At 36.3% G+C, this 72,089-nt stretch overlaps 5 protein-coding genes and 1 non-coding gene across 9 annotated transcripts; 3 read left to right on the top strand and 3 right to left on the bottom strand.

Moving 5' to 3' along the window:
- Nucleotides 1–18,465: 18,465 nt before the first annotated feature.
- Nucleotides 18,466–22,364, top strand: LOC103940604 (receptor protein kinase TMK1). Its single transcript, XM_009350755.3, is given in 4 exon segments — nt 18,466–19,421; nt 19,424–21,217; nt 21,579–21,652; nt 21,654–22,364. Coding segments are annotated over 4 exon segments (2,868 nt in total). The 5' UTR covers nt 18,466–18,856; the 3' UTR covers nt 22,089–22,364.
- A 2,519-nt stretch (nt 22,365–24,883) lies between these two features.
- LOC103940612 (mediator of RNA polymerase II transcription subunit 27) lies at nt 24,884–28,754 on the bottom strand. Its single transcript, XM_009350765.3, is given in 9 exon segments — nt 24,884–25,325; nt 26,036–26,205; nt 26,281–26,324; nt 26,427–26,495; nt 26,579–26,638; nt 27,342–27,350; nt 27,352–27,796; nt 28,104–28,269; nt 28,370–28,754. Coding segments are annotated over 8 exon segments (1,236 nt in total). The 5' UTR covers nt 28,659–28,754; the 3' UTR covers nt 24,884–25,325; nt 26,036–26,051.
- A 2,815-nt stretch (nt 28,755–31,569) lies between these two features.
- LOC103940629 lies at nt 31,570–36,593 on the top strand. 4 transcript variants are annotated; one of them, XR_007255391.1, is made up of 7 exons: nt 31,577–32,166; nt 32,800–32,860; nt 33,249–33,565; nt 34,403–34,537; nt 35,246–35,387; nt 35,831–36,381; nt 36,432–36,592. XR_007255391.1 is itself a non-coding variant. In XM_048576414.1 (4 exons), exons 1-4 carry the CDS (start codon nt 32,149–32,151, stop codon nt 34,448–34,450), a joined length of 444 nt encoding a protein of 147 aa, XP_048432371.1. In that variant the 5' UTR covers nt 31,570–32,148; the 3' UTR covers nt 34,451–35,226. The 4 variants fall into 4 exon arrangements, 1 of the variants encoding a protein (XP_048432371.1); XR_007255389.1 differs by having other exon boundaries at nt 31,576–32,166; nt 35,246–36,381; nt 36,432–36,593; XR_007255390.1 differs by lacking the exon at nt 32,800–32,860 and having other exon boundaries at nt 31,576–32,166; nt 35,246–36,381; nt 36,432–36,593.
- A 2,894-nt stretch (nt 36,594–39,487) lies between these two features.
- On the bottom strand, nt 39,488–42,105 carry LOC125467848 (uncharacterized protein C227.17c). The gene is made up of 3 exons (XM_048576476.1): nt 41,940–42,105; nt 41,306–41,424; nt 39,488–39,810 (listed from the first exon to the last, which is right to left on the bottom strand). Exons 1-3 carry the CDS (start codon nt 42,022–42,024, stop codon nt 39,697–39,699), a joined length of 318 nt encoding a protein of 105 aa, XP_048432433.1. The 5' UTR covers nt 42,025–42,105; the 3' UTR covers nt 39,488–39,696.
- A 185-nt stretch (nt 42,106–42,290) lies between these two features.
- LOC103940621 lies at nt 42,291–47,145 on the bottom strand. The gene is made up of 6 exons (XR_007255398.1): nt 46,984–47,145; nt 46,804–46,890; nt 46,174–46,259; nt 45,975–46,051; nt 43,435–43,496; nt 42,291–42,342 (listed from the first exon to the last, which is right to left on the bottom strand). It is a non-coding gene; the product is annotated as an uncharacterized LOC103940621 (transcript).
- Nucleotides 47,146–51,597: 4,452 nt separating this feature from the next.
- LOC103940644 (exocyst complex component EXO70A1) lies at nt 51,598–57,901 on the top strand. Its single transcript, XM_009350802.2, has 11 exons — nt 51,598–51,935; nt 52,204–52,299; nt 52,408–52,613; nt 53,264–53,500; nt 54,266–54,404; nt 54,538–54,750; nt 55,564–55,769; nt 56,372–56,566; nt 56,655–56,754; nt 57,240–57,469; nt 57,559–57,901. The coding sequence occupies exons 1-11, from the start codon at nt 51,777–51,779 to the stop codon at nt 57,674–57,676; spliced, it is 1,899 nt and encodes a 632-aa protein (XP_009349077.2). The 5' UTR covers nt 51,598–51,776; the 3' UTR covers nt 57,677–57,901.
- Nucleotides 57,902–72,089: the final 14,188 nt, after the last annotated feature.

Genomic DNA, 72,089 nt, shown 5'->3' with positions numbered 1-72,089 from the left:
TTGTTGTGCTCATAGTAAGACTTTCAGCTTAATAAAATGATCAGCCAACTTTACACATATCAACTGGTCGAACACTAACTATTCACACATCTTCGTTATGTGACTGGTTTTGTGAGAAAAAAAATCTCCTTTACAAGCAGTGCTCAAATATAAAGAACCCTATTTCGGGTATTTGAATCCAATATTCATTCATTTTAAGAGCTCAATTCAATCCAGCTTACTTAGTTAACTTAGATTGAATGTTTAAAGTAAAACCTAATATGCATGTTTTTTTTGGTACATCGATATACTATTACACTAAAGGGAGGGAAAGTTTGGTTAAGCCATACAATATGCAACCTAAGTTGGTATTGAAATTCGCCAGAGATTCGAACATAAGGTATTTCACTTACAAATAAAAAGGAATACTATTATGCCGTAAGAAGACATCAATTCTGGACATGGATCCTCTTCGGATCCATTGGTCCTAATCCACCAAGTCACATCATCCGGGTTATTGAAATTTAATCCAACAACTAAAGTTATTATAACTTTTAAAGTGGATCCCTGTTTGTAACCGTTGGATTAAATTTTAATGACCTAAATAATATGACTTGGTAGATTATGACCAATGAATCCAAAGAGGATCCATGTCCATCAATTCTTGCCCAATTGACTTCGACAGATTTATAATTAATAGTGTCAAAGATCACATTATATTTGGCATATATTGTGAAAGTTCTCCGCCGTTGCGCATTGGTTAGTACTTGGTGTTGGTGTCTCATTCTTTGCAATCTCCATGCTCCTAAATTGCATGATGGATTGATGTGACTCCTCAACTTTCAATAAATGATTATTATTAATAAAGCTTGTGTTTGTTTGTCTGGAACCCATTCTTAAGTAAATTGAACCACAAATTAAAGATGGATAAAGGTTTAGAAAAAATGCAATTTGATTAAATTATTGTAAAAAAAAATGAAACTGAAACTACTTCATTGACTTTTCAAAGTTTGACATTGATTTTTTACTTTTTTATTTTTTTTGTTTTCGGTTTTTATTTTTTAAATACAAAAATTGAAAGTAGTTATCAAATAAATTTTTATTTTAAAAAAGAAGAAGATATCTACAAGCTAAAAAATGAATATGAAACGGTTATCAAATTACCTTGAAAAATGAACTTTCACAGTGGACATAAATTTATTAAATTATAAAATGAAACACATGATTCGTGAGCAAAATTATGTGAAAACTATTGGGTGTGGGATTATTGCGTACTCTTGTGACTACAAAGATCAAAGCTCTACTAGTAAATAAAATCCCAAGACGAGAATATAAACAAGTAGAATAACGCAAATTTAAGTTTTGCAAAATTAACTAGAGCAATGCGATTATATTTTTACACTCAAATTCAAATTTCTCTTCCTATAGCTCAATCGATGATGTTAGTATAAAAGATTGCATGTAAAAAAAAAACAAATAGAATAGCATACCAAATGACAAACTCCACACACCAAACAAGTCAAAAAAAAAAAAAAAAAAAAAAAAAAGAAGAAGAAGAATTAACTGATAACATCCTAATTTGAACCGATTTTTACTACACAAGTACTTGAGTTACTTGAACTGAATTTGTGGTAGAACATCATAATTATGATTTGCTCTAACATTAATTTGTTTGGATAAGATCACGGGATGTACGCGACATTAAGGCTAATCAAGTAGTCGAATGTGGCCACCATTGCTGTACATCCTCACTAGTCAGGGAGAGGCCGGCAGCCAAAACAAAAAAAATGTCACGGAGACTCTTTTATAGTGATATTTTTCGTGGACTCTTCCTACCTCACGATTTTGACATAATACTTTATAATATTAACATAAATATTGTACTAAAAACTTAAAATGATGAATAATGCATAAAAAATCATACTTTTAAGTCTTTGTAGCATTTTTCAACAAAAGATACGAGGAACAAGGAGTCGTGCCCAGCGGTATTTTTTTCTCTAGTCAAAACTGATCTGATCAACTGTGAGGTGCGTGCGTGGTACTTTGCCACCGTCAAAAGCTTCACTCCGCAATTATCGTTAAATACGTGGCCACGTCTCTAAACCCTAAATCCGGGATTAGCACTTTTTTTTTTTATTCGCTTTTGACTTGCCTCATTTTTTTTACTAGATTTTTATCACAAATGATTCATGAAATTGATTCTCACCATCAAAATGATCTCTGAAATGGAAAATCAATCAATGTAGTCCTTGAAGTGAAAATAGGTGTCACAAATCAATGTGATCATTCCGTCACAATTCTGTTAAAAATTCCTTTAAGTGCTGATGTAGCACATAAATAGGCCCCACAAGATTTAAGGGTTTTTATCACAAATGATCCCTGAAATTGACTCACACAATCAAGATGGTCCTTGAAATTGACCCACATTATCAAGATGATCCATAAAATTGAAAATCGATGAAAGTAGTCTTTGAAAATAGGTGTCGCAAATCAATATGATCATTCCGCCACAATTCTATAAAAAAAATTTGTTATGTGTTGATGTGGGTTTAATAATTAATTAAAAAAGTTGTCTAAATATCTTTTTGCACAATGAAATTTTTTTCTTATGGTAGGACCTATTTCGAAGAGAGATCCATTCCATAAATTCTCAAAGCACAAGGCTTAACCAAGGCCTAAGATGTGGTTTGGAAATATTTTTCAATCAACAATAGACGCACCTCAATTATAACCTCATTATCTCAAGGCAGACCTCGCCATTCTTTGAGTCACCAAACCACCAAGGAAGCCGCCGAATAAGCTCTCCAAGATTAAGGTTGTGAGAATATTGATCGCCTAAATGTTAACAGTGATGTCCCAAAAGTCATTGCCAATCAGCCAAGCCGTCACCAAAGGTGATCTCAATCCAGGTTCAATTCGGCGAAGGGCATCGAAGTGTGTAAAGATGAATGTATTGGGATTTTGTTTTTTTTTTTTTTTTTTTGATAATAGACAGCAAAGGAGGTAGAGGAATGTGGATTGGTATCGAAGATGATTGTAGGATTGGGTTTTTGGGTTCACAACTTTTTATTAACTATTGAATTATTAAACCAATTTGTAATTTTTAAAATTTAATTAGACTTCTGTGACCCATTTATGTGTCACATCAACACATAATAGAATTTTTGATAGAATTATGACGGAATGACTACATTGAGGATACTTACTTGCAGGACTACATTGAGCGATTTTCAATTTCAGGGACCACTTGATGTCACAGGTCAATTTCAAGGACCATTTTGATGTCGCGGGTCAATTTCAATGACCATTTGTGAGACAAAAAGATTTATGGGACCCATTTATGTGCCACATCAGCACTTAACGGAGTTTTTAATAAAATTGTGACAGAAGGATCACATTGATTTGCGACACCTATTTTCAGATACTACATTGATTGATTTTCAATTTTAGGGACCATCTTGATGGTGAGGGTCAATTTCATAGACTATTTGTGATAAAAACCCCTTTGTATTTTAGTGAAAAAAAAAAAATGAAAACAAGATCTCAAGTGCAAGATAAACAATCTTACCTAACTGAGTTATAAACAATCTGTGACTTGCCCGACTTTTGAATACAAACGATATTTCTATTCTAAATTTTTAAAAGCAAGGAGTTTGAACACAAAGCCACCCATTTATCTGCTTTAATTCACTCTTCTTCCAGTTTTTACTTTTGTCGTTCACATATTTACGTTAATTAATTTCCTAAGAAAATAAACAGAAGTAATTTTGTGATTTACACACTATTTTCATACTTCTTTTTGTCAATATTTTTACAGCTTATCTCACCTATAATTTCGTTTTTTATTTTTATTTTTATTTTTTACTGTTAATTCGATTGTTTTTTGCCCCCTTCAGGTTTTAGCGTTGAGCTTTCGTGTGGACGAGGATTCTTGGCAAATCTTGGTATAGGTGTTACCTTTGATGGTATAATTCTCATCCTACTTTACTGTACTTTACTTATACTCTGACATCACGTGTGATATGGGTTCGTTCCCACTTACAAGCGCACTCTTATATTTAGGCATTTTTATGTTTAAATTTATTCACATTTTCCATATCACTACATTGTATGGCTTCGTCACCCTTCGGGTGTCAGCTAGCACAACTCAATTCGGAGTCCATGTGGACATTCCGGGTCAGGGTGTGTCAACAATCATTTGTAAGTGCTTAATGAATGCCTCTGTCAGGCCGCTTTGGGTTTGAACATAGGGTACTGGATGCTCAACTTCAACCCAACTGACATGCAATAGTCATCAAAAGTTTTAGATGTGAATTCTCCAAGATTATCCAATCAAATAGATTTGATCGGATAATAAGTGTGGTGAGCCTTGAGCTTGATAACTTGAGCCAATAGTTTGGAGAATGTAGCGTTCCTTGTGGAGACCAACTGTGTGGAAGCATAAACCAAAACCATAAAATATCTAAATGGTCTACAAGGATGGTGAATTAATCCACAAATGTCCCCCTGAATCATTTGTAGAAAAATAAGGGGATTTGATCGAATCTTGTCATAAGAAGGCTTAATAATAGGCTTTTCTATGGAGCAGGTTTGACGTGCGATTCCTTGAATCAAACCTAAACTTCGGGTTAGTGGATGCCCGTGTGATGATTTGAGCATACTGCGTATCTTTATTCATCCAAGGTTTCCCAAATGATCATGCGAAAGTGTAATTTTGTGCGTGGTCCTAGAGCTAGGGTCCACCACATAGTGGCTTTCTATAGGGCGTATGGTCGTAGTATACAGACCACTTAGGATATGCTCCATCTTCTCTAGAATACGTTTTCTGGCCATATTCGTAGGAAGTTATGCATAAAAATTCAACTCCATTTTCTACATAGGTTTCAGTGTAGTAATTATTTTCTCTAATGTCCTTGAAACTCAACAACGTTCTTCCGGAATATGGAGAATAGAGTGCCTCATCAATGGTCAAAATTGTACCATTGGACAACATTATATGTGCCTTACGGTATCCTTTCAATCAAGTTGGATGAGCCTGAGAGAGTTGTCAGATGTGCATTCTTAGGTATGAAGTTATTGAAATAGATGTGTTCACGCAAAACGATGTGCGTAGTTATACTATTGTCAGACAACTAACTTTCCCACTAGTCATACATATAATAAAAATTAATTTGAATCGGTCACATGCATAAAAATTCTAAAAACAAATATCCATTCAAGATAATTTAAGTATTCAAGGATGGTAATTAATTAAAAAATTAATATCCAAAAAAAAAAAAGTCACTCACAAATAATCCAAACATAAAGGAAAATTGTTCAAAAAATTAAACTAAAAACAAAAAAAAAGGGGGGGGGGGGTGGGTTTTGGCTACTAGGTGGAATTCGGCCCCATTATCTAAATTTCAACTAGAAAATAGTTTATGTCTAAGATTGTAATCTTTTATAGGGGTAATAGCCTCTTGAAAGTCAGAAACCTCCATCTTGGTACTCTTCGGTTTATCCACTTGCACAAAGTTTGATTCAAACTTCTTACGACGAGAATGATATTCAGTTACAACCTTATGGGGAGCTCGGCAAATACGGGACCAATGGTCCTTTAAACCACAGCGATAACATGTCTGCATCCATGGTTTCAGGTGTTTTGCCCTTATTCTTAAAGTTTGGGGCCTTTGGAGAGAGGTTAGGGCGCTTTTGGGGTCGGTTTCCGCCCTTAGATGGGCCTTGGCTATGTTGACCTTGACGGGGTGGCTTCTAGCTGCCCCTACCACGCCTATTTTGGTGTTTTGGGCGTTTATTTGTGCTATAATGTGATTCAGGCACATCAGTCGCCCAGTAGGTCGAGCTTGATGATGTTTTATCAACAACTGATTCTGCTTTTCAGCGAGAAGTAAAATAGAGATCAAATTCGAAAACTTAGTGAACTTCTGATCCTTATATTGTTACTACATGACAATATTAGTAGTAGAGAATGTCGAATAGGTCTTCTCCAGTAGATCCTCTTCGGTCAAGGTCTCGTTATAGAACTTGATAAGTGATCAGATTCGACAAACTTCAGAATTATATTCATTCACAGACTTAAAATCTTAGAAGCGCAAATGTTGCTACTCATGTCTTGTTTCAAGCAAGAAGATGTCATTTTGGTGATCAAAGCGATCAACCAAAGCGACCCAGAGTGCTCGTGGATCCTCCTCAGCAAGGTACTCGGTTTGCAGTGCGTCATGAATATGTCTTCGGATGAAGATCATGGTAGTTACTTCCTCAGCTTCGCTAACCAGGTTGTCCGTCTCATCTTCAATGGCGGGATGCAAATTCTTTGCATTGAGGTGGAGCTTCTTGGATCTACTTGAGGTAGTTTTTTCTAGAGACCTCCAAAGTGGTAAAGTCGAGTTTGTTCAAATTCGACATGTTCCTATCACAAAATAAATGGACAAGATGCGATTAATGTAATGGAGAAAAAAAAATCAATCCATTCACATAGGAGTAGAACATTTAGGTTCTAGTAGACATGTATTTGTTTAAATTCACATGAAAAGTTTCAGGTTTCATGGGTGATGTTTTTAAGGAAACCTTTAGGTTTTCAAAGAAGACATGTTTCTAGAAACTTCAGGTTTCGAAATAATTATGAACTTTAGATTCATATGTTCCTACATACAAACACAAATATATATACAGAAATATGCAACAATAAAATATGCAAATAGAACTTCAAGTCTATAATTATAATTGAATTAATTATTTGGACTTTGGGCCAAATTTAAAGTGTTGATGAAAAATTATAAAACCCAAAAGTACCTAAAAAAAAAAGGCAATTAACATTGGGGCCCAAAAATTTGGAACATGGCCACGAATAGGCTGAGTGAACTGGTGCCTTGAGGTCCATGCCCAAAACTGGGCTGGGGTAAGCATAAGCCTAGCATGTAGGCAGACACAGTATCACAAAAAATAGGTTGTAGGTGTAAGCCCAAAGACAGAGGCCTAAACGAGCTATGATCTGGTGCTTCGTGGACATATGCACCCAATGGGACGCAATCCTGTGTGTCGCGGTACATGGAAGCCATAATAGCCACGCGGGCTATGATCCTCCATGGTGCGAGACACGGGAACACATGGCCAAAGAGTGCCGGTGTTGAGCCAAGAAGAGCTTCAAAGCTCAAAGGGCTGGTGCTCACTAAGAATAGGCTAAGCCCAAGTGGGCTTGGGGTTTGAACCAAACACCCCGGCGCTAGTTGGGTGAACTCGCCAAAGAAGGAGACCAGCGCCACCGATTCAGGCGATCGTGTCATGGTGCAACAATCACGGCAAAAAAAATCGTGGGTTCGACGGTGACCCATAGAGGTAAACAGAGAGTAAAGACTCTCAATATGTTTAGAAAACCTAGAAAAATTAACTCGAAATTTCAAAGAAAAAATCTCAGTCAAAAACCTATCGAGGGACGATCTTCAGGTCGTTAGGACAAGGACTGAAGGTCAGGATTCGACTGCAGGCCCACTTGTGAGGGAGAATACACCATGGAAGGCGTTGGGTTTCAATCCAGGAGCCCATAACTCCGGCTTCGTGGTCTCACGGCTCGGCTCAGCCACACAGGTTGCAGGCCTAGGGCTATTGGCTCGACGGCTTTGTAGCTTGCCAGCCACAACTCACATGATGGAGGGGTTTAGAACGAAACCCTAATCCATATTTTAATTTTTTTTTCAATTTCAGATTAATTCAATGCATATTCATATAAATAATTTAATGCATGGACATATATTTGATGCAATTCATGACAATATCAAATTCACATAATTCAACAAGTATGGATATAATGCATATACAATTTATGTAGAATCTAAAATTCGAAAAAACGTAAAGTTGGGTCATGCATTATAGTGAATGTTCATGCTATCAGGGCTACAAAAATATTGAGATAAAAGCTGTTGTTTTGAAAGAACCTAATTGTGGGATGATATTGGTGAACTGGTTTGATGCAAAAAACTTCCACGTCAGATTCCTAAGCGCAATGGTAAAAGCATGCTGATAACGTGTTGTGGCCTATATTTAACTGATAGGGGAAGGGGGCCGACGACACAGAGAGAGAATAAAGAGAGATGTGTTTGTAGGGTTGTGTAGAGGATGTTGTTATTCCCCCTACGCAATGCCTTTATTTATAGTAATAAGAGGGAGAAGAAATCATTCTCTTCCAAGGAATACAAGTCCTAATAGGGAAGAATAACTATAATCAAATCTAATATAGGATTTACACAATCACACTTAAACAAGAAGTTTATAACAGTTAGCTTATTAATTCATATTATTAGAGTGTAATATGTCCTTATGGCCTCAACGAACATAAATCCCATTCCCATCTTATTAGTCATTACCTTGGGTCGGTCGAACATCACAAACATAAACAGAAAACAAAATTAACGAAAAAATATGCTTTACATGAAAAACAATCTGATCAAGGAGCATTTCTAGGAAAAATCTACGTAGGGCGTTCTGTTCGCATGATTTCGAATTTTTTTTTTATCATTGCATCCTTTCCTTGGAGACTGATGAAGGACTTTTCTAGAAAAAATTCAATGGCTAGAATCTTACAGATTATTCAATTTAATAGAAATTTTCGAAGACCAAATGCGAGAGTCTTCTTCAAGTGTAACAAATTAGTCTCTCAATGAAAGCACCAATTTGTGGTAGCAAAAACCTATCTGGGGAGAGGAGAGGGGGTTTGACCAATGGATCTTTGATGCCTAAGGCTTACTAGTAAATGGTGGAAATGAGGTATTTAAGGGAGGTGGCCGGCCATGGAGTTAGGGTTTTTCTCTACACATGATGGGGTCCCATTGGCCAAAGTTGTGTCATTTATAGAATGGATGAGGAAAGAATTATCCTAAGATATTAATTAGGAGATAATATCGTGGGATTAGCAAATAAGTATTCTTGATTGATTGTGATGAAGATTCCTTACTTGTTTGAGTTAATATTCAATTAGAAAGGTATTAAAGATAGAATTTGATAATTAATCATATCATTAATGTCTTTGACATTGCTCGAGTCTCCAAGGATGTTAAACTTTGTGTGAGAATATTTGTGTGGCCTGCATATTTAATGAGGGCAATCTTATCTTCTTAAAGAAAAAATCCACGTATCGTCTTCTGAATTTTTTGAATTATTTTTTACTCCACACGAATCATGACCGCACATTAGATTATCTTGTTAAAATTGCGAAAAGTAATTTTCCTACATGCAATTATTAGGCTCACAGTAAAACTTTTAACACAATCAAACCAACTTTACATGTATCAACTGGTCGAAGTAACTATTCACACATCTTTGTTATGTGACTGGTTTTGTGAAGAAATTTTTCGTTGTGACGTGAATACAAGTGGTACACTACGTGTTTTAATAGAAGTGGTGAAATTTTTTATTTTTTAAGTTATTAACTTTTTAGCACACGTATCCCATCATTTGTATAGTGACATATGATGTACCATCTTGTGTACCGGTTGCACTGAAAAATCTCTTGGTTTTGTGATAAGAAAACCCCCTTTACAAGCAATTAATATTCAAATATAAAGAACCCTATTTGAGGTCTTTAAATCCAATATTCATTCCTTTTAAGAGTTCAATTCAATCCAACTTACTTAGTTTACTTGGACTGAATTGTTAAAGTAAAACCTAATATGCATATGTTAAAACCAATGTAATTTAGATCTGCTCATATGTTCATTGGATTAAACTGCTCGATTGTTAGTCGTTACCACATAAATATGCAGTACACTTTATTATACTGTGTGCACAAATGCACAAGGCCAACCCCCGAAAGAAGACATCAATACTTGCCCAATTGGCTTTGACAGATTTATCCATTATATATAAAGAGAGAAGAAAAGGTGGATAGTATTTTGGCATCACCAAGTTTCAACAAATGGAAGGACACAAATGTCCTCAAAACAAAAAACTTCAAAGACATCTCAAAATAATGCATCAAATAAGGCAAAGGCATTTTCATCATTTTAATAGTATTTTTTTTAATAATTAAATTATTTTGTGGTTTTTTTTTAATTAGTACCTCACAATAGGCTAGCAATAATGTGATTCAATTTATCTATTTTTAAACACGTTCAAAACATCTTAAGAGACATGTAATGCCCGTTATAAAAAAGATTCTTCATATGCGGATAATAATGTGATTAAATTAGTTGTGAAATGATTTTTTTTTTTTTTGTTTTGGTAACAAATGAAATTATCTATACTAAGGGGGGGAGGTGGGTTTAGCCTCATAATGGGCTAGCAACAATGTGATTCAATCAGTTGTTTATTAAATATTATTTTCTCTATTTTAAACACGTTCAAAACGTCTTAAGAAGCGTGTAACGCCGGTTATAAAAAATGTCTTTCACATGTGGATAATACTGTGATTAAATTAGTTGTTAAATGATTGGTTTTTTTTTTTTTTTTAACAAACCATATTATCTACACTAAAGCGGGAGGGGATGGGCTTAGCCTCATAATAGGCTAGCAATAATGTGATTCAATCAATTGTTTATTAAATATTATTTTCTCTATTCTTAATTTAAATTCTATAGAGACTGATTTTATTATGTGAATTCAGCTACTTTAATTGGTTTATGAGGAGTTTCTTCTAGCATGATTTAAGATTATTCATTTACTTCAAATATTTGACTTTCTTTTTGTCAATTTACACACACACACACACACACATATATATATATATATATATATTTAAAACGTGTAAGTCACGCGTAGTACGTCGTAATTCAAAAAATGTCTTCTATACACACGTGAACTGTGACATCCCACATCATCTAGGGGAATGGATCATGTAAGCCTTATATGCATATTTTCATCTCTACCTAGCACGAGACTTTTTAGGAGCTTACTGGCTTCGGGTTCCATGAGAACTCCAAAGTTAAGCGAGTAGCGTGCGAGAGCAATTCCATGATGAGTGATCCACTGGGAAGTTCTCGTATGAGTTCCTAAAAACAAAACCGTGAGGGTGTGATAGGGGCCCAAAGCAGACAATATCGTGCTACGGTAGAGTCGAGACCGAAATGTAATGGAGGCCCAGGCCAGAATTTGACATGAACGCGTGCATGGAGGCTAGTAATTAATAATGTCCAAGATCGCAGTATCTTTGGCATTTTGTTTGGTGTCTCATTCTTTGCAATGCCCATGCTCCTAAAATTGCATGATGTATTGATGTGACTCTCACTTTTAATAATATGATTAATTATTTAAACTTGTGTTTGTTTTGCTGGAACCCATTCGTAAGCAAATTGAACCACAAATTAAACAAAGGTTTAGCAAAAATACAACTTGATTAAATTATTGCCAAAACATAAAACTGAAAATTACTTCATTGAGTACTTTTCAAAATTTAGCATTGAGTTTTCACTTTTTGATTGTTCATTTTCATTTATTTTAGTATGAAAACTGAAAGTAGTTAATAAATAAAATTTTAATTTTCAAAAAAGTGAAAATTGAATACGAACTGGTTATCACACGTCCCTTAAGGAATGAGTTTTCACAATGTATATAAATTTATTAAATTATAGACTGAAACAAATTGTTTGGTTATCAAAATTTAGTTAATAAGTATGGCATGTAGTATTACTTGTGACCATAAAGATAAAAACTCTACTAACTAGTAAAAGTAAAATCCCAAAATGAGAATATAAACAAGTAGAATTAAGTAGACTTGAGTTTAATCAAGTTAACTAAAACAACAATTTTTAACACTCAAGTTCAAATTATCTTCTCTATAACTCCATCAATGATGTTAGTGTAAAAGATCGTATGTAAAATAAACAAATATAATAACATACCAAGTGACAAAATCCACACACAGAACAAATATAAAAAAAGAAGAAGAATTAACTGATAACATCTTAATTTGAATAGATGTTTACTACAAAACTACATGAATTACTTGAACTGAAATGGTGGGAGAACATCATAATTATGATTTGCGCACTTCTTTCAAGAAAGGCAAAAGGCATGAAATCTGCATATATACATATTACTGCATGAAGATATACAGCCAAGCCATCATTTTGTTCACTGTTTTCCCGTTTCTTTGTTGCCTAAGACAACCCGATTTATTTAATTAGAAGCTTTAACATTAATTTGCTTTGGAAAAGATCACGGGATATACGCGACATTAAGGCTAATCAAGTAGTCGAACGTGGCCACCATTGCTACTTGCGATACATCCTCAGGAGGCAGGGGAGAGGCGGGCAGCCAAAAAAAAAAAAAAAAGAGTGTTGTTAAGCCTACCTCAGTGTCTTATTTCCACACCCACTATAAAATGATACTTTTATTGACAAATTTATCCTAGTATAAAATAACCTTTAAAGACCTAAAGACCAACCAATCATATAAAAAAAAAAAACCTAAATATCATAAATAAGAAAAAGAAAAAAATATAATGAACCCCACAAGCTTTCCTGGGGAAGGAAGTTTAGAGATTAAACTTATCAGGAAGAGGGTGAATTCGGACTTGACAAAGCAAAGCCTCGAGGCTCGCAATAAAGCGCATGTTGTGGAAGGTGTTATTAAGCTTCACCAGAGAGTAGAGCAAGTTAGTCTCCAAGACTATTATAATGTTGAGATAGATGAGGAGAGAAGCTCATAGTCCATATTACATTAGGGGACTCATGGATCCGACACTCGTTGAACTCTGATCGTGTTTGGTGTTTTGGAACAATTTGGACACCTACCATATATTGAATTTGAAGGAATTTGATGTAAGGGAAAGCCAGTGCAGCACCAAACTATGAGTGAAGCTCTTCCAATTTAATCACTCTCTCTTGTGTGGTCTAAATTCAAATTGGAAATGATAGAAATTGGGTATTGGAGCAGTTTTCGAGACATGGTGGTGCTGCGCAGGTTGGCGATAGAGGAGGGGTGCTTGGTGTTGGGGATTTAGGGAGTCAATAGTGATTGTTCTGTAAATTTTCTGGGGAGAGGGCTGTTGCTGGTGATATTTGGAGTTCTTGGATATTTTCATTTAGTGATAATTTTTTTTTTTAATTTGTAATAATTTTTTTAAATCAAGAAAAAATTGAAAAAGAAATATGTAGGGTTATTTTGGAAATACTGGTGGGTGGGAAAAAAGTTGATGTATTTTTTCACTTTTTATGATGGGTGTAAATATAAGGTGGGTGAGGATATAAGATATTGGGATAGACATATTACTACTCAAAAAAAATCTGGGGGACAAGTCGTGCCCAGCTGTACTTAGTGTTTCTTCTTCTCTGGTCAATACTATACTGATCTGTTCAACAGTGATGTGCGTGCGTGGTACCTATGCCACCGTCCACCGTAATTATCGTTCAATACGTGGCCTCGTCTCTAACCCTAATTCCAGGATTATTGACCCTTCTAACTAATTCTTTTTTATTAGCTTTTGACTTTCTCAGCTTTGTTTTTGACAACAATAGAGGAATATACCTATTATTTAAATTATCGGAAAAGAAATTGAATACGGAATTTTGAGCGTAATAAGTAATGCTTTTAATCAATTGAATTACAAACTATTTGCATCTTGCTCGAATTTTGAATATAAGCGATATTTCTTCTTGAAATGGATAATACTAGAAAGATTAATTTTGTAGACAAAATTAACAAACTAAATGATGTGTCACCGATAGAAAATGAGCATTTTTATCAAAGCTCAAGTAATATTCTAATCATCAACTTTCATGTCATTTAATTTACAAAATTCTATCTATAAAGTTAATCTGTCACATCAAGTAATATTCTAATCATCAACTTTCATGTCATTTAATTTACAAAATTCTATCTATAAAGTTAATCTGTCACATCCCGGCCCAGGACGGATCACTTCCCAGGCCCGACTCCATTGTAGCACAATATTGCCCGCTTTGGGCTTACCATTCCCTCACGGTTTTGTTTTTGGGAACTCACGAGCAACTTCCCAGTCGGTCACCCATCCTAGAAGTGCTCTCGTACGCTACTCGCTTAACTTTGGAGTTCCCATAGAACCCGAAGCCAGTGAGCTCCCAAAAAGCCTCGTGCTAGGTAGGGATGAGAATATACATTTAAAGATCACTCCTCTGGACGATGTGGGATGTCACATAATCTCTTTAGCATTACTCCTTTCAAATCATTTTGAAAAAATGGGAATTTGAATGCTGGACATAGAAAGTTAAATATACCAACTTTAATTCATTCTTCCGGTTTTTATTTTTGTTATTCACATATGTACGAAATAATAATCAATTTCCTAAGAAAATTGACAGAATTAATTTGGTGGTTTTCACACTATTTGGTCAATGATTTTACAACTCAGACCTCAGATTTTTAATGTAAGTATTCTATAATTTCGTGATTTTATTTTGGTTATTGATTTCAAGTGAAAGTCTTCAAACTTGTGTACACGTGATGTTCTTGGATTTTTTCGTGAGTCATGCATTGATTCATTCATCTATGGACTATGAGTTGGCAGTTGAATAGAGATTGAGCAATTAACATTGTCTAGACAAATCTAGCTTATTAGCAGACTGATGAGTGAATAATCTTATACAAAGCTTGGACAATCTAGATAGTTTTCAATAAATATAGGGGGAAAAACAGAATAATTTTATACAAAGCTTGGACAATCTAGTTTTCTATCAATATTTGACTGGAAAATTGGAAAATTAAGACGGAAATCGATTACGTGGCCTGGATGGACAGATGTTTCTAAATAAAAAACCAAATACTTTAGTTTATTAGCGGACTGATGAGTGAATGTTCTTTCATATATATTTTAGAAGAATATTAACCAATAACAATATATAATCTTGCCGTTAATGCTTATATCGTAGTTATATAATTTGTTGTAATGTAAAATTATGTATTTATGGTTAAATTTACTATTTAATAGGACAAAAGTATATAAAAATAAAAATGCTTAATTGGATTAATAGTTCCCGTAGTGATATGATAGTTGGAAGATAGCCAATGTGGTAAAAAAAAAATTTAGATTTAAGCCTTGTGGTAAAATCTGTTAGAATTTATGCCCAAAATTGAAAATTTCATCAATTTTCTATTAATTATTAACACGTGAGCCATCCCCACGTGTTAACAATTAACAGAGATGTCCGCTTTAGCCTAATATGTGTATCGAGAGTTCCGTTTTAGTCTAATATGTACGGCTCACATGCTAATTATTAATAGAAAATTGATGGAATTTTTAATTTTGGGTATAAATCCTAACAGACTTTACCACATGGCTTAAATCCTTTTTTTTTTAATCACAGGGGCTATCTTCCAACTATCCTATCACCATAGAACTATTAATCCAATCAGGCAATACTAATAATAATAATAATAATAATAATAATAATAATAATAATAATAATAATAATCAACACCTATATCTGTCGCGCTCACACACACACACAAACATAAAGAACTTATAAGTCCCGATCATCTGAAAGTTGAATCACTACCCACATGCATTCATAAGAGTCACTCATTGAACACCACTAATAATTCCACATGGCTAAAAGTGCCAAATAATATAGTTGCATATCTTTATCAAGTTTTTCCACCTAATAGCTAAATGTTTAGTTTTGATAGAGCCAATAATATTTGTGAGGCAAAGATTTGAGTTGATCTGTACAATAGGCCAGTATCAATTTGATATCAAATCCACTATTTAAATTAATGGAGTTAAACAAAAACTTCTCAAACAGTAACAATAATACTAAACCGTAATACTAACAACAATAAAACTAATTTACAATATGAGATTTGCAAGGATGATATTGTTAGCTAACTAAGGATCAAAATAATAAAATCCTAGAAGACAGTTTTGTAATGTCTGTTGCATGGTACTGCATTAAGTGCAGTATCAACATAATTAAGGTTACAGTTTTGTAGTTAAGGCTTCTTACTTGTAGTCGAAGACATTGAAGCCATGATCGAACTTGTTTTCTCTTCTCCTGGACACAAATTAGATCCCAGAACACACGTGGGTTGGTTCTTTACCGAAAAGGAGATCTCAGTAACTACCCGAGAAGAGAGACCAATAAGTTCTTATATCAGTTGCTACTCATCCACTCATTAAGGATGCAGTTGCAGTCAGTTTTATGTGGCTTTAACTGCCACTTAATTCACACAATTAAATTCATTTGTTTTCCCTCTAATATGACTTTGATCCGGTGCATACTATTCTTGCATGCTCCTGCCTTTTTTTCTTCTTACTACTATAACAGATGTTGTTGCATATCAGTTTAAATCCTTGAAATTTAAGTGTATTCTCAATTCAAATTCTTTTCCATTTCAAGCTAGGCTTAATTTTTCTCTGCATCCGCCTTATTGCGATCTTCACTTCCCCTCCTTATTCTATCAACTTCCCGTTGGCTTTAATTTATATTTTTAAAAACTCTTACTCTTTACCCCATATTTGGGTTTTTGGATGTGTGCAATATTTTTAGCTCTCTATTAAATTTAGGGTCTTTGAATTTTTATGCAATTACTCCAATATCTCATGTAGAGTTCAAATTACCTATGTAAATTAGAGCCCCTCGTACATAAAATCTTGACTCCTCTACTGCTTAGAAGTCTACATTAAATACAACCATTTTGTTTGAAACTACTGCACGATATGTAAAGAGACTTTTCAGTGTAATCGAAATATGGGATGATACATTACGTGTCATTATACAAATGGTAGGATATATGTGTTAAAAAGTTAATAACTTAAATATTAAAATTTCCCACAATTTATATAAAAACACGTGATATATCATTTGTGTTTCTGTTATAACTAAAATTTCTTCCATATGTGACCTGATGAAACTCACTAGCATTAGGGTTTCTTACAGATGTTACCAAATAAATCCATGATATAGACAAGGGGTCACTAAATAATTGATGGATAGATCGTCTTCCTATTATTGAAAGCTGATAGCTATACGTGTCAATAAAGCTACAGATACCTTCTCTTACAACTTTGAGCACAGTACGCAAGTTTTGCAATGACTTTATCTTTATCCATTTAAAATGACAATACAAAATAAAACAATTTGCCATGATAGTATAAAGATAAAATAAAATTGACCACTAAAAATTTCCTACAAAATATGAAATTAAAAGTTGCAAGTGGAACTTTATTACAATGATAAAAATATGATCTGTTCTATGGGTTCGAAACTCGTTAATTTTCTAATCTAACATCTAATTACTAATGTAATATCATCTATTCCAAATATAAAAAAAAAGGTTGCTTGTATCAGACAGAACCTGTGGATTAGCTTCTAATCTATAACCATTTTCTAGTTTATATCAAACCAAATCCAGGTCATTGAATGAGAAGCAGTCATGTATGCATATCAGCATATGGGATCGGTTTCATGTCCAAAGCCACCACAAAATTCCAGACAAAATTAATTAAGCATAAATTAAACTATTTATTATAATATTTTGTTTGATAGGTTAATCAATTATTAATTCATATATGTGTAATTATGCCCTCACGGCCTCAACCAACCATAAGTCTCGTTCCCATCTTATTAGTAATTAACTTGGGTCGGCTCAGCAGCACAAACATAAACAGAAAACAAAATTAAAGAAAAATGTTTTTACATGATAAACAATCTGATACTATTTTTAGTCTAACATAGTATGCTATAGAATTACAATTTATAATTAACTAGTCAAAGTTCCACCTACTAATATTTGGTCGAACATTAGTTTGTTTATACTAGGTTGGGGTAGATTCAACTTCTCATGACATGAATGTGAATTTAGGGTTTTTTTTGCAGCGAGTTCAATATTTTGTTGTGGCAGATGTCATACCTAAGTTATTTTGGTCTAAATATAAGCTCTTGGTATTGAACTTGAGACATAAGCTAGTCGTATGCAATTAGGTAGTGAACTTACCACCAATAAAAACCAAAACAAAAATCTCACATTTACGATTGGAAAAGAACATTAAACCGTAGTACGAATGGCTAAATGCATGCTCATATACTAAATGATATCAATCATCAATTATAAATGCGAAAATAACTTTTACACACTATTTTTCTCTTTTCACACGATTCTTGTTTATTTCAGCATCTTAAATTTCTTTAACTTATTTACTTTAAATGTAAAAATAAACATAAACGTGCATGAAAAGAAAAGTAGTGTGCGAACACCGCTTAAGCATTGAGCATATGTTTGAAGGACAATAACGCTCTTTGGCAGTTGGAAAAAGGAAAGTGTGGTGTGCGTCAAACAGTAGTGGATTGTCTGCCTTTCCATTTCCATACTCTCTTCATGCCCTCTTGTTTGTGTGGTCACAGTTAAATCACGTCAATATTTTATATTTTTATTACTTTTTGTTTTATTATTTCTATAAAAAATTAATATAAAATGTTAATGTGGTTTAACCGTAACCACACGTCATAGGAGGGTAAGAGCAAAGTATGAAAATGAAGGGCATACAATCGAATCCACCTCTGCGTCAAACGTCCAGTATGGATGAGACATGCACAAACACAATAAGGAAACATTAATCCTAATTAAGACATGCATCCAACATTTCCAATCTTTCATAAAGATCCGCCTTTGGTGGTTGCAACTTGCTCTGAAAGCTTGTCTTGTTTTCGTTCGAAAAAGCAAAAAAAATAAAACAAAGCTAAAGCTTAAACCTTTGGGGTTTTTAATTCCATTTTTAATCAATATTTTCCAATAACTACTCGCAGTTGGTCGTGGTCTTCAAGTAAAATCCGAATTCCTTCGCCTTTTTTGTCAATTGGGTTCCAAGATTTCACAAGGGCAGTCCACCAAAATCGCCATTGATGCTTGCATAAAGCTTCTTCTCCACAGCTTTCTGGGTTTTCTTCAATGCTACTTCTGAAGCTGCAGATCTGCCATGGAAGAACACCATAGTGCTGCAGCAAAGCTTGCTCTCTCACTCCTGCTTCTCTCACTTGCTTCACTTGCTCTGAGCGCTACAGACCCGAACGACCTAGCAATTCTCAACCAGCTGAGAAAAAACCTGCAAAATCCAGAGCTCCTGGAGTGGCCGGAAAATGGCGACGACCCATGTGGGGCCAGTTGGCCCCACGTCTTCTGCGCCGGTTCGAGAGTGTCCCAGATTCAAGTCCAGAACCTTGGCCTGAAGGGTCCTCTGCCCCAGAACTTGAACCAACTCACTGAGCTCTCAAACATTGGCCTCCAGAGGAACCAGTTCAGTGGGCCCATCCCTTCCCTCAAAGGGCTGTCCAAGCTCCGGTTTGCTTACTTGGATTTCAACAACTTCACTTCGATTCCTGTCGACTTCTTCGAAGGCCTCGATTCTCTTGAGGTTTTGGCGTTGGACGGCAACACTTTGAATGCCACGACAGGCTGGAATTTCCCTCCTCAGCTGGGGAACTCGGCGCAGTTGCAGAATCTTAGTTGCATGAGTTGTAATTTGGCCGGTCCGTTGCCCGATTTCTCGGGAACATGTCGTCCTTAACGGTTTTGCAACTGTCGGGCAACGGACTGTCCGGCGGCATCCCGCCGAGCTTTAAGGGCCTGAATTTGCAGATTCTTTGGCTAAACAACCCAACCGGCGACGGATTGAGTGGTCCGATTGATGTTCTGACCACAATGGTGCAGCTCAACAGCTTGTGGCTTCACGGGAACCAGTTTTCCGGCGTGATTCCGGACAGCATTGGTAATTTAACTTCTTTGAAAGATCTCAATCTTAATCAAAACCGATTTGTTGGTTTAGTTCCTGATGGTTTGGCTAATTTGGCACTTGATAGATTGATCTTGAACAATAATCATTTGATGGGTCCAATCCCGAAATTCAAAGCTCGCAATAAGAGTTTTGATATGAATGCGTTTTGTCAATCTACTCCCGGGGTTCCTTGCGCCGCGGAGGTTATGGCACTCATCGAGTTCCTTGACGGGTTGAATTACCCTTCAACGCTTGTTTCTAAGTGGTCTGGTAATGATCCGTGCGGGTCGTGGTTGGGAGTGAGTTGTGGGAACAATGGGAAGGTGTCTGTTATAAATCTGCCCAAGTATAATCTGAATGGTACCTTGAGTCCTTCGGTTGCGAACTTAGAATCTCTTGTTCAAATTAGGCTTCAGAATAACAATTTGCAAGGTTTTGTTCCTGACAATTGGACTAGCTTGAAATCCTTGACTGAGTTGGATCTTAGTGGGAACAATATTTCCCCTCCATTGCCGAAATTCAGTAGCACTGTCAAAGTTTCCGTTGATGGGAATCTTTTGTTTAATGGTAATCCATCTGCGGCGGGTGCTGCACCAAAGGGTAGCCCTTCTTCATCGACAGCACCAAAGGATAACCATTCCTCGTCGACAGGCTCAGGCTCTCGTGTCAATGGTACTTCTGAACCAAACCAACAAAAAGGATCGAAAAGGTCTAGCATTATTTTTATTGTAGCTCCGATTGCAAGTGTTGCTGCTATTGCTGTTTTGCTTGTACTTCCTTTATCTATGTACTGCTGTAAGAAGAGAAGAGACGCAATCCAGAATTCAAGTTCACTTGTAATTCACCCGAGAGATCCATCTGATCCGGATAATATGGTTAAGGTTGTTGTTGCCGATAATACCCAGGGAAGCGCTTCTACGGTTACAGGGAGCTCTGCAAGCAGAAACAGTAGTGGTAGAGCTGAGTCTCATGTCATTGAAGCTGGGAATCTCATCATATCAGTTCAAGTTCTTCGAAATGTGACAAAGAATTTCGCCCCAGAAAATGAGTTAGGCCGTGGTGGCTTTGGGGTGGTTTACAAGGGAGAATTGGATGACGGGACAAAAATAGCAGTGAAAAGAATGGAGGCTGGTGTGATTAGCAACAAAGCGTTGGATGAATTCCAGTCTGAAATTGCAGTTCTGTCAAAGGTTAGACACCGTCATTTGGTATCACTTTTGGGTTATTCCGTTGAAGGAAATGAGAGAATGCTCGTCTATGAATATATGCCTCAAGGGGCTCTGAGCAGGCATCTTTTCCATTGGAAGACCTTCGAATTAGAGCCACTCTCTTGGAAGAGGAGGCTAAACATTGCCTTGGATGTTGCTAGGGGGATGGATTATCTTCACAATCTAGCTCACAAAAGCTTCATACACAGAGATCTTAAATCATCAAATATCTTACTTGGTGATGATTTTAAAGCAAAAGTTTCGGATTTTGGATTGGTGAAACTGGCTCCTGATGGTGAAAAATCTGTTGTGACCAGGCTTGCCGGGACTTTTGGTTACTTAGCACCAGAGTATGCTGGTAAGCTTTCTGAGACGTTTCCAACTTATATTACTGATTGATATTTCATATACATATGATTTGTATGTTTCTTCCAATTCAAATAGTATAGCTGACACAACATGAGTTTAGCAGCATTACCCTCCGCACAAAATGCTATCCTGATCATATATAAATTGAATTTAATGTATCTTCCGAAATATATGTTTCTTGGGAACGAATATTAGAGTTTGTGAATTATTATCAAACTATGACACAATTTGCTAGGAGTTAAAGGTTTAACTTCTTTATTCTGCAGTATATACTTCTTTAATTTCTGTTGTCTTCCTTTGATGCTTGTGATCAATCCTGCTAACTCCACCTCACTTGCTGATTGATTCAGTGACGGGAAAAATCACAACAAAAGTAGATGTCTTCAGTTTCGGGGTTGTGTTAATGGAGCTATTAACCGGAATGACTGGCACTAGATGAGGATAGACCTGAAGAAAGCCAATACTTGGCTGCATGGTTCTGGCACATAAAATCGAATAAGGAGAAACTCATGGCTGCTATTGACCCAACTCTTGATAGAAAAGAAGAAACATTTGAGACCATTGCTATAATTGCAGAACTTGCTGGGCACTGCACTGCAAGGGAACCCAGCCAAAGACCGGATATGGGCCATGCCGTGAATGTATTGTCCCCACTTGTTGAAAAATGGAAACCTGTTGATGATGAGAATGAGGAGTATTCTGGGATTGATTATAGCCAGCCGCTTAACCAGATGGTGAAGGGTTGGCAGGACGCAGAAGGAAAGGACTCCGGTTATCTGAGCCTGGAAGACAGCAAGGGGAGTATACCGGCAAGGCCAACTGGCTTTGCAGAGTCTTTTACTTCCGCTGATGGTCGGTAAAGGAGGTACTTTTGTTCGGTTCATTTTCCTTTCTAGAGGTTGTTTTTCCATCCTCTGTTAGGTGTAGATAGTATGTTGTGTTATGATATCTGCTTGGGGATTAAATGTCAATATATATTTTGTGATGTTGGTTTTGAGTTGGAGATTTTGGTAGAGATCTCCCGTGTAAGCTATGATATATTCCGCTTTTAAGATTTTACGCGCTAATGCTGTAGATAAAGCGCAATTATGAACGAGAACTGGTTCCTTTTGCTCTTAATCTTTTACTTTAAATTCCGCATCTGAGTTTCATGAGAATGTTTGCATGGTTCTGAGTCTTGTGAAGACTTTTATGTCCAGAACTAGAACATACCCAAGTTGCAGATTGAAAGTAAACATTTTTGTAACCGGAAATCTGAATGTTCCGGCGTTTTATTTGGTTGTAAAGGCTGAAGTTAACCAATAGGTTTAGGGTTTGGTACTAGGGAGACCCCAAGCCAACAAGGTTCCCGCTTTACGAGGGTCGGGGATAACGTCTATAGTACACAGCCTTATCCTTGCTTTGCAAAGAGGCTGTTTCCACAACTTGAACCCGTGACCTTTCGGTCACAAGGGAGCAACCCTTCTATTGCGCCAAGGCTCGCAACTGCTATCTTGTGTAGGTTGGAGACTAAAGTTATATATGATTTGTGCCAGTTTAAAATTGATGAGAAGGGGGCTTATTGGAAACCAATTTTAAATCTGGTTGATTCAGGATGGTAATCTCGCCAAACAATTTAGTGTTGACATAGGAATAATTAGGAAGCCAGGAAGAAATAAAATATATTCACACAACGTCACATTGCTTCACTTTAGGATAATATATGATTTGATCAGATCAAAGGGAAGTGATTACCGAACGTCATGTTTCTTCTCCTTTACACGCATGTTTATTTCAGGTCTTTAGACTGAAAAAGCTAAAAGAAAACTAAGGGGGAAGAGTAGCCCGAGCAGGCAAAAGAAAAAAAGAAAGTGTGCAGAAATCATTTCTGTTTGATCAAGCTTCCTTCAACAGACAAGGTTAGGTTGAAGTAATTTGATAGCTGGTTGGCTACATTGAGTTTAAAGTCAGAAGCTGAGATGGGGTTGAAGATCTAATTCAACTGAGGGTGACATATAACCAGTGAACCAAGATTAGTGTATTGAATTTGGTTCAATTAAGGCACTAAAAAATTAATGTCTAAACAGCCTTGTTACTGTAGTGGTGAATTATCCAAGTGGATATGACATTTTCCCTTCAACCCACTGTGTTTTTTTGTGCCAACTCTCATTTTTGCCTTAATAAAGCATAGAGTAGTCCTATTGCTTGTAGGAATATAACAATATCAAAAAAACAAAATAATAAAACCTCATCAATCATAAAATTAAAGGAACTTTAACGAAAAATCATATTTTTACACTAAAATGTCAATCTTGATACTATTTATTTTACACTTTATTTTATCTTTATCGTTAAAACTCTAAATTTTCAAGTTATTTTCATTAATTTTTCTTAAAATTAACTGTTTGGAATCAATGAAAGAACACACGGAGCCCACCAGGCTGTTCATGCTTGTGGGCCCTAACTGGAATTACATATTTGGTCATGGGGCTGTCAAGTGGGAACTTTTAGGGCGTTCAATCAGTCCCTAAAATTGAGGAAGATGACAATGTCTCGTGGGCCCCTCTCTAGAACGCGGAAAGCCATGACCAATCGAAAGAGCCGAAGGCGTGGTGGTGGCGGTGGTCAGCATTTTAGTGCTAGTAACACGAACCAACGCATGTGAGTTCCCGACATGATTGCTGTTGCATGACACCTAATCACTGTCATTTTCCACAGGTGGCAATGTCTTGTTGGTTTGGTCTTGTAAGTCGCTCACGCGTGTCTGAGATGTGTAGGTCATTGATGCATATGAATCTCACAATACATCAACGACGGATTAACTTGGATATGGCTATTCACCATATAGAAAGTATTTTGAAAAAAAGAAATATTTGACAACTTCCTCATTTTGCCCAAATTGAAGGTTACTCATGAAGAAAAGATATCCTACTAATCTCCACAATTGTCATCTATTCCTTCCTCCAAAATACCTTAAATATTGTGTATAATCCTACCTAATCCAATCCTCTCGAACAAACAAGGCCTATAGCCCCCATATAACCGAGTCACTCATGACAAGAAGTGTGGTCTTGTTTAAGGATTCGTTTGAAAGTGTTTTTTTTTTTTTTGGTACAAACATTTTTACACTAAAGGTAGGAAAAGTTCGACTAAATCACACAATGAGCAACCTAATTTGATATCGAATTCGTCATCAACGAAATTTGAACCTAAGATCTCTCACTTCCAAGTGAAGAAGAATACCACCAAACCGTAGTATTGAGTGGCCATATGAAAGTGTTTTAAAATGATTGAAAGTGCTTTTGGTGAGTATTTGGGTTCTAAAAGCACTTGAAGTGCTTTTCCAAACTTCATTTGCATTTTTACCAAGGATTCCAAAAGCACTTTCATCAAAAATGTTTTCTATCATTTTAAAAACACTTCCAAACAAGCTCTAAAACAATACTTCCTAAGCCCTAAGTAGGTGTACCAAACACGGCCACAAGTTCTGAACTTGTAACACCATAATATTTTGTAGTCGAATTAGCAAACTCCGAAACAGCTTGTGAGATTCAAGGGAACAACACTTGTAAGTTGTAACTTCGTACATGTCAAAGAGAAAGTTCATTGGCAAGGCAATTGAGGATGCACATTTGCCCAATCCCTTTGTCCCCGTTACCCATTTTCGGACGTGACCTGCTTAACAACGTAAATATTTCAATCTGATCTCAATGTCCAACTACAATCACTTTACACCCGAGCGCGCTTCATGCAAGTATGCAACTATTGCACTCAAAATGATGATAGAACAGCATGTAGGTGACATCTACTCTTGCGAGTAAACGGTATACATCCTGCAAGCCGAACAACGAATCCCACAACAAATATATCGAATTTCCTTTTAACCTAACATGGAATTACGACGGTCCGCTGTAGCAAACTACAATTAGAAGTTTTTTTTTTTCTCAAATGTCAAGCACTCGGCCTTGTTCTAGAAGTATGATCACATACATGAATGTCACGAATTCTGTCTAGGCACTGCTTGCATCTTTTTCTACAAATAAAATCTATTGGGCAACATCAGAAGGGCGATTTCCCATAGCACAACTGAGACTTATGCCGATTAAAGATAATAACACCTGAATCGGAGGAACACACATGCTAGTAAACTTTAACAAAAACACAATATTCGAAAAAAATAAGACAACCTATCATTTACTAGTACTACAGATACAAAACAATCAAACCATAACAAGGAAAAAGAAGAAAGGCAGCATTGGCAATTCAGTTAGAAAGAAAAGCGAGTACGACTTCTAACTAGTGATCAACATGTTTCTTATGATAATTTTCTTGATTAAGTAAACCGACGACCAAGATAACGGCTGGTTCAACAGTATGAACCAAAAAAGAGAATAAGGCAGCCTCATGGTAAATTACATGATACGAATCATATCATTAGTATTCAACAGAACACAAAACTGTCAGACCAGTCCATAGGTGCCAATACAGCTAACACATACAACTGATAAGACCATCATGAAGTATGAAATGGCTGTAGAATTTGCTAAGGCCAATTGATGATGGAGACAAGAAGAAAACTTTTGTTCATTTTATGCATTGTCACAAGACTAGAAAATAGATTATAGTGCAGATAATTTGATTATAACCATCTCCCTGAAATACTGAAAAAACATCATAAATGAAAAGTTCACGACCCAGTTTCAACACAGCTATCAAACAAATTAAGAAAAGACATAAAATTCAACATTTGAGTGGGAGTTCTTTGAATGATGTGTTATAATTTCTTTATCTTGCCAATTCCATATCTGAGACAACAGACAGTTTTTACCTGTCAACAGTGGAGATCACAATTCCTCTGAGAAACAACCTACGTGGTAAGCCCCGGAAACATTCAAACTTGATGACACATTCAATGTGGTGAACTGCCGATAAGGACGATAAACTGGCGGTAACAGTTGAGCTGATTTCCGGTCCATTGCTAGCAGCCGTCCACACTTGCTGCATCAAAAATGTAACGTCAATAACTTCAAAGAAAGTAAAAGATTTCAGACATATAAAGTGAGAAGGTTGTACCTGCAAACTTTTGTAAAGAGAGTTTGATAGCTGCAGATCCAATGCTATAGAATGAACACAGAAAGTTAGAATTTAATGTGTATAAGCTGGTGCACGCATATAATTTAATAGATAGTTGGTTCACAGAGACACGCTAAAGATGGTACCAAAAGACAATGTAAAGCTGTCTCAGCTCGAACTCCAATGAAATACTGCAAAGCAGTAGCAGCATGTTCCTGAAAGAAGAAATGATACGCAATTTAATAGAAAGACCATTACCTGACTAAAATAAACTTGAATAGTTGATTAAAGCTTTTACCGTGATATGCTTATAGACATGATAAATTGAAACACCTCTTGCATGTATGTAGCTGCCTCCCTGTTATAGAATGAAAATACAATCATGCTCCGTAATAATTGGAGGAAAAAAGAAGAGAAACACATTCCTATAGGATCCGAAAACCAGTGAAAATCTAAAGGCTTTGTAACAGAACAGAGGCTACCCTCAACAAAGCATGAAACTGGAAAATGTGTTTTTAGGTTGAACAAGCAATGATTACAACAAATGATTTAAGTTCATCAAGCCAGAGTTTATGATATACCATCTTCTTTTGAACACGAATGCAAGTATCAGTTCTACTAAAGCATGTCGTAAAGTTCAATCGTACGGTATGGATCAGTTTCGAATATAGGAAAAGTACAAAAATGCTCAGCGCAATTTTTTTTTTTTTTCTTTTGCGGGGATTGAAAATCTAAAAGCTTTGTAACAGAACACAGGATACATGACACGTTTTAACATAGCATGAAACTGGGATATATATGTTTGAGGTTGAACAACAAATGATTTAAGTTCATCAAAACCAGAGTCTATGATATATCGTCAATTGAACACAAATGCAATTATAAGCTAGTTCAGGATGTTCAACCGCACGGTTGGTTACAGCCTGACAGATCCACTGTACAATTGGATAGTACTACAAACTCTAATATCATACAACCTAAGTAGCATCTGGAGCTAGTTTATCATAGGATGACTATGTAATTTGATCAACTGAAATATGCATGGTGGTAACCAAGATCACCTCATCTGGCAGAAAAAAATGCCACTGCATCTGGGTCAATAGAACCAGCAGGATGCAATGAAACTACAGCTCTGAAGGTAGAAGGAAACAGCAACTCAATGACAGCAACCTTATCTGGTGCAACATCAGGCGGACCTGATCGTAACTTACTTGAACTATGATAACCATGATCCTTTAATGTTTCACTGGAACTCTCATTTTCTGGCAGTGAAGATGCTCGTTTCAACCAATCCAATCGTTCATAAATGGAAACTTTCAAATTAGGAACCTTTTCCATACGCAGTAAAACCTCTGATAGCGTTTTGCAATCTAAACCATCTTCTTGATTATGTGCTGCGGGTGCTTGGGAAATGCGTTGCTTCTTCGAAGCTGATTCATTACATTGATCATTTGATGCATCATCAAGGTGAGGAAAAAATCGCCTTTTCTGATCAGTGAATGCCTTGAGAGCTAGCCTAAAACATTGAATAACAGAATTCAAGAAATGGCTTCAAAGGTCAACACAACAAAATACACAAGCACTAAATATAATCCTCAATAAACCAGATTTGAAACCTGCTATGAAATTACGAAACTTGTATTGGTTCCATGTTTTTTACAGTGAAAATTATTCAAAATCTATACTTTTGGGGAACAGAAGCTTCCATATGCTTTTGAATTTAAAAAAAAAAAAAATCGTTTAATCATTAATTTTCGAGTAAAGGAAATAGAGAGGCAATGCTAACAAGCAGGAAGACCAATCCTATGAAACTCGAAACCAACCTGGTCCTGTCAACTGCAGAAGCACCAGCTTGGCCGGCAAGCTGCCGCTTCCAAGCATACGCAACCACAGCGCCATCCGGACAAACCAACGGCATGTGTAATCCCCAAGAATTGCTCCGCGATCGCAGAGACTCGTTCAAAACTCCAGATTCTTCCAGCTGTCTTCCTAACAAAAAATTAGCGCCAAATCCCTAAAAATTCGAGGATTTTTCAATGCGAGATAGCAAATTGTGAATTAAACCCTAGAGAGAGGGAGGAGGAGGTACCGACGGAGCGGAGGTCGAGGAGGTGTTGGCGCATGGAGGCGTCCTCGTTGAGGAACAACTGGAGAGGCTTGGAGCTCTGGTGCGGCTGAGCGGCCACGAACAGGGCTTCGAGGAGGCGGTCGGCGCCAATCCTAATGTCCGCGATGAGGCGGCTGGCTTGAGAAAGCCGCTCCATCGCCTGCGCCACCTGTTTTGGCGGCGCCTCCACCGTGGTGGACCCCGCAAAGGAAGGCTGTGGCAGCGTGGAGTTCTGCGTCGTTGCTTGCGGTTGTTGCTGCTGCTGCTGCATCGTCGTCTATGGTTACTAGAAGGCTAGAAGGTAAAAAATGAGATCGGATGAGTTCGCTTGCGTTAAAAACCGAAACGGGATCCTTCTTGGTAAAACAAAAGCCGAACCGGTTCTTTAAATAAAAAGCGATAAGGTAAAACCGAATTTGGACCGGTTGTTTTAAAGGCTTGAAACTGAAACCGAACCTATTGTTTAAGCTCAAGAGCAATGCTAATGCCCTTCTCTCAAAAGTCGAACTCCTGTGAACTCTTTTGCATCTTATTGTTTAACTTAAATTTCGTATTTGTATTATGTTAAAAGGATGAGATAGAGTTCATAAAAATCTAATTTTGAAAGAGTCCACAAAAGCATGTTTGTTTTATGCTTAACACTAAAATTGAACCTGTTGTTTAAGCTCAAGAAGATTGCTAATGGTCTTCCTCAGAAGTCGAACTCTCTATCATCTTACTGTTTAACATCAAATTTTGTACCAATATTATAAAATATTATGTCAAAATGATGAGACGGCAGAGAATTCATAAAACGTCTAATTGTAAGAGAGTCTAGAAAATGGTTTTTTTTTTTTTTTTTAAGCTTAAAACCAAAACCGAACCGGTTGTTTAAAGCTCAAAACTGAAACCAATCCGGTCTTAAGCTTAAAACCGAAATCAACGTGTACTTTAACAACAAAACCGATAGCCGGTAAAGCAAAACCGAAAGCGTTTACGGGGAGGGACCGAAAGCGAACATTTTGAAGGGAAAAACCAAAACTGAAAATGTTCAAACCGGAGCTTTTAAGAACAGCAAGTTTACGTTGCACAGAATCTGCAGCAGTAAAACAAGTGATCTCCTTTTGCAGAATGTAAAATTCAAATCTGTTGTTAGATCTACGGTAGTTGGTAATCAAAAACCCTAATTGTCTAATTCCGATCAGAAAATTGAAACGGCAAATTTTATTCGAGGAGTTATAGGCCGTTGCTTGCGGTGGTTGTTGTTGCTGCATCGTCGTCTGTGGCACTAGACCACCGCAACACCTCCGTCGTCTTTAGCTCCCTCTTCCGCTAGACCACTGCAGGTGACGGAATCCGTCAAAATTTCGGCGGCAAATGAAGTCGTCGGACCCCAACGGGTCGATTAGTGTGTGCGGCATCCAGTGAGAGTCCAACTGAATAGCTGGAGAGAGTCTGAGACAGAGTGCATAAGGGTAAAAACCGAAATCTGAGCGGTTAGTTAATGTAAACCGAAACATAACCGATTCTTCTGAGGTAAAACCGAAATAAAGAGAGGAGGACTGGGACAAAACCGAAACATAACCGATTTTTCTGAGATAAAACCGAAAGAACAAGCGGATGACAGAGACAAAAACCGAAACCGGATAGGTTCCTATACGATAAAATCGAAAGAAAAAGAGGACAGAGACAAACCCGAAACAGAACCGATTCTTCTCAAGTTACAACCGAAAGAAAAAGGGAAGGACTGAGACAAACCGAAACAAAACCGATTTTACCAAAAGTAAAGCCAAAAGAAAAAGGGGAGGACCGAGACAAAAACCGAAACCGGAAGATGAAAACCGAAACTCAACCGGTTACTAGAAACTGAAGGAGAACGACACTAAAGGTAGAAACCGAAACCGAAATTTGTTAGCTAAAAAACCGAACTAACCGATATTTCGAGGTAAAAAAAACGTGATAGAAGCAGTTGAAGAGGAAAAAACTGAGAGTCTGAGACCATGTTAAAGGTAAAAACCGAACCCATTTTTTGAAAATAAAAATGAAATCGAAACTGTTTAAGCCTCTGGTGTGGCTGAACGGCCACGAACAGGGCTTCGAGGAGGCTGATGGCGCTAAGCCTTATGTCCGCGAAAAGGCGGCCGGCGTGAGAAAGCCGCTCCATCACCTGCGACACCTGTTATGGCGGCCCTTCTACAGTAGTGGACCCGCAAAGGGATTCTGCGGTGGCGTGGAGTTGTGCGTTGTTGGTTGCGGTTGCTGTTGCTGCACCGTCGTCTATTGTACTAGAAGCCTACAAGCCTAGAAGGTAGAAACTGAAATAGGATCGGTTCTTTGAGTTAAAAACCGAAATGGGATCCCTCTTTGAAGGGTAAAACCGAAGCCGAACCGATTCGTTTAAATAAAAACCGAAGTTGCGAACCGATTCGTTTAAATAAAAACCGAAGTTGCACCGGTTTTCATAAGGTAAAAAGGGGCATTTGTACCCGTTGTCTTAAGGCTTAAAACCGAAACAACACCTGTTGTTTTAAGGCAGAAAACCGAAATCGAACCGATTCTTTTAACAACAAAACCGAATTGCAGGTAAACGAAAACCGAACGGATTGAGGGGAGTGACAGAGACAGATCGAGAGTAAAAGCCGAAACCGAACATTTTGAAGGCAAAAACCAGAACTGAAAAGGCTGAGTAGGCGGGAACAGAGTGCTCTAGCTGGTTCAGCATAGCCATAATCATTGGTCCGGCTCGATGGGAGAGCAATTACAATCTACCAAGCTCTGAATGCCTGAAACCATGCGAGTTCGTTGAACCTCGGCAGCCATAGTAGTAAAATCCTGGTGCAGCGTCAAGCGAGAATCCATTTGAATAGCTAGAGACAGACAGACAGAATACGGGTGAAAAACCGAAACCTGAGCGGTTAGTTAATGTAAAAACCGAAAAAGAACCGATTCTTCTGAGGAAAAACCGAAACAGAAAGGGGAGGACTGAGACAAAACCGAAACCGATGGGTTCCTATGTAGGTAAAAAACCGAAATAAAGGGTAGGACTGAGACAAAACCAATACAGAACCGATTATTCTGAAGGTAAAACCGAAAGAAAAAAGGGAGGTCTGAGACAAAACCGAAGCAGAACCGTTTCTTCTGAAGGTAAAACAACATTCTTTTTCTACTTTGTGGTCTTGTGTTATGGATTGAGGCCTTATTCAACAACATTCTTTTTCTCCAAGACTCTGCTCTTTCTGTGATTCTTGGTCTCTTCTCTTGATGTTTTCTTTGCTCTAATTCTGCTTTATAACAGGAAATTTCGTATAGATGTTGAGCTTTAGGTTACTTGTCGTCTTCTTTCTTTCTTACTTTTTCCCACTACGCATGTTATTCCTATATGCAGATATTCTTAATTGAATCTTTATCCCTGGTGGGTGCGTGAGCTTGTTTGTTTGGTTGCCTTTATATTTTTCCACTGCTTTATTTCCTATCAATCATTGAGGGTTCAGTCCTTTGTGCATGTATATGTTATGTCCCTATCTTTATGTGATTAATTTTTTTGTTTGGATGCTAATGAGTCTAAATTTTGGATGAACTCGAATCTTTCTGTGTTACCGCTCTCTTTTGTGTTTAAGGAGAACTTTTAAGGTTGTTTTAACAATTGCTTCATTGACAGATTCTTCAAAGCTTTGAGGATATTCTGCGGAGGAACCAGTTTTTTTTAGAGGACAAGGGCAAGCTCAAGACTGCTCTTGCCCGCTTGGAGCTATGCTTGTCGCTTTTGCCATGTAACTAGAGAGATGGGCTCATGTGAAATGGTATTTTTAAGTTTTCTTAAAATCGGGAAGACTACTAACTGGTTTGCATGCTGCTGCTAATTTTGTTATGTTGTTATTATAATCATCAATATCTTATTGGGGCCATAAAGTTTAAGCCGTACATAAGTCTTCAATCTACATCTGCAGACAAATTAGCTAGTTCAACTTTGGATCTTGTGTTCCTATTATTATACTTCAGATATTTCTGCTGGAGTTGTGGGGAAGCTTAATGCTTGCAAAAATTCACTAATTAGGCTGCAAGTGTAAGAAGTATATAAACTGTCATGGAGCGGGGTAAAGAAACGTAGCACCAGGCACATGCCCATGAATTGACTAATCTTATATTATGTTTTAATTCTGCAACGCATATGGTTTGCTCTTGTGCTGAACGGTGGACCAGTAAAGAAAAGGGGTTATTGTACTAGGAACTGAACTTTTATTTGTAAATTTAGAATCAAGAGGACAGTCTCTGACACATGCAAATTCATACCATGTTTTCTCTACTTAGTTATTTTAGAAGAGGGGTGTAAAGCATGGTTCAGTCAGAAAGAAGCAACTATTCTGAGTTACTGCTTTTAGTCTCTTGCCGTATTTATGAGATAGTTTTATAATACCTTTCCTTTTACTTAATAGAATGGCGCTGGACGAGGGATACTTCATGTTTTTGAGCCTGATGTACCTGCAATATCTGCTGGTATGTGATACATTGGTGCTTGTGTTTAATGTCATTATCGATTATGTTTTACTGATGGCACCATTTGTCTAGTCATAGCTCATTTCACAACTGAGATCAATGTGAATTTGATAGTTCAAGTTCCTGAACTTTCGAATGACACTACTTATTTTAGTTACGTAAATTTATTACCCTGTACTTCTTATTTTCAAACGCCTTGCAGTTGGCAGCATACTCACATTAGGAGAAATCAAATTTCACTCTGATAATATCAAATAGCTTATTACTACATTGTGTTAATAAGTCGCAGTTTATTGGACAAAGAATTCCGCAATCCAAGAACTTCAATGATTTAATACCTTTTTCCCCTTTTCATTTTGACCTATTACCTTCTTGCTTTCTTTTGTAGGATGTTCGATCATCATCCCGAAACTAAAAGACCTTGTCCCAGTTCTAGTCAATTGTTTCCAAGATTTTATTCCGGAAGTTCAGACTGGCTCACTTATTACCACACAATCATTTGATTGTATGCTGTCCATACTTAACAGCATAAAACTTGCAGTCAAATTCATTTTTTATATGACTGATGAGGGTAAACTAGAATCAAAACCTTCACAAGGGGCGCTTGATGTGACTCTGTGGGGAGATACTATCTCTATGACACTAGTGAAGAAGTTTTTGCAAGTTTTGTTTCCACCGAACATGATAAATCAACTTTCAGAAAAGGTATAAATTATAACCTTAATATAACTTTTAATCTCATTACTGTTTCTATTCTAAGAAGTTTTCGCAATTTCTGTCTGTTTTGTTCTTCTAAGATATTTCTTGTATGTCTTGCAATTTCTGTTCTGTATTTGGGGTTTTCATTACAATCTATGGGTATCTGAACATGTTGGCATTTTCAAAGAAGGATTTGACGGCTTAAGCTTTGGCATGCTGTACGAATCTCCCTATAGATATTATTTGGACTTTTATTAATGTCTCAAGCGTGCCATTAACATGCAAGCTTTTCTTGTTTCTATTATAACGGTTATAAAGGAACCTTGTTATTCCAAAAGTATTCTGGGTTGAAGTTACATGGGTACCAGATATGTTCCTTACTGCATGGTAGTTTTATTGGGTGGTATAGGTATCTTTTACTACAGGAATCAGGAAAAAAAAAATCCTATCTGCTTCAGTTTCTTCGTTTGAAAGAGAACATAATTTTAAAATCTGATGTAGAAACCATTTTAAAATCATTTTGGTGCACATTTCGTTGCATAATTTTGTGGTTGAATGATAGTAATTTTCGTTCAACTGGAAGATAGATACTTGCCATTCATGTCCAAATGTAACTGTCATTTGTTAAGTGATTAGGTCCAAATACACAGGGGGTTAGACGTGCCATTAAACATCAAAGGGTGATTCTGAATTTCTGACTGATGTTATATGCTAACAATATGAAGTAATGATGAATGTCTCTCTTCTGCTTTCCAGTAATGTATGAACATTGTTGAAGTATGACGAGTTCTTTGCAAATTGGAATGTTCTATTGACATTTCTATCTCTTGCTGTTCATTGCAGGTCCTGATCTGGAACAATGTGTATTATTTCGAATCATACAGGTCCTGAATTCAGCTTATAAATCTTGGCGTATCCAGATTGTTGATCACATTAGTTTCTTGATCACTTTGCTCTCCCATTTCATAGTTTTCCCAGGTATGTCTGACAGAATTTCTTCTCCTCTTCATGGCTTGTATTAGTATGTGTTCGTAATTTCTATTTCCACCGGTTGACATCTTATGATGACTTTCAAATTTCTAATTTTCTACTAGTGTTATTTTTTTTCCCCACCAACCAATACATATCAAATGATTTATTGTTTTTCAGGCTTTAATGTAATAAGGTAATTGAATTGCTCTACTTAAAAGTTGAGTACTTTATCTTATGAGTACTTTATCTTTCCTGTCCCTTTGGTTTCTCTTTTCACTAGTTAATCAGGATTTTCTTTACGTTTCATTTATTAATTAGATTTTCAGTATTAATGGGTTAGGATTAGGCTGGCCTCTATACGCTTTCTGCAGTTGTAACCAAAATGACGATAAAAATATTCATCCACCATTCAGGACATTTAGTATCTCTCTAACAAAGAGAACTAGTAATCCATGCTCGCATAGTCATCGACTCATTATCCTTGGCAAAGAGATCCAACAAGGATATTTTGCTTTACAGGCTCATCTTAAATTTTCGTGTTTTCCAATAGGAACCTCTATGAACGTATCTTTGTGCGGTAAGTTGCTAGTTACCAGGACATAATCTCATAGTTACACGTTGTGACACAAGAGTTGATGAACTGGAATCTTCAAATATCCTGTCCTGTAATAAAAAGCCAATAAAATATAACTTTGTTCGACTTTATTTATGCAGTCATTAGAGGAAATCAGCATGACGATTGCAGAAGGGCACAAGGTGCAATGTGCACTTGGTAGACTGCAGAATGTAATAACTACTCTGCAGGGTGAGATTCAGTCAGTCTAGAAGGGCGTTGTTAACCCAAGTAAGCTGTCTTGTGAGTCTTCTACGTCACAACCATCTGTAATTTCATGTGCTTGCTTCATTCATTTATCTGTAGGACTCCGATAATTCACATAGCGTTTTAACCACTCCCTCCCGAATAGATAAACAAAGAGAAATGATCAATAGTATTACTATTCAGAAGTTGATGTCTCCGGTGTACACTTAATCTAGTGGGAGGAGGGAGACGAAAGTATATGCCCCCGGAATGTGCTTTAGACCTTGTAGCTTTAGAATCACAGGAAGACATTTGGAATTTCAGCGATTAGCGAATGACCAATTTTAAGATAAAGGAATGTGCTTCAGGCCTTGTAGCTTTATTTACATTCACACTTGAAGACATTTGGAATTTTAACGACTATTTTTGATAGACAGTTTAGCAACTTGTCTTCCAGACAGCTTTAAACACCCGCTACATTTGATTCTCCGATGTTGCAGAACTATGTAACTGTGGCGAAAGTGCAAGGAATTTGAAGAGAAAAGACGGTCCAGAACCTGACCATTGCTAGAGTACGGCTTCTGGATCTTTGTTGGTCATCGATCCTTGACTTTGTTCAGCTTAGGTATTCGAAGGCCCGGACTGAATGCACGCCTCCCATGGCCGTCGTGTCTGACTAAAATGTAGCAAGGGTTCATTCAAAAGGGGCAGAAGCCCCAAATAAATTTGCGAAGGCTACATAAATTAGGCGGGAAAATTAACTCGAGCCCCCTATTTCTGCGCGCCAAAAGCAAAGGAAATGACGATGGAAGGGCAATGAACTCAGATCGAATTCAAATCAAATACGAAGCATTCATGAAATGCAATCAAAGATCAGTGCCTTCTTCAAACCATCCTCCTCCTATTCTTCTTCTTCTTCTTCTTCTTCACCCAAACCAGCAGCCCCACCTCCGATTGTTACCGGCGGAAACGACGACGAATTGACCGTCTGGGAAAAGACGCAGCACCAATACTGCAACACCTATAAGCGAAGAGCTCCAAACCCGCAAAGGTATTCGTTTTTTGTTCTGGGATTTGAGCTGTTTGGATGCCGAGAAAAAGTTTTTCATTTTTTGAGTTGTTTTGTTTCTGGGTTCGCTTCAGTTAAGAGAATTAGGAAATGGAGTTAAGAGAATTGGGAAAAGGGTTTAGTGTGAATTTAAACTGGGATTTCCCTTGCAGAAAATCTTAGACTTTATTTATTTATTTATATGAATATTTGTATTGATTCTCTGACCCCCTTTTATTTATTGGATTTTGTTTCCCTTCCAATATTTTATTTAATAAAACACTGCGATTTGGATCACGAACTGCTAATTACGTCTGCTAACTTTTAAGTAGATTTTAGTATAAACATTGTCCAAGTGTCTGAAAGAAACGCTAGTTCTTTTCATTCAGTCCTTATTCATACCGATCATATGTCCTTCGGAACTAAGAAATTATTTTGAACCTCTGATCATCTGAAATCATTATCTGTCCTATTATCACAGAAGATTGAATCACTTGCTTCTTGTCGATGTCTGTTCTATCTGGCATTTGGATGTTTACATATTATTTCTCCATCACAGGAAAAGTTTCTGCATGGGATTTGTCCTCAAACGCTCTCAGCTGGCATTCTCTCAACCAACATCGGCTGGAAAGGCATTGGCGTCCAATTATATTGGTGGGGGTGAATATTTTCTGGTGTACAAAACCAACCATATTGTCCCATGAAACACAGATATCTGTGACCGTCCATGTGTACCATGAGTTTCATTTCTTTAACAACAATCTTGACATGTCTGTTAAATTATAAAAGCTTGAAATAAAACTTATTTCCAATTTTTCAATCTGATTTTTGAAGTGATTCTCGTGCTCTTGTCCTCATTCCAATGACGCTCTCCTTTTGGCCCCCGTCTATGCAAACACTAGGTAAGACGGTTTGTTTACAACACGATATTGTAAACTATTCTTTTTTACGAGAAGGAGATTCGAACTCAGGTGCAGACTGAATTTATGCCTTAATCATAAAAAAACATGTACATCAGTAATTCTGTAATTTTATATGATCAAATACAACCAGAAATATATGGAAACCCAAAAAGTCAATTAAGGTCCTTTTCAAGTTTGCAGAGGAATTAAAAGGGCGCGAATATCAGGCATTTCTTGTGTACTGTACTATGTACGTCTACAAAAAGAGATCTGTTCAAAGGTCAAACAACTTCGTTGCAAATTGTGGGTTATAAATGCAACGTGTTTGTCTCGTTGCATCTGAGTTCGAAAACATTGAATTTATATTTTTAGCGACACAAGTGATGCAATTGAAGGAGTGGTTTTTCACTGTGATCGATATACAGGGTAGTACATTATGTATCACTAAAAAAATGATGAGATATGTGTGCTAAAATGTTAATAACTTAAAAAATAAAATCTTTTACCATTCCTATTAAAACACATGATGTACCACTTGTGTTCCCGTCATAACTAAAAATTTTTCCAAATGAAAGGAGGAGGGCGATTGGTACTATAGTTGACTCTTGACTAGTCAAGTTCAAAATTCTTCCTAGTTCCTATGTTGTAACTAATGAAAAACTGAAAAACAGACAACAATAAATTCGTGTTAACATCAAAAACAGAATTCCCTAGATACCCCTACTTCCTTACCCTATTTACCACCACCCCACGCCCCCACAAAACACACATCTATATAACCCCCTTCTCTCGTTCATGTGTACCCCTCCACCAAACATCCCCAATTCGATTTCTGAATCTCTGACGAATTTAAGCACCGGAAATCTGATGTCATCTCGCCGGAGACGGGAGCGAGTGGAGATGATGGAGGCCGAAGGAGGTGTCTCGTTCCCTGTCGTCTTCTCCGACGGCGAGACCGAGACCGATATCGGCCACCTCGTCGTTTACCCAAAGCTTGATTTCCCACGTTTCCTGTCGGTTCTGAGCCACAAGATCGGAATCTTGCCGGGCCAGTTCACTGTTTTCTTATCCTCGCCGGAGACCCGCCAGCGAATCCCCATCACCGGCAAGGTCAACTTCAGCGCGATTTCTCGCGAGAAGAACTGCTGCTTCCTCGTGGAGCTCAAGCGGTCGAGGCGGCGGAAGAATCACAATTACCATGTCCACCACCACCAAGACTTCCAAGAAGACGAGCACCACAACACGGCGTCGTTTGGAGCTCAAAATCCGATCAACAAGAATCTCCATCCCGAGAATGTTATGCTCTTAAAACGCGGCATGGAGATCGAAAACGGAAACGCCGCCGGATTGACCATGCCTTTTGCGGGTCGGGTCGAGTACGAGAATGGGGCCAGGGAGCAGCAGTCCGGGAAAGAGAGTTACTTGACGGACATGGGGCTGGGACGGGCCGATGGGCTGGGGATTGGGCTGGGCCGCCGTAGTGGAGCGACGGCGTGCGAGGAGTGTTCAAGGGCGAACGAGATGGGGAGAGAAGTCGGGTTCCACTGGTGCGCTTACGACCCTGTGACTTTCGGGTTCAGGTCGCCGGCGGGTCCGATTTCCCGACCCGTTAAACGGTCCGACTAGAAAAGTCGCGGTCTTCTGGGTTTTTGATTGGTGATAGGGAGATTGATAGTATGCGGTTGGGTATACGATAAGGAAGGTATACCTGACTATGGCATAATTTTAAGTGTGTATATTTTGTGTATATGGCCGCATGGAGTGCGGAAGTGTCAAAGGGACGATGTCGTTTTAGGAAATTGGAGGTGAGATTTTGGGGGGTAATGTAGCTGTTTAGACAGGGACAATGTTTCCTATTTGATGTTTGGAAGAGGATTTGGGTTTGGTTTTTGTAATCCATGGATTGGATTAGTTTCCCATCCAATCAGAATTTGATCTGCTAGTGGTTAGTGGTTAGTGGCATCGAGGAGGGGCTCCACGGTACCTAACCCGAATAGCTTTGTATGCATCCAGATATTTTTTTAATGAGAAAATAGAATTAGCAGCTAAAACCTCTTATATTCGCGTTAATTTTAGATTTATTGTGTCATTATCAATTCGCAGATTTTTTTTCAAAAAAACTAACGAAAAGTTCAAAAAAATCTTTGCATGATTTCCAAGTTCCAACTTGATCAGATAATATGCTTTGGCATTACTCTCTTTCTACGTACTGAAAAAATATTTGATATTATTGCTACCAATGATCAAAAATGTTTATCTGCGTCTCGTTTGTGTGTCTTCAAATTAATCATTTGAGTTTCCTGACAAAAATAAACAAAATTCTACAGGAAAATAATATTGTAAGCGCACATCTCTCTCCGATTGTAGGGAAAAAGTTGAGAGGGGCAGCAAAGACGAATACCGGACTGAATCTCAGTCATTCCACTTCATCTAAATCTCCAAATTGTTCTTTCCAGTTAACTGATGCTTCTTCTCGAGTTCGAAAAGTCCAGATGTGAGACTTGCCTTTCTCCCGAGTTTCCAAAATTTCCTGCATTAAACAAAGTCCAGTTTGTAATTGCCTGAAACACATATATATCATCGATTGACAAGCGAGACTAAATTTCAGTCATATCCCTCGGTGGCAAATAGATGTAAATCTCTTAAAAGAAAATTTTGCAGATCGCCAAGAAGCTTACTAGGTCCAGTTAAAGAAGCTCTTTAGGAAAGTGTAAGGGAAAAAAAAAAAAGGGGGATCTTCTTGAAGGTCGAATTATAAGTAGGGACAAGTCATGGACAAAGAGAACAAATAGAATAGATGGCTCTTCCTACATTTGCACCATATGCATGAATTTGCAATTACCACAGGCGGGGAAGGGAACTAATTGGATCTGTGATAGTTTCCCATGACCCGATATAAGAAGCCACAACACCTTCCCCACTGGTAAAACACCAACTGAAAGAACATGAAACAGAATGACTACAGTCCAACATGAACAAACTTCAAAGACTCAAGATACATCAGAATTCATAAGAGACAAATAGAAGGATGGCTCTTCCAAGTTGTCCACCCCCACAAACTTCTGCCAAAACTACACTGGGTGTGGTGCTAGATAGGGAAGTAAATGAAAACAACTCTTGGGTAATTCGAGGGAAATATTCCAAATAAGCCACAAAGCTCTTGCACTGCTGACAATCACTAAATGAAAGGGCAAGCAGGAAGCATCAACACTTCTCTAGGGGGTCCAACACCAACACACTACTGCTATTTTTCAACAGATTTTAAAACAATACATACAAATATGTTGCAAGTTTATGTGGGTGCCTGTTAGGAATAGGCTAATGGGCAACCAATCAGTTTTTTTAATTTTGTATAGCAACCAATAAATCATGGAAGTGCAGAAAGCACTTAAAAGTGCTTTTGGAACCCAAAAACATTTTCTCTAAAAGCGCTTCCGGTCATTTTAAAAGCACATCCAAACAAGCCCTTAGTAATCCAATGTGTATGCTAGAAGTGTATTGTTTAGTTTTAGATAGTAACTTATGCAGATGGTAAGGCTTTATATGAGGATAGCAAACACCTAAAAAATCTTTGAAACTACAACCTGGGATGAATGTATAGCTACATGCACGGAGATTTAGCAGCAGTTACCTACTAGTCAGATGATCAATTAAAACTACTATAGTGGCATTGGCATGAAGCCAGAATTGAAGGGAAAGAACAACTTATACAATAAAGTGAGACCAGTTTCAACAATATGTCCGTGTCTATGTTCTACTCCATTTTGTTCTTGTGAGTGCATGATATTTTCCACGCAGGATGTCACACCATCAGTCCTAAGTATTTAGATTTTGGTAGACATCAACTTCTCAAAATAGGCCTTAAATTAAGGGAAACCCCAATAAAGCAATCTGATTTATAAGCCAAAGGAAAATATCGAAGTGCATGTTGTACAATTACCAATGGAAAGACACATAGTAATGAAGCGGAATACATTAACGCACGGAAAAAGGATGGAAATATATTGCCAAACTCAAAATCAAACCTGCACTTCAGATGACCGCTTCGTCTTCAAAACCAAGCAATCAACCAGAGAAGTCCATTTCCCAGAACAGTTATCAAGTGACCCAAGTCTATAATACTGTTGCATCTGATGCACCGGAGCTGCCAAACACGGGTGCCCATCAGATTAAATGCAAGAGATAAAAATAAACAGACGCTACGAAACAACCCCAAAATAGAATGAGTAATTTAGCAAACATCTAGAAGAACCAAAATGTTGATATCAGAAACAATTAGCAATAAGATTTAAAGATGTTTGAAGCTTCACTGACACAAAGAATCATCTACAAAATTTAATTGTCAAAAATAAAATAAAAAATAAACCCACCAAGAATTTGCTTTTATAAGCTTGTAAGACTATCAATGAAATTGCCAGAAATTACCAAACTTCATTTGTGGGCAGTAATTAAATTGCCAGTAAAAATTGAAATCGACCATATATAAAACATGTTATAAACAATTATGCAAAACCCATGTTTCTGTTGAATTAAAATTAAGTTATAAGAGCTGAAAAGTACACAAATTTGATGGAAAAATCGTAGCAAAAGCCAGCCGCACAATTGTGAAATTAATTCAACATAAATGAAAGAGGAAGAGAATGCAAAGGAGGAGCGTACAATAGCAAAACCAGAGGGCGTCGAAGTAGGTGGCGCACGACAATCGACGCTTTGGAGGGGAAGGTGTTTCTTCCATTGAAGACATAACTGGCTGTCTCAATTGAGGATTACGAGGGCGCGCTCAACTGATCCCCGACACTCTCACTTAAACTAGAAATCCTGGGAGAGAGAGAGGAGACTTGGTCGGCGTCTATGAATATACGGAGTTGTTGTCGGCGAGGTGGGCTGGTTGTGGGTTTGGGTGATTCGGTGGCTATCGGTAGAACTGCAGAATTTGGCGTTTACCTTGGTATTTCTGAGTTATTGGTTTTAACTAGCAGTAGTGCCCGTGCGGTGCTGCTGCTTTGTTTCTTGCTGTTTTAGAACGTTAAATTGATACTCTACACTTTGTATCCAAAGAGATCTGCAACACAAAAGAAGAAAAAAAATTTGGTAAAATTGTTTACCAAAAAATTTGAAAGAAAAGACAAATGTTATATACTTTGAGCACAAGAGATCTGCAATACCAATAACGATGATTAAAATATGATATTGAGAAACATAATACAAAAATGAAATCTGATATTCAAATTGATTGGCCTATCTGATGTTTATTCGGTTCAAGTATCAATTCAAATATCAAATAGTGTTTCAAATATTAGAAAGAGGTCTGTTACGCAATCTGCGATTCAAATTTCTGAAATTGCCCTGCTTTTGCAGAAGTGCCCAAAATTCAGGAGTTGCTCAATTTCATGTTTGAAAACCCTTCTGTAATTGAAAATCCAAAATTCAGATTCCTTTCCCAGGTCTCAACAACACTACAACTGACCACAAAACCAAAAAAGCAGTTCAAGCCCCAACTTTGACCATTTTTCAGTTTCAATTCACATATCATCACTAAATTAAACTATCCAAGTCAAAGCATATTAAGAACATAGGTGTAAAGCAAAATCTAGATGTATTCCCAAATCAGTGTGAAAACAATGAAGCAATGATTACAAAAGGCTACACTAATTTTTTGGTAAACACAATGTATCAAAAGGTTAGATTTATTAACCAAATGTAAAAGGAGATGGTAGAGATCCCCGACATCTGTATCAAAAGGTTAAATTTATTAACCAAATTATTAGTACAATTCTTGCATCTTAATATGTATGTAAATATCTCCACCCTTATTTAGTGAAAGTGACGTTAGTGGTAGTGTTGTGGAGGGGACGAAGAACAAAGAAAAATCAAAACAGAAAAATATACAACTAATTCATCAATCAATACCTACTCCTTCATGCAAAAAAAAGACATATCACATCTCATTGTAAAAAAGAAAGAACCGACTTTATCACAGTACAAAAGACATAAATACAAATACAACTTTAACACATGATGATATTTGATATACATAAATTTTGAAAGGTGATACAAATACCAGAACATATTTATATATATGTACAAATAGTTATCAACATGATTAACAAAAATTTGTAAATTCTAAAGTTTACGCTACTTGTCAGTCACTTACCCTTTTTTATTCCAATTTGAGCAAAGCACTGTGTAGCTTATATAAATTGTTGTGACAATAATCTGCAATAGATAACATAGTATAAATAAGACATACAAAACAATAGCATTGTAATAATCCTTTTTTTTTTTATTTAAAGCAATAATTATCAATACGATTAATAAAAAAATTTATAATTTGTAAACTTAACAATACTTTAGTAAGCTGGCTAACATTTTTTTTTTTCAATTTCAGCAAAAGCACTTTGTAGCTTATATAAATTGCTTTGATAATGATCTGCAATGGAAAATGCGGCCACAAATGCACAAAACAGAAATAGTACCATAATGATCTTTCTTTTTTTCGTTGAGAGCACTACATAACTGGGAAAAGAAATGAAAACTTAAATTAAACTATCAAGAACCAAATGATCTAACACATTTTAGTTCTTCTTAAACTATAACAATACAGAATATCTACCACAAATAGTCTGTAAAGAGAACTATTAAAATCTCTTGACCCCAATAAGCATCCTTTACCTTACAAAAAATCTATGGATAAGTGACTTCTTTATACAACCTTGCTATTCCGAATACTTAATCTCACACTTTGTAACCAAATTATTACATGCTTTTAATGTTGCTTTCAAGTAACAGTAAAAACCAAGAAAAAAACTTGAAATGCCAAGATCCTTATGGCTTGTAAAAGATACAGAAAACAATTAAAGGTCTTCATACAGAAAATATAGTTGCTAGTCTTGGCACTTTAAAACAGATAACAAAGAGATAACATTTGTCACTTGAGAGCTCCCCTATTACTGCAGTTAAAGGTCTTCATACAATAAGAAGAGATGAATCGGACTAAACATCAATAAGAAAATCTCAGGGGTCTAATTGCTAACCTCAGGAAAAATAATTCCATTAAAAAGAATAGATCAATACAGGAGCAAAGCTGCCCATAAATCTATCTAGAATATGCTAATCAGCAAAGACTACAAAGCATAGCTAAGCAACAGAGATGGCAGCATACTAAAAAACCAAGTGTACATCGGAATTCTAATTATAAATATAGCCTGATAAAGAACTCTATCCCAATGTATGATGAGTGGCATAAGCCTCTGGATGACGGTATGCATACATTTTCAAGATACGGACGTCCAAAGGGAAGCCCAAAAACAAACTCTCTACCATACAACATAGCTCATTAGGTTCAGTCTGATATTATGAATTATCTAAATAACTAATTACAATGGATCTTTCAAAATTCCATGAGTTCTTTCTTTTTGTGTCCTCTGGCACAAACCCAAATTATCTTTATGGTCGATATTATATTCAAGCACCTTACTATAAAAATTAATGGAGCCTTAAAACTAAGCTTACAAAGTTTTCTATTTGACCAGATTAGACATATATATGTTTACATGTGAGTTGCAGGGACTTGGAAGTTTCCTGATTCTACAAATAGCTCTTCCAGATTTCGGGATTTTAGGAATTCCCATGGCAAGACTATCATTGAATTAGTTAGCACACAGGCAAAAATAACTGTCGTAAAGTACGTCCTGGTGTGCAGTTTGAACCCTCAATGAATGTCATATTAGATAAGGTCTGCATCTTTGTATATGCCTCAGTTCATAAGATAAAAAGGGTTTTTATTGAGAAAGAGGACCGTTATTATACATGATATCAGCAATAGAAAAATGGCACGTCCATTATATATTTGGTGATGAATGTGCAGGTCTATTCATACAAGTGGTGGATGGGTGAGTTTTGTCCGATGTGTGACCAAAGTTAGTTATGTATAGATGTATGTGTGTATTCAAAGATGGATGGTTTCATGCACACACACGGCATAAACCTAGGAGGCCTTTGCCTGGTCAGGCAGGATGCTTTTATACCAAAAAATTTTATCCTGATGGAACATGTTTTCCATGAATTAGCAGTCTAATTTTATAACCAAAAACAAACATACAATAAAAATAGAAAAAAAAAATTGAACCAAAAGGGTAATAAAGGCAAACCAAAATCTAGATCTCCACGAATCAACAACGAAAAAGTGAGCAAACAACAAACCTTTTTTCAGCAAAAGTTGGTGACAATGAATACAAAATCATTCGAAACCACAACAGAAATACCAATCCAAAACTGGAACCAACGCTCGCATTTTTGCCCAAAAATTCCTAATCCATTTAAATCCAACAATCAACAATGCACATGACTCGACTTTGTTATTTTTGAACAATTACCAACACAGATGACTCGACCCTGTTACTTTAACATGACGCACTATCTATGAATACAGCCCCACAGTTGCTGTAGGCACGCTGCAAAGGCCGGTCCTGAGTTTTTTGGTGCCCAGTGCGAAAGCTCAAAATGTGCCCTTTTTTAATACGGAAACATATGTTTAAACAAAAATATTTAACGAGGATAATCACATGTATGTGTAAAAATATTCATCACTAATAGCATGCAAAATGGCTTCCAATTTCTGTCATGTATGTGTAAAATTTTATTCACATCAACCAAATTATGATCCAAAACAGATGGATAATCACATATACAAACCTGCAAATGGCTTTTGACTTCATCATTAGTAAGCCCATCAACCTTAATTAACTCTCTAATTTGTTTTGGTGTAGCAGCTGCAAGAAAAAAAAAAACCAATCAGATAATGAATTAAACACACATCCAATACATCCCAATACATCCCAATCCAATCAGATATTCAACCAATCATATAAAATAGAGGTATTCATCAATTTACCCCTGAACTTGTAAAGATTGGCCAACACAAATCTCCCTGTGCAACATTTCCAGAAAAACACTTTCGAACTCTTCACTGGTATCCATCTGCAAATCCACAAAGACAAGTAATTAATATTTCATATCAATCACATTAAGCGCAAAGGTCCCAAACTGGTAGATTAACCCCCTTTTCTGTAAAGCTCAGAACCCCACAAACCTTTACTTTGTATTAAGTAAATTTAGTTTCATGCACTCATACAGAACCATTCAGACATAAACAACATATTAGCATTGAGATCAATATGGTCATTATTTCTAAATCCCAACTGAATGCTTCAACCCCATCATGTGAAACTCAAATCACATGAAACCCAAAGCAGCAAGCTCTGTTGCCAAACATTTCCTAGCTCTCTCAACATACTCACATGCTTCATCATACTGTGCCCGGAAACAACAGAAAACAAAATAGAATAGGTCAACTACAATAAAAACTAAGAAGCTGACTTGATTGTATAACAAAATGTGAACTTTGAAATTCTCAATAATCACTTTCCACAACGAACAAAAGAGGCATTCTGTCTCATTCAAATAAGTGGTCTTTTAAACGCATATGCATTGTATTAATGACTAACAGAACAGTAAAGTGTACCCTTCCTCTTCGAACTAACAGAACAGCTCTAAAGAATGTTCCATTACTGCTTCCATCCCCACTAGCAGCAGTGTTCGGAGATTTCTCCTGGAAAATTGAAATTTTCCATAGAAAAATCAAGAAAACAAAAAAGTAAAACCCAAACACAAAATCAAAGATCTACAGAGAGCAAGATCGAACCTGGAACCTGGAAATGCAGAGCTTTGAGTTCCACTCCGTGGGGAAGAGAAAACAGAGGCTACGGGAGAGGATGAGGAGGAAGGTTGCGATAGAACTGGGAGAAACAAGGCAGCGGCAGAGAAGATGGAAAGAAAGATAGAATTTTAGGGTTTGTTTTATGATTTAGATGGTGTAAATATTTAAAAAGATAAGAGGCATATTTGTTTTAAAATTGAGAAATTTTATTTAAACTTATTTAACATCTTTTTATATTTAATTTAAATTTTAAATGTTAATTGTCAATTTTATCCTATTGCATAATTACTATTAAGTACAAAATGAAATTAATAATAAAAGTCAATTTTATCAATAAACCCAAATACTATAATTAAACCTTACAATCACTATTTGTCTATCCTATGTTCATTCTGACTAAAACATTAATAGCTCTCATAGAGAAAAATAAGTTTTTTTATTAATGGATGGTGATTTTGAAGTTTGTAATCCTCAAACCAAGATATGACCCAATTTATGAATTTTTTGTTCGTTTGATTTAAATTTTTTAGAATGTATAAGTTACTTCACTGTATTTTTTTTCAACAAAAGCATCCTACCTTCTGGCTAAAACAAACAACAACGAAAGCATATGTTTACTCCTCAGATTTTGTTGATAGCCTTTGGCTTAATTGTCATGACACAAAAAAATAAAAAAAAAAAAAAAAATTATGGAGCAGTTGCTTCCCCAAATTCCAGAATCAATACTGAAATTCTAGTGATTTCTTGCCTTCAAGTCCAACCCTAGTAGTCTGCAGAATATCCTACCAATCCTTCTTCCCATATGTTATATACATTAAACCTCCTTTTGAATTATTACGTATGATGAAAAAATATCAGATGTTAAAGGACCTAGTAACCATGATTCCTTTGCATTATCTTGCTTAGTTGTTTCCTCGATACTAGGACTAAGAATACAAGTTATTTTCAAATTTGTAAGCCGAGTTGTGCTTACTGCTAATATCCACTGTTGAATAACTAGAACATGTGCTAAGGGAAGATATACAGAAGGTAATTTTTTCTTCAGCTCTATATTGCTTTTATACTTTATTCATTTTCCCATACATCTTTAAGTATTGTAAATTCTGCAGATATGGAATGGAGTACCGAAGCCCCAAGCCCATAAAAGTACGTCCTTGAGCGAATTTTTTACTGTGATATCTCTTATATTCTTCTCTCTGGTTATATTTGCTTCGTATAATGTTCTTATTAGTCAAAGCCTATTGTCTCTGGTACTTCATTTTTTGATATGAAGGTAGAAGTGGTTGCTTTGTCCAGTTACTGCCCACAAATGAAGTTTGGTAATTTTTGGCAATTTCACTAATAGTCTTACAAGCATATAAAAGCAAATTCTTGGTGGGTTTATTTTTTTTATTTTTGACAATTAAATTTTGTGGATGATTCTTTGTGTCAGTGAAGCTTCAAACATCTTTAAATCTTATTGCTAATTGTTTCTGATATCAACATTTTGTTTCTTCTAGATCTTTGCTATATTACTCATTTTATTTTGGGGTTGTTTCGTAGCGTCTGTTTATTTTTATCTCTTGCATTTAATCTGATGGGCACTCGTGTGTGGCAGCTCCGGTGCATTAGATGCAGCAGCATTATAGACTTGTGTCACTTGATTACTGTTCTGGTAAATGGACTGATGGTGTGACATCCTGCGTAGAAAATCTCATGCACTCACAACAGCAAAATGGAGTAGGAGAATGTGGACATGGACGTATTGTTGAAACTGGTCTCACTTTATTGTATAAGTTGTTCTTTCCCTTCAATGCTGGCTTCATGCCAATGCCAATATAGTAGTTTTAATTGATCATCTGACTCGTAGGTAATTGCTGCTAAATCTCCGTGCATGTAGCTATACATTCGTCCCAGGTTGTAGTTTCAAGGATTTTTGAGGTGTTTGCTATCCTCATATAAAGGCTTACCATATGCATAAGTTACTATCTAAAACTAAACAATACACTTCTAGCATACACATTGGATTACTAAGGGTTCGTTTGGATATGCTTTTAAAATGACCGGAAGAGTTTTTAGAGAAAACGTTTTTGGGTTCCAAAAGCACTTTAAGTACTTTTCCCAGGATTTACTAACATTTTTACTAAGGATTGTTTCCAAAAATATGTTTCCAAAAAGATTTTCACCATAATTCTCAATGGTTGCTAGAAATATTAAATGGCTCATTGAAATCCTAAAAGACTCATCGGAAAGTAAACAAAATTATTAAGAGGGAGGTTAATGAGTTTTCTCATCAGTGTGTTGTGCATTAGCAATGCTGTGCTTCTTCCTTGTTGTCCTAATAAAAGAATTTGGGTTAGCCAGGGGCCTATTTGCCCGTCCTTTCTTACCTTGATATTCCTTTCCTTATAAGATTATTTCACTGAAGTTCACATTCTTGCTTGGTTGATTTCATGAAAAACTTAAAACCTTGGATTTGTTTCAAAAAAAGAAAGCCCTACACCTCATTGTTTCTTCATTGGTGTATACAATACAGCTTTAATGGTGAATATTCGGATCACATCTTACATTTTTTCCATTGCTACTCAAATTTGGTGCATTGTGCTTCATTCCTTTGGGGTGGACAGGGTGATTCCGAGAAACTTTTACTCTTTGCTCTGCAATTTCTTTTTGGTTAATGGATTTTAACAAGATATGATCATCCTATGAAACTGTGTTTTTTTGACTTTTCTTTTTAGTGGTTTGGTGGAGTATAAATAGGGAAACTTTTAGAATAAAGAAGACACTGTGGCTTCACTTAGGACAATCATTTTTTTTTCTTCCTTGTGGGCTTGTAGGTCTAAATCATTGAATGATATTACCCTTAGTGTGATTCTTCTAGATTGTTCTTCTCTTTGATATTTGATCTCGGTTTGGGCTTGGGGGGGGGACTTGTTCATCTTATTTTGTACAGTCTCTTTATAAAGAATACCTTAAATTAAAAGACTCATTAAATAATAGGAGACTGATAGAAATTAAGTCCTTCTTAGACAAATGAATCAGCTCTTAATAGCACTTGACATTAACTATTACACTCTTTTAACTTAAGCGTTTTATAGATTCGAGTATTGGCATTGCAAGGTATGAAGCAACACTTGTGGTTTCGTGAAGTTGGTTAGACTATGAGGAAACATTCAATTCAATGGCAATAAATCACCACTAGCTTCCTTGTGTGTTGTGGACCTAAACCAATTAATAGGGGCCAAGAAATGAGCCACTGTGGCTTGGTCCTCCATAGAATTGACAGGAAGTCGTGAGTTCAATTCAATTGCTTCTGATCATCCCACATTGGTGGTTCTCATCCCCATCTTGCAAAACTCCACAGTTTAACAAACCACCATCCTGCAAAACTCACGACTTCCTGTCAATTCTATGGAGGACCAAGCCACAGTGGCTCAGAAGCAATTGAATTAAACCAATACACGACTTTTTAGTTGGTAGTTCTGCACAATGTGGAGGTTTGTTTTAAAGTTTTTATCCCACATTGGCGGTTCTCATCCCCATCCTGCAAAACTTTTTCGTTTTGAGGCTCATCTCTTTACCAAGTGGTTTTCAATTTTGTCTATCATTTTTACGATATTGTCCATATTATATGTATTTTATGTTTTTTTTTCTAGTAATAAACAAAGGCCATTTTAGGGTTAATATAAATGTTTAATCACAAGGGCTTCTCCCTCCGTGGGGTACCCAAGAAAAATCGCTACTCTTTATTTTTAAAATTTTTAAATTTTTTTTAATGAAATTGTATGTGTATATATATAATCCTATCTAAGTCTAAGTGGTTTAAAATTGTGAACTTGTTATATATGTGTTATCCTAGAATACTCATCACTATGGTTATATGACATATATGCTTAATGTGTTTTTAAATTTTGGACTTGTTGGATATTCTTTTTGCATTTTATCATTATTTTATTATCTTATTCATAGATTTCATACAAGTATAATTTTTTGTAAGTGTCAATATGTACTTATTTACAAGATATATAAGAAATTTACCTAAATCCGCTTAGACCCAGACTAGCCACCTAGGCGCTAGGTGCCAACCCGTCACCCCGACTAGCGCCTAACATTTTTTAGAACCTTATTCTTGTGATAAACTGTCTATTTGTTTTATACATATGAATAACATAAAAAATCTCTAAGTTGAATATTTTTTTGCGTATAAGACCTTTGGATGATAATAAAGAGAATGAACGGTTCTGATTATAATGTTCGGATGATAAGTGTTCGTTACTCGTAACTTTTATACTACTAATTAATAAAGCATCCTATTAAAAAAAGAATTTCCTATTAAAAACCTTACGTTGATGAATTATACAATAATGGTTAAAAGGGATTGAAATGCTTTAAGTCTTCTCAATCTCCAAAAAATAGACAATCTTATTAAAGCCACCAAATGGTCCTTTAAACAAAGGAAAAAAGAAAAGAAGAAGGCAAATGTGAGTGTAACGCAAAGGAGCGCAAAATTTACAAGGAAAGCCACGGCGGAACGATATTGGGACCCACATAATAGATCCCTTCACTGACAGTCTGACACGACGATTCTCTTTCTGTCTTATATAACCACTTTGGTGGCTTGCCTCCGCATTTCGACGACGGACGAGAAAAAAAACATGAACAACTTATTACGCAACCTTTCTCTCGTCAGATTTCTCCCTCACAACAAACCCGTGCTCTGAAATCTAATCTCGCATTTTCTCACTTGCCAAACAGTCACTGAGAAAGTCAGAGAAAATCCGGCGGGAAAATTTTGAGAGATGGGGGTTCCGCAGGCAATGGAGGCCCTGGGAGCGAGAGCTTCGTCTATCAGAGACGCGCTGCACAAGAGCCAGACCATCACCGACAACATGGTCTCCATTCTCGGCTCCTTCGACCACCGCCTCTCCTCCCTCGAAACCGCCATGCGTCCCACTCAGGTCAATTACCTCCCTTTATCTCTCTCTCTCTCTCCCTCTCTGTTTGTTTCCCGAGAAACCTGAGGAAAATGTCACCTTCTTCATTGTGTTTCGGAGAATGTACCAGTTTCCAAACGCCGCGTTTCGTTTCGACCGGTGTAATTTGCCTTTCATTTGGTTTAATATGATGTGTATGTATGGAGCTGATGAGATCTTTAGGTTTAATTGACATAAATTTAGGATTTTGATTTGTCTTTGTTTGTGAATTGGTGGTAATTGTGGATGATAGATTAGGACACATTCGATTCGAAGGGCGCATGAGAACATTGATAAGACATTGAAGGCTGTAGAGGTTATATTGGGGCAATTCGACCTCACACGAAAGGTTAATCACCCTTTTTTCGCTTCGTTAATGTAATGCAATTAGTGATTGTCCTTGTTTGTTGATACATTTGAAGAATTTGATTGGAAAAATGTGGCGGTGTTGGTTTAGGCAGAGGCTAAAATACTGAGAGGGCCACATGAGGATTTGGAAAGCTATTTGGAAGCAATTGATCAGCTGAGAAGCATCATTCACTTCTTCAGTAGCCACAAAAATGTTAAGAGCAGTGATGGGGTGCTTCACCATGCCAATAACTTGCTTTCAAAAGCCATCTCGAAGCTCGAAGATGAGTTTAGACAGCTGCTCACAAATTACAGGTTCGTTTTAACTACGGGAAAACATTTCCTGCTTTCAAACTATTGTCAGTCAACTGTTAAATGTGACATGCAAGCATTGAAATTTTGTTTACTATTTCCATTGTATCTCATTAAGCGTATTAAATTTTTGTTCTTTTGTTATTCTTTTTCCGTTTCGGTTGATGGAGATACTCTGTAATGTTTGATCTGGAAGTAAAATTTTGTACAGAAACATTGTCTCAAATATATGAAAAAGTGATTAAAACAATGAAAACGGTAGTTAGGAAGTTGAATTCACTAAGAATTTTACTTCACCTTTGTCAAGCCAAAAGGCATGATAAGAACAATGATTATGTAAGATTATTGATAAGAACATGATTGTGTAAGATTCTTGGTGCCCTATTTTTGTTGATAAATATTGATGTTTTACTTATCGAAGAATTCAAACGTTACAGAGGTTTTTTGTTTTTGTTGGTAAAATTCAATCTTTTAGTCATGGCCTTCCACCTCATAACAAACCTCAATGTTTCTTCGTGTTCCTCATTTCCTGTTTCTCTCGTGATGCCAAATTTCCTATTGTACCATGCCAATCCTATGATATAATATCAGGTCTGAAAAAATGAACTTTGAGATTATAGGCCCTCAAGTATGTTTTTTCTTTCGTATTTCAGCAAGCCTGTGGAGCCTGATCGTCTATTTGATTGTCTCCCCGACTCTCTACGGCCAGATCCAGCTGGACAGAAAAATGAAGCTAGTGGAAAGGGTTCTGACCACCCAAACAAAAGCTTAAAACCTGTCATTTACACACCACTAACCCTTATTCCCCCAAGGGTTCTGCCATTACTGCATGATTTAGCCCAACAAATGGTTCTAGCTGGCCATCAACAACAGCTATTTAGGACCTACAGGTGAATGCTTTATTTCTTTTGTGTGGTTTAACCTTATGTTGCACCATTGCTTACATTGTCAGTCATATGTGATAATTTCTGTTATTAACTTATTAGTTAAAGTATATCCTTAAATAAGGGGTGTTATTCATTAGGAAAAAAGAATATACTAGAAATTTTTTCTTCATAGAGTTCGTCTCGTCTTCTCTCCCTTTTCATCTAGATGATCTAAATGAGTTAGAAAGTACTTGCCTTTCTGTAAATTGGTTTTCTGACCGCTTGATTCTTACCAAACACCTGACTGAGATTGAGTTATTTTATTCGAATTATAATAAATAGTTAAAGAAATGATATACGTAATCATTTAATCAATGCAATGCAGCCTAAATTGCATCTAAGCCATGAATTCTTTGCCTGGTCATGTTTTGACCTTGATGAGATGGAACTAGTCCATTGTATTTCTTAGCAACACACAGGTATTTACATCATTTTTCTCTCAGAAAACTACCAAAAGAAGAAAATGGTGGAGGAGAATTTGCGCTTGCTAGATTTTTTCTCTATAAAGTTTTGAAAAATAAATTTGTTTGGTCTTTTTCTTTGCTACATAAGATACCAAAGATGTAACGAAGGATATGACTATAGATAGGGAAAACTGGAAAAAAAGGATTCCAGTAGCCAACCCCACTTATTTGAACTTAAGGCTTGGTTGAGGAAGTACATGAATTCAAATCTTTCTTTGTTTCACATATTATTCATAAACTGACAAAGATGGTCCTTATCTATCAGGAACACTCGTGGTTCTGTTTTGGAGCAGAGCTTGAGGAAACTAGGCGTGGAGAGACTTAGTAAAGATGATGTTCAGAAAATGCAGTGGGAGGTTCTAGAGGCTAAGATTGGGAATTGGATACATTATATGCGGATAGCTGTAAGGATTCGTGAGTTTTAGCTGAATTGATTGTAAATGGCTTGTTTGTTAGTTGCTGTTGCTTTTTTCATCTCCGGTTTTATTATTATTATCTTCTTTATTTATTTCCCAAATGCTATACCGTTTAAAACAGGTGAAACTGCTGTTTACTGGTGAAAAGAAAATCTGCGATCAAATATTTGAAGGTGCTGAGTCACTTAAGGATCCATGTTTCGCTGAAGTTACTGCAAACAGTGTGGCTGTGCTCCTCAGTTTTGGGGAGGCTATTGCCAGAAGCAAGAGGTCACCTGAAAAGTTATTTGTTCTTTTAGACATGTATGAGATAATGAGAGAACTTCAGTCAGAGGTATTGAAATTTTAGTTATTGCATAAAATAGACCATGTATGATTACAAATTTGTGAAATTGTTGTTTACTTAATTAAACATTTTGAGAGTTCTTCCAGCATACTGTGGGGGATAATTTATAGGGATTCATGGAAGAAATTTATATCCTATTCGATATGGACATATGGCAATCAATTTTTTGAATGGATATAACACACATACTCACACACTCACAGTCAATAGTTTATGCACAAAATTGTTTTGGTTAAAGCACTTAAACCAACTTGCATAAAATGTTTCTGAAGTCCATCCGCTGCTTGCTAATTTTGGACAAAACATTCAGTATTTCACCTTTCACTGGTAATAGTTCCGGTGTTCTGTAGCACATAATGCATACTTTAGTTCTGGCTTCTATATGAATGTGAAAATGATGCTATGTTGCTGATATAAATCCTTGCTAAGACCTTAGTTTTGGTTTCTTAAATCACGGCAGAAATGTGTAAGTTTGAATGAGACCTGACAACACCTTAGAACTCATCAATAAGTAGCATTATAATTCACAAAGTCATATGTTTAATTCTGTAAGATGATCACTGGAGTAACTTGAAGGCCATAAGGTAGAAAAATAGTAACATGGGGGTAAGTGTAATAATGTCAAACAGAGTTTTCATAGACATTTACGTTGCAAGGAAACTAGAATTCTTGAAGAACGTTGAAGGTCAAAATGTTAGTTTAGTTATCGTTTTTATCTTTATATGTTCATCAAATGTTGGTTTAATACTTTTAAGAAGATGATAAATGGTTTAAAATATAATTCTTAGATCTTAATTTCAGATTGAATTCCTTTTTGGAAGTAAAGCTTGCATGGAAATGCGGGAATCTGCATTAAGTTTGACAAAGCGTCTAGCTCAAACAGCGCAGGAAACTTTTGGTGATTTTGAAGAAGCTGTTGAAAAGGATGCCACCAAAACTGCTGTTCTTGATGGAACCGTCCATCCTTTGACAAGCTATGTGATAAACTATGTAAAGTTTCTCTTTGAGTAAGTAGTTATTCCTGTGCTTTCTGCTTCTTGCTATTTCGTTCCCTGTCTGAGGTGATTGCAAATATAGTAACTTTCAAGTATTCGTGATTACCGATGCCTTTGGGGGCGATCTGATATACTGTATCATATTTTTGCCCCTGTAGCTTTTGGTAAATTCTCTGCTTTGTTGAATTGTTAGTTACTTGGATTGTTTGTTTCCATGTTGGCTGGTTATGAGGGTAATATTTAATTTATTAGTAAATCAGAAAAAACTTCCCAACAACTATTTTGATGTTACAAACTAAGTTGGCTTTAAGAGCCCTTCATACATCCACTTGTCATGCGCTAATTGATTCTTAGTTGTGAAATCATTTTGACGTTACAAACTAAATTGGTTTTTTCTCTCAAGTTTTGAGTTGTAGTGTCTTGAAGTGTGATGTTATCAAGGGCTTATATGTGAAAGCCTTCAATTTATCTAGATCTCTATCAGCTAAGTTATTTTCCTTTTTGTATTTCTTCTTTTCCCCCAATTGCAAGTTTGGTTTTCTTTCTATTTTTCTGGGCCTTTTTTAACAGTAACCGTGCAAACATCACCATATGACTGTTTTTGATGTTTGCAGTTATCAATCCACACTGAAGCAACTTTTTCAAGAGTTCGATGGTGAACCGGAATCTCAGTTAACAAATGTTACTACAAGGATTATGCAGGCTCTTCAGAACAACCTGGATGGAAAATCTAAGCAGTATAAAGATCCTGCACTCACTCAATTATTTCTTATGAACAACATTCACTATATAGTGAGATCTGTGCGGAGGTTTGTTTTACAGTAATCCTACTCTTTAAAAGATACTGATCCTATCTGCATGCTAATACTGTATTAGCTGATAAGAAATTATATACAGGTCAGAAGCAAAGGATTTGTTGGGGGATGACTGGGTGCAGATTCACCGAAGGATCGTACAGCAGCATGCAAATCAGTATAAGAGGGTTTCTTGGGCAAAGGTTTTGATTCTTTGATCATTCCATTTCTCCACCATATTCTTTCTGTTTTCTTCTAGTGCTGCCTTGTTCCCTCGTTCTGAATTCTTGTTAGATATTGACCACTAGGGATTTGTTTGTGCTGGTCATGTTTTCCTTTTATCCATAGCCCTAATTTACCCTTTTATTTCAAAATTTCAGTATATCCATTTCGATATTTTCCTCAGGACACTTGATCCACTCCCCCATCCTCCTGGTCTCGACTATTTTTTAATCTGTCTATTCTTAATACATTATAGATGATTATGGTATTCATATGTTTCGAATATACCATTAGAAGGTGTTGAAGTATGGCAACATCTTTATCATCTATAACAGGAGTAAATGGGCTCAATTTTTCAATAATTTATATCTAAAATTATAATGCACGAATTCTTCCCTCTACTGGGGACATTAGCTGAAATCATTCTCATCTGCTCCGGTGTTTTTATTTTATGTTTGTGGTGCAGATTCTGCAGTGTCTTACCGTTCAGAGCGGAAATCCATCAGGTGGTGATAGCAGTTCGCTTTCAAGAGCAATGGTGAAAGATCGATTCAAGACTTTCAACGTGCAATTTGAGGAGCTTCATCAAAGGCAATCCCAGTGGACAGTTCCTGACAGCGAATTGCGAGAGTCTTTAAGGCTAGCTGTTGCTGAAGTCCTCTTGCCTGCCTACAGATCATTCATCAAACGTTTCGGGTATGTTTTCTCATATTTTACATTTCCCTTGAAAATGATTCATAATTTTTGCATTTCTTTCACCACCATTAGCATGCATTGTGTTGCAGGCCTATGATCGAGAATGGAAAAAACCCGGGGAAGTATATAAAGCTTCGCCCTGAGACCATTGAGTCGATGCTGAATGAATTTTTCGAGAGCAAGACGTGGGGAGAACAGAAGCGATAGATAGTTGACGTGCCTGTTTTGAGATCTAGGGACTTAGCTTTCAATGGTATTCTTTGTACAATTAAGATGAGGTTTACTAATAAGCCATGTTATATGCTTCATGTAAAGCTTTCAATTATTCGTTCAAGTTCTTTTACCTTTTGTTGTTCAGCTACCAAATGAGAGATATGTGAAACTATTCGTTTCCGCGAAAATATTAAAAAACATACGAGATAATTGTTATTAGCACTTCTAAATAGTTATATTGCACTTTTTAAAATGAGAAAATTGTGTCATGAGTTGGATACTGGTTCATTCTTGATTATTTTTTTTGCCTTGTTAAGGAATTATTTTCTTAGTGCATACCAAACAATAAGAAACTGAATACGACTTGACCTTACTTTTATCTACAATTCTTATTCAAGTCTTCGTTCTGAAATAAACGTTAAACTGGTAAAAGAGCAAAAGAAATGGAAAGGGAAGGGTATGACTGCTTAGAGATTGAATGATTAAAGACTTACAGAGTATTAAAAGTGAAATCGGGCAAGTTAGAGCATAATCGGACGAGTTCATATGCTTTATCGGCCAAAGTTATGGAAACATTCCTTAACAGAGATGGTACAAATCTGACCATGTTTTCACCTAGAATCGATACCATAAAGGGACAAGGATTCTTGTCGGATCTTTTTCCTAGAGATTCTAAGGATCTCGTGATGGTGACCGTTTATTGTCTATCATGCAATCAGAAATTATTTCAAAATTTAAAATTTAAAATTAAATATAAATAGTACCTAACGAAAATTGACCACACGATGTACAATAAACGATCATGATCGCGGGATTTTTGGATCCTTTTCCATAATAAAGGACTTGTATCAGAGCTATAAACACAAGGGAAGTAATTGTAGATGGGGTGTGATATCCACACACCCCTTGTTACTTTTCCCACACATTTTTTGGTCTTGTATCAGAGCTATAAACACAAGGGAAGTAATTGTAGAAAGGGTGTGATATCCACACACCCCTTTTTATTTCTCCCACACCTTTTTAGTTTTCGGCCGTCAAATCAGATGAATTGAAGAAGATTAACAAATAAAAATTAACAAGAGTGTGTGAGAAGTAAAAAAGGATGTGTGGATAGCACACCCCATTATAGATATGAGGTCATTGGAAATCCACCTACTACATTTTGTACTGTTGAATTTGATTGCTAACAACAAGGGCTAAAGCATGCTTAACCATGATAAAACTTTTTCATGCTCAGCATATTGCACCCCAACATCATCGATATTTTTCTAATTTATTACAAGATGTTCGATTTTATCATAAAAGGCATCAGAGATATTATGAGGTGAAACTTTCATATATTAATTGTATACAGTTTGTCATATGATCAATGTGAGGTTTTATTCTCCAACACGCACCTTCACGAGTGACCTTACGAAGGTTACAAGAAAAATCAATTTTCACATCGAGAACTAGTCAAGTCATTATAGCTAACTCAACTTTTTGAGAGCTTAGTCATCATTTAGGGACTAGAGTTAACACAACTTTTTGAGAGTCTAATCATTTAAGGATGCATTTGTTGCACTAGACTATCCCAGACTAGACTAACTTCAGGAATTAAGCTGGACTGGCTTAGACTAGACTAAACTGAACTAATTTAGTATAGCGTTTGGTGCAGTATCAGATTAATAACCAAAATAATAAAAAATAATTATCTTTTTTCTTTTTTCTTTTTTTCCTTTTTCTTTCTCCTTTTTCTTGACAACTACATTCGTTCTCTCGAAAACAAAGGAACTTTGTACATATATAATAGTGCACCAAATGGATCAACTAAAAAAAAAAAAAAAATCGTGCCCCAAAATTTCCCTATCTAGAACCTCCATCTCTCTCTCTCGAAAGTTGTAGAAGGAATTTGGTTTGCAGAGCACCCTTGGTTTTGGTTATTTCCTTTTGGATTTGAGGCCACAAAGTTTTGCTATCAAATCTGGGTTTTGCAGAGCTTCGAACGAACTTGGTTTTGCAATTCGAATTTGGTCGAATATGGGATATGCAATTCGTGTCTGGGTTTTGGGTTCGAATATGGGTTTTACAATCTCAACGAATCTGGATTTTGTGCTTCAAGCGGATTTGCAAAAATGTGCAGATGTGTGCAAAGGGAGGACGCTATGGTTGCAGACAAGATGAACAACGCTTAATAAAAATTGACAAAAAAAATTAACAGCTCATTCCTTATCTTATTATCGGGCTCCATTGGGTCAATATAAAAATTGAATTGGGCTCTATTGGACCGACCCGGCCTACAATATTGCTGAAACTTGACTTGATTTAAATGGTAGTGGAGGTGTGGGAAATACCATATACGAAACTATTGACATGCTAACTTATTAAGTACCAGAACTCACACATGCCTATCTAATCAAACATTTTTCTTAAAACATTCAGATTACTAGAAAAAAAAAAATCATATAAATAACAACAAAATTTAGGCTTCAATTTGATTCCACGGTCATATAGCATTATCGCGAAACATTTGCATTTAATTATTTAATTTTTATAAAAGAAAATCTTAATGTATGACTGTGAGCACGAACAATTATAATTTCAACTTTTATTAGAGAAAGCCATTAAAAGGCCATCTTGCGACTCACCTCTTCCCTCCCCTTGTTATTAAACTAATTTTTTCTACTCCAATCGTCAGCCCATTGTTGCGGCTCACAGTCGGCGGCCACATTTTTTCTTCCTTCTTTACGCCTTTTTGTTCAACCTTTGCGTGCCCTTTTCTCATCTCTTTACCCACTATTTTGTGAGCAACCCTTCACGCTTTTGATGAAAAATCATTCCTGAATGAATCTCTACACTCATATTTGCAATTAGATCCGAATGTTTAGGGTTGGTATTGTGGTTGTGGTGGGTCGAAACTGCTTTCTATAGATGGTTTTCATGACGGTTGTACGCTCTTCGGCCGTTCAGCAACTAAGCTGCCTTTTATGCTCAGATCTGACCTGGGTCATGACTACTGCGGATCCATCTTAATTCAGCGATCGAGCAGACCCATGTCAGACCTATGACCAATATTGTAGCTAGATAGCCTTCCATGGCCATATTTGTTACATATAACCCTTGTTTGGGTTGTGGTTACTGCATATTTATCTTGATACGATAATGTTGCAGATGGTCAGTACGAGCGTGTCCTTTTTTGCTAAAGAGACAAGACGAAGGTGGTTTCCTTCTCGGCTTAGTTGTAATTTGTGTTTGTTTGTGCCGCCTATGGTGTGTGTGGCACTGATTCTTGTGTGGTCCTCAGTTTTAGATATGTCATCGCTAATCGGTTCTTATGTTCTTGTGTGTTTGTTGTGATGCCATGTAGGGGATTTAATATGTTTGCTTGTTGAGTGACTACTCTATCTCCAGACAAAAAATTAGGTCACTGGAGGAGATGCACCTAGTTGGTACCATTCATGTAATCATGTTGTAATCGTGTTTTTCCTATTAATGAATTGTTGTTGTTGCTTCGGTTCGAAAATAAAGAAAAAGAAAAAGTCACAACATAAGACAGTGAACACGAAAAATCATCTACCTCCCTAAAAATAATACATCCAAAGGGATAATACAAATTGCCTAGCTAGCTAGGTTTAGAGATTAATGATTAATTTATGAAAATAGCGCTAGTATTTTCACAATTTTAATTGAAGCACACAAAAAAGCCAGGAACACATGCATTGTATTTGTCATAGCTCCTTTTTAGAAATGCATTTAATTTTGTCTCCTCTTTGAGGATATGCACCATGACTCTTACTTTCCATGCAAATCCATAGGCTTTAATGGTCTCTCCTCTTTTGATATCGGATTTACAATTTTTAGTTACTTATATACCATATATACTCAAAAGACATAGATTTGATATTATCAAAACATAATGATCTCTACTCTTTTGACATTTTTTGTGGGTAAAATTTTGTATTCTCGGTTATAAATTCATGAAATTACCATTGTACCCCCATCGCGAAGAATTCATCTCAGCCTCTCTGTCTAACCCAATAAGGCGAAAACTAAGGCCAGTAAAAAAAAAATGGGGCATTTTGATTCAGGTCCAAATAATTCAGCTGTTTTTGAATTGGGTCCAATTTTATTTGATTTTCTATTGCATCTGTTTTGCTCCTAGAAATTTTTTTTTTTAAATTCTTTAAATTTGAATTTTTAAAATTTGAATCTTCAAATACCTTTATCTACCTGTTTTCTAATTAAAAAGACATTATTACAAATTTTATAAGTTTATAAAAAATTAAAAGAAACATTGCTAGAGGTAGATAAAAAATTTGTGATGTAGATAGAATCTATGATAGAGGTAGCCTACGAACAAAAACCTATTGTATAGATAGATAATACAAAATAATCTATGATACAGATAGACTATGAACAGAAACTTATTGTATAGGTAGATAACTCAGTTAATTTGTGATATATAGGTAGATAAACACAATTAATCTTAGATAGATTATCAACAAAATATGTAATATATAGGTAGATAAATACAATTATTCATGATACATGCACAATATAATATAAAAAGATAAAAAAAAAAAAAAAAAAAAAAGGAAAAGTGATATAGGTAGATAAAAAATTAAAAAAAATCGTGAAGAAAAATGATATTGAGGGAGGAAAAACTAAAGAAAATGCTAATTCAATAGAACTTCAAAGTTAAAAATATATATATAAAAAGGAGAATGAAGCCAAAAAAAAAAAAAAAAGAGACGAAGAACCCAAAGCACAAGATTGACTAATACAATTTTTTTTTTTTTAAACCAATCAAATCATCCTTATGAAAGGAGGAGCAGAAGAAGAATATTATGGTAGAAGACTACTGGGAAAAATAACGGAGGAAGAGAAAGATATTGTGAGGGAGAAACAAGAAAAGAGAAATGAACGATTTGGGGAAGGAGAAGAAAAAAACGAGATTTAAATCCCTAATCCTATAATTAAGGATAAGATTAACATTAATCACAAACTTAAAAAAAACAGTAATTACTTAATTGGTCAATTTAAGGGTAAATTTGGCAAAAGAATACAAATAAGTTTATGTGGATAATGAATCACTGGACCTAACCTAAAAATTAAACAAAATTGGACTATAACTAATAATGGCTCGTAAAATTGGACTCATATTAAGTTTCCCCAAAAAAAATCGACCAATATTCAAGTCATTTACCTTGTGTGCGTCGCTGAACTCTCATCATTTATATAATTAAGTTTTGAACTTAATTATTTCAATTTTCTTTAACCATATCGCTCAAATTTTCAGTTCAATCAATCAACGAATGGATTCCGTCTATCCTTTTATCTGCAATGGTCATAATCTTTGCCACTTCTGCGCCTCCACTCCATACCTTCTCGCCATGAATCTTCCTCCACACTGCCATCACCACCATCATAGGCTACTAACTATGATTGCTTCCGGTGGCCAGCTCAGTGTAGGGCAAAGGTTTCCCGAACCAACAGGCCCCTCAATGCCAAGGGTCAGGACGCCAATCATTCATCCAGTGGTGGCAGTCCCATCATCACCACCACCGCCATTAAGCCATCTTCCTTTTGCGCATGTTGGCCATGCGGTTGCAAGACCTCGACTTATGACTCCAATTGCAAGTGCCCAACCTTCTCTATGTTTTCAAAACCCTAATCATGCCCACCCCAACCCACCACAGCTTCGAAACCCTGCTCCATTTAATGTTGATGCCGTAGCTCCACTGAGGTCTGCGGAGGGAATGGTGACGATGAGGTTGTTGAAGTGATTAACATTGAGGACTGACATTAAGTTGAAGATGGAAGAGCATAGATCGAGTGAAAGTCGGATGAAGTACTAAATGGGTTTTTTTTTTTTATAAATAATTTTTTAATTTTTGGTGAACAATGGGTCTTTTTTTATTTTAAAGTTTATGTTATATTGAACTAGAGTTGAAATGTCTATTGGATCATCTAGTTTTTAATTTGTAATTGCTTATGTTTGGGTTTAAGGACGAGATTAAGTGTGGTTTATGATGCCTATGAGGATTTTCTATTTTATGTTTTAAAATGTTACAATAAAATTGGTGCGCGATATTGGTGGTTGTATTAAAGTAATTACATTGGCGGCAATACAAACGTTATATTTAAATTGTTAATTATACAAACCGTTACGTAGTTAGAGAATTGTTATTGGCACTTTAAAAATTTTATTCTACACTCCAAACTTTCTATATTTGAAAAGAAAAATACACTTGTCAGGAATGTAGAATGTGATTTTTGGAGTGTCAATAATACTTCCCTGTAGATACAAATTCGGTTATAATAAATTGGCGCGCAACATTATAGTTATATCGAAAGTTCGTTGCAATATACAATGGCGTGCAGTGACCCTTACATATACATTTTATGTATAATTTAAATTTCCAGTAATGTGAACCGATATATTTAAAAGAAATCACAAATAAAGCCAAATAATAAGACTATATTTTGGAGAGAGAAATTTTTTTATTTACTTCATAGAGGGGACAAAATTTATCCATGAGGCAGGTGAATTGTGGTTGTTATCTTCTCACTCATCTTTTTATGAATTTTTTAATTACAAATTTGTCCATTTGTAAAATGACTAATAAGGACCTTAGTTACCCCTTTTCGCATTACTTTTTTTTTTTTTTAATAAAAAAACAAAAGTTTGGGCGTGATAACTCTCACGCTATGTTTAGATGATTTGTCTCCCTTAAACCCTAACTCATCCTTCCCATCTCCTTTCATTCAGAGAAAGCAAAAAGGATGAACTTAGAAGATGATGTTTCTATGGAAGAAGTAGATGATTATGTTTCCGTCGAAAAGGTAAAAGATAATTTTATGTGGGTCATCTTGATTTGTCGACATTGTATAATTGAAGCATATCTCTGTGACTTTTTATTTGAATTTGCATTAGGTTAGGGTGCAATTGAAGCATAGCTTTGTGACTTGATTTGTCATCATCTTGATTATGTTTCACGTTTTCCTATGAGAATTACTGGAATTCGTTTTCAGTAGGTTAGGGTAATAATTCTAGTCTTGGTTGTCATAGATCGTCCAACTTGATGTGTTGTCTCTGAAACCTACACACAAATCCCTTCTTAATTAGTACTATTTTCAACTTGATGTAATGCCCATTTGTTTATGTATGGTGGAATTCGCTTGCAGCTGGTAGATAAATATGGTAATAATTAGGGGTGGGCACGGTGCGGTTCGGTGCGGTTCCACCCCTAAATTGGAACCGAAACCGAAATATATTAACGGTTCGATTCGGTGCGGTTCCACTTAAATTTATTACTAGAACATTACGGTTCGGTCTACACCGGTTCCGATTCGGTTCTTGCCGGTTTACGGTTCCTAATAATAAATTATTTGAACACCATATCATTATGCATTCAAATACATCTTCTAAAACTGATTACATAAAGTTGCATACAACACATCTTTTTTAATGCAAATGTCTTTGTTAGTGGCACCAAGTCAACAAAAAGAGACAACTAAAATACATATGCACTGGTCAATCAGTCAACAAACAAAAAAATGATGAAGCAAATTGCAGGTTTTCAGACTTCAGAGAGCAAGCAAGAAGCAGCAACTCCTGTACACAAATTTTCAACCTATTATACCATGACATGTGTGTGTATATATAATTTATTTATTTATTATTAATAAAACGGTTCGGTTCGGTTCGGCCGGTTCTTGGTCATTCGAAACCGAAACCGGAACCGGTTTGAACGGTTCGGTTTGGTTTTTCACTCAAAGTTGACTTTTCCGGTCAACACGGTTTTTTTCGGTTTTTTTTTCTTACGGTTCGATGCGGTTTGGCGGTTTTTATGCCCACCCCTAGTAATAATTCAGCATCTACACATATGGTGGACTGAACTAGTGAATTTACCATAGATAAGGTAAAATTTGCTTGACTATGCAATTGATTTACTTATGCTCTTGTGTGTTTATTCATAATGCGCAATTTTGGTACGTAGTTATTCAAGAGTAGAGAAGAATTAATACAATGGGCTCGACAAGTTGGGAAGATCAATGGTTTTGTTATTGTGATGTTACAATCCGATCAAGGTGGAAAAGATAACAGGAGCTTTAGACTTACATTGGGTTGTGAAAGGAATGGACAATATGTAAATCGAATTCACAAAAAAGACAAAGGATGAGGATAGAAGGAATTCTAGAATGAAAAAAATGTGGATGTCTGTTTCAATTAAAAGGTAAAAAGCTAGCAACTGATGATGATTGGATATTGACGGTAGTTATTGGAGTGCATAATCACATAGCAGCATGCCATTTAGAGGGTTATTCATTTGCTGGTAGATTATCGTCTAAAGAGACTTTGTTGTTGACTGATTTGTCTAAAAGTTTGGTGCAACCAAAGGAGATTTTGACTACACTAAAATGAAGAGACAAACGAAACGTATCTACACTGAGGAAAATTTATAATGCACGTCAATGCTTGAAGCTTTTGGAGAAAGGTGGGAGGTCCTAAATGCAACAATTGATGAATAAGCTATCTAAGCATAAGTACACTGAGTGGCATAGGAGTTGCCCAAAGACTAATACTATTTTGGACACACTCGACTTGTTTGGAATTGTTACATGCATTTCCACATATTTTGATTATGGATTGTACGTACAAGACTAATAGGTATCGTTTAGGCCTTGAGTATATTGGTAGGACTCATGGATGGTATTGTTATGCTTGATGGTATTGTGACAGATAGATAAATGGCTTTGATGAGGGCCATTGAACTTATATTTGGTCAAGATTCTAAAAAATACTAGGCGCTAGTCGTGCGGTGGGCTGGCGCCTAGCGCCTAGGCGGATTTGTACATTTTAAATAAATTTATAATATAATATATAACTAAGTCCATTTTTACACACTCAAAAATCATACTTGTTGAAAAAAATAAAATACAAAAACATACAAAATAAATATTTGTTATAAAATATAAGTATTGTATAAAACTTTAGAGTTTTTTTAAGACCATAATTATTATTGGGTCTTATTTTGTTTAAAAAATTAAAATTGGGCCTGCTACAAATCTTGAAACAAAGTCCATAAATTTTTAATTAATAAAAAACCTACTAACCTTAGAGAATATAGCCGCACCCGCCCCCACCTTTCTCCCTATCTCATCTGCAGACTGCCGATTTCTCTCTTCGATCTCACTTTCTATAGCGCTATCTTTCTCCCCCCGTCCCTCTTCGCAACAAATCGTCTCTTTCTCCTTCCCTCTCTCTCTTTCATTCCCTCCTCGTCGGATTTTGTAGGAGATCTGAGGTCTGGGTGCAACTGAAGGTGGAAGGTAATGAGAGAACGGTGACTGCGAGCTCGAAAGAAGGCAACACAGTGACAAGACTGCTTAGCACCACCGCCTAGACATTGCCTAGGTCGCCTGGGAGCGCCCAGGTGGGCGCCTAACAAATCCCTGCTTTTCTCCCCCGATTGGCACTTAATCGGAGCGGCACCTCACCGACCAGCGCCTAGGTGACCGCATACACCGATTTTTAGAACATTGTATTTGGTACAAGTAAGCATTTATTATGTAGATGGCACATCAATAAGAGTGTGCTAGCCAAGTTCAAAAAATTATCTAAGTCCAAGGAAGATTGCGATAGATTTTTGGAGAAATGGAATACAATGGTTACATCTTCTACTGAAGCCGATTTCATAAGGCATACAAGACAACTATGCAATAAGTTTAGTAAGTATCAAGATATGCTTAATATGTGATTGATACTTGGTTAAATCCGTATAAAGAAAGGTTTATTGCAGCATGGATCGATAAATTTATGCACTTTGGGAATACAACCTCAAATAGGTAAGCATTTATCACTTGTTACTTTATTTTCATTTTCATTTTCTAGTGAGATTGCTAAACCCTTGTTACTTTAACATGGCCGAGTCTTCACATGTCAAATTAAAAAGACATCTTGGAAGTAGCCAAGGAACATTTGAGACATCATAGGAAAGTATACATGCTCTACTTGGGTTGCAACACACTGAAATCAAGGCTTATTTTGAGAAAAGTTTGATAGTGGTGCATCATGATGTTAGACATTCAGATTTCATAGAACTTAGTGGCTTTGTCTCAATTAGTGCACCATATATGATCCTAAATGAGTATGAGTTGTCCAAAATGAGTGGTATTGACTCCGAGGTATGTGGTTATGTTTAACAAGACATTCATGGATTACCATGTGCTCAGATACATGAGAGATGGTCGACCAGTTCCACTTGAGAGCATTGATCCTCATTGGAGGAAGCTTGACATGAAGTGTACACCTATAAGAAATGCAGCAGAGTACAGTTATGATGCAGAGATTGAGTTGTTTCATAGGCGTTGGATAGAATCTGATGCAACTACAAGAATGGTCCTTAAAAGAAACTTATGAGTTAGTATTACCACAAACTACTTCACTTGTTGAATCATCTGTGACAACCAAGACTAGAGGTAGGCCAAGTAAGAAGACTGGATAAATCTACTCGTCGTGATCCATCATTGTTTGAGATTGTGGAATCTAAGCAACGAAGTTATTCACTTGGTGATCTTTATCCTGAAATGAGTTTAAAACAAAAGAGGCCACCAAAGGAGAAGGTGCATCGCGCTCGTTCAGTTAAGCCAATTGAGTTAACTAATGCATTTCTAGTAGCATTGAGGCCATACATTATTCTTGTGAAAGATGTGGCAACTGATGGACATTGTGGTTTCAGAGCAATTGCATCATTATTGGGTTATAATGAGGATGGATAGGTACAAGTGCGAAATGATTTATTACAAGAGTTAGAGACTTACTCAAGTTGCTACTTCAAGCGATATGGGTCTGAAAATAGGGTCCATGAGTTGAAGCATGCATTAAGATATTTTGAAACTTATGCAAACATTGATTGATGGATGACTATGCTAGACATGGGCCATATTATTGCATCATGTTATGGTGTGGTACTTATTCATCTATTGGATGTACAATGTCTTACATTTTTACCTCTTAGAACAACACCTATACCACTAGCAACAAGTAAGGAGATCGCCATCGGATTCACTAATCATCATTTTGTGCAGGTATGGATATAAGGATTTATTGTAGGAAATTTTTGCAGGTGATCTTATAAGGATTGAATGCATTTACTTTAAGTTTAAGTTATAAATTTCTTGTAGTCTAGTTTAATTAAGTTGTGCTTTTATGTAGGTGTTCTTGAATCAAGTTATCCAATTCCTCCTATAGCGACAAATTGGGAAAGATACTGTGAACCATGTGTTTAGAATGGGCTACTCCGTACGTTGCAAATTCATTGTAGGGTCTACTGTTATAACTAGAGAGATCGTGGAGCTTAACAAAAATTAAAGTTGGTAAGCAGCGCCACCATGCTTATGCGTCGGAAAATTCCAGATTATGTTCATAGTATATATTTTTTTTCTAGTAAACTCTTGCGTTTTGATGTTTTATGTATTTTTCTAACTAAATTGCTCTTGGTTTGTTCCTCAAGGAATATGAATTGGGATTTTTTTTGTCTTGTTTTGCTTTAGAATTCGTGCTCTTTTTTCAAATCAATGTCTACAGTTTAGTGTTTTTTTTTTTTTGGAATAATTACTATTATCCCTAGGATTTTGGTTGCCTAAATCAGAACCCACCTCTTTACAACTCCTATTTGCCTTCCCTTAATGAAAATTTAGAAAGCATTCTCCATCATCATCTAGCATAGCCTCACATACATGCGTTCCTTGTAAAAAAAAAAAAAAAAAAAAACCCAGGGGTTCGGGCTTGAGAGATGGTTTACTTGAGTAAGCTTCTCCATTTTCGATCTCGACCAAATGTGTAGATCAGTCTAAAAATTAGAAGACCTCGGTTTTTTTTTTTTTTTTTTTTTGGCTTTTAGAAGAGAGTAATATTATTTTTTTAAGAGAAAATATTATCTCTAATTATATATCTAGGGTCATTTTAGGAATAATAGTGGGTGGGGAAATAACATTTTAATTTTTTTAACTTTTTATAATGGGTGTAAATATAACGTGGGTGGGGAAATAAGACAATGAGGTGGGTTTAGCAGCTCTCTATTTTAGTTGCCTTTGCATTTACAGTTTTACCTCTCTATGTTTAAAGATGAGTTTCTATTTACTTATTTCTCTCTCTGTTCTTTTTATGAGTAAATTTTGATTTACGCTTTATGAAATATCATGCTTTACTAGATTTACATTTATTGAGATATTCACGAATATGATTTAAGATATGATGTTTGAGCAATTGAGCTCCGATTGAGATATATATTTTGGAAATATTATGTTCATGTTTTATGTGCTTACTTAGTGGTTATTCATATGATCTGCCTATGGACGAATGATATCATTATATGGCTTCGGTCGAGTGATGTAAGGCCTACAGGACGAATGATATTGCCTTCGGGCGAATGAAGATTTATTTCTTCCTACGGGCAAATGATATCATTATATGGCTTTGGTTAGGCAATGTAGGGCCTACGGGTGAATGATACTGCCTTCGGGCGAATGAAGATTTATTTATGCCTTGTGATACCACTACTAAGCATATTATATATGCTATATGCTTTATGCAAGGTTTTATGGCATGCTAGGTTTTTGGAAAACCTATTACTTATTATGCTATATGAGTTTTCTAAATTGGGGTTAGTACGTTGAAGAATAACAACTTTAGTATTACTTATATATAAACTTGGTTCACTCATGTTTTGTTTTGTGCCCCCTTAGGACTTAGAATTGAGGCGTACAATCCAAACGTCAAGGCATTCCTGCATCAATATCTTCGAGTCCTCTTGGTGTAGGACCCTTTCCTTTGTTCTTATATTTGTATAAAATTCCTTCTTAAATGTTCTGGATTAGTTGTATACTCTGAACACATTCCATAATTGCATATTAGTTATAGTTAAATTTACAAGTTTTATTGATGTTCGTTCTTTCTTCATAGTTCTTGTGCATGTTAGTATGGCTTCGTCACCTTCAGGGTGTCGGTCAGCACGTGCCTACCCTGGTGTTTGGAGGATATCAGGGTCGGGCGTGCCACCATTGAATTACAATTTTTTGCAATCCAACATGCCAAGTTGTGTTAGGTGGACTTAACCTTTTTCAATTTTTTTTTCTTTTTATTTTTTCTGATTAAAAAGTCAGATAAATGTGCACCGTTGAATCTAAGAAATCCAATGGCCCACATAAAAAGAAACTGAGTGGGCCTGTAGCACATGTCCCACCGACACATTTTGGTTCGTCACTCTTTCCCACTCATGCATAGAGGCCACATGCCTAGCGCAAAAAAAAAAAAAAAAAAAAAAAAAAATTAAAATGTGGCTGACGTCAGTTTGAAGTCATATTCACTCAATCGGTCAAGCGAGTGAGAATGGCCCGATTGCTTAGTCTGGGGGGTTAGGCCCACTGAATAGCCCTATTGATTTAGGGGGGCTGGAGCACATTTTGTTGGTGTAAGTGGATTGAACCACCTAATTGCAATGGGGATTGGAAGGCTTGGAGTTGCTCTTAATGACCTTTTACTATAAAAAAAATTGGCTCGTATAATCAGCAATGCAAACTGTAATGTATATTGAAGTTTAAGTATAACAGTAAGTTTCACTCCCCTTTAAACTCAATTTTTCTATAACTTAGTATTACGGTCTAGTGATATTCTTTTTCACTTGTAAGTGAGAGGTTTTATATTCGATTCTCGCCAAGGGCGAATTTGAACTATATTATTGCTAGCCCATTGTGAGACTAAGCCCATCCTCTCCCTCTTACTGGAGATAATATCGTTTGTTAAAAAAATAAAAATAAAAACCCTCAATTTTTCTTACGTTCTACCGTCATATTTTTTTCTTACTTTCTACCGTCATATTTAGGATTGGAACTTCTTTGCAATCCTATCTCTACAACTTAAGGTATTTGCTGGACTCATTTTAATCAACAATGAACTTTCCTAATCCATTATTAGGTCACATGCTTGATTGGCAGATGTTCTCACTTGCCCTTGTCTTCGATGACTCAACATTGGATTACTACGAATAACCAATTACGTGTTCTCACGTCAATTACTTTCCGGCCATACACCAACAGGAGAAAGGTATACAAATGCGATTTGGGTTAATTAATTACTGATAGGCGTTCACGTCTTGGTACTTTACTTTTGGTGGAGGTCTATTGTAAAAGCTAAATTTCGTAGCACGTCTTATGGGATTTGTGAATTGTCGTAGTTGAAGAATTATCGCAAGATCATTGGTTTTGACCCAAGAAAGCTACAAGTATACATTGGGATAACAAGACAACTATATTGAGATTTCTCATAAACCGGAACCACATAATAGTTCAAGTAGGTGGTGCAAGTTGGATTGGAAATTTCAATCTAAATCGAAATTTCTGTTCCGAATCCGAACATTTCTGA

This window comes from the organism of the source record quoted next, unplaced genomic scaffold, assembly GCF_019419815.1.
Source record: "Pyrus x bretschneideri cultivar Hongxiangsu unplaced genomic scaffold, Pyrus_bretschneideri_v1 Contig9, whole genome shotgun sequence".
Classification (NCBI taxonomy): domain Eukaryota; kingdom Viridiplantae; phylum Streptophyta; class Magnoliopsida; order Rosales; family Rosaceae; genus Pyrus; species Pyrus x bretschneideri.
Note: the sequence above shows the minus strand (reverse complement) of the source record. Positions and strands in the feature narration are given on the sequence as shown.

What these genes read in the sequence shown, in the direction of transcription:
- LOC103940629 (XM_048576414.1), top strand. An exon ending in TGTACCTGCAATATCTGCTG is followed by an intron (nt 32,861 to 33,248) that starts GTATGTGATACA and finishes TTTCTTTTGTAG; the next exon opens with GATGTTCGATCATCATCCCG. An exon ending in TAAATCAACTTTCAGAAAAG is followed by an intron (nt 33,566 to 34,402) that starts GTATAAATTATA and finishes TGTTCATTGCAG; the next exon opens with GTCCTGATCTGGAACAATGT.
- LOC125467848 (XM_048576476.1), bottom strand. Translation starts at nt 42,024, where the DNA reads ATGTCTTCAATGGAAGAAACACCTTCCCCTCCAAAGCGTCGATTGTCG. An exon ending in CGCCCTCTGGTTTTGCTATT is followed by an intron (nt 41,425 to 41,939) that starts GTACGCTCCTCC and finishes CGTGTTTGGCAG; the next exon opens with CTCCGGTGCATCAGATGCAA. An exon ending in AGCGGTCATCTGAAGTGCAG is followed by an intron (nt 39,811 to 41,305) that starts GTTTGATTTTGA and finishes TGTTTAATGCAG; the next exon opens with GAAATTTTGGAAACTCGGGA.
- LOC103940644 (XM_009350802.2), top strand. Translation starts at nt 51,777, where the DNA reads ATGGGGGTTCCGCAGGCAATGGAGGCCCTGGGAGCGAGAGCTTCGTCT. An exon ending in CCGCCATGCGTCCCACTCAG is followed by an intron (nt 51,936 to 52,203) that starts GTCAATTACCTC and finishes TGTGGATGATAG; the next exon opens with ATTAGGACACATTCGATTCG. An exon ending in ATAGTGAGATCTGTGCGGAG is followed by an intron (nt 56,567 to 56,654) that starts GTTTGTTTTACA and finishes AATTATATACAG; the next exon opens with GTCAGAAGCAAAGGATTTGT.